The sequence below is a fragment of the Taudactylus pleione genome, unplaced genomic scaffold, assembly GCF_031769625.1.
Source record: "Taudactylus pleione unplaced genomic scaffold, aTauple2 ptg000019l, whole genome shotgun sequence".
In the NCBI taxonomy this organism is placed as follows: domain Eukaryota; kingdom Metazoa; phylum Chordata; class Amphibia; order Anura; family Myobatrachidae; genus Taudactylus; species Taudactylus pleione.
Genome location: NW_028284421.1, coordinates 20566227 through 20638315, shown reverse-complemented (window position 1 = coordinate 20638315; position 72089 = coordinate 20566227). Strand labels below are relative to the sequence as shown.

Here is a 72089-nt window from a genome sequence, read left to right as displayed (position 1 = left end):
GACTTGCCTACTCTTCCGGGCATTGAGGAGTGTCACCCGACATTAGGGGTCTTTTGAGGAGTAGGTAAGTATTGATTGGAGTGACCAACGGTTGCTTAATCATATTACCATATAAACAATAGCAGATGAGGTTGGAATAAGTGAAAAGTGTGCTGTAAAGAATCAGGGTCTGAATTAGTCATTTTGCCAGCACTTGCATTTAAAATATCTGAGTGACATTAAAACATTTTACGGCCATACATGTCCAGGATAGCCTGATAGTGAGAAACTGTGACAGTCCTTAGCATGCATTCTGCTCACAATAAATGCAAACTCTCCAAAGTAGCATTATCACTGCTACATAATGCTGTTTACTATGAATCACGTTCTACACTATACACTGCACACAACACATTCCCTCCCCCCAGCCTGTGCTGTGGTGATGTCATGATCTTAAGTAAATAATTAAATATGAAATAGATAACAGTTTACTCACCCATATAAATGGTTTTAACATGTAAACTGGTAAACTTGTTTTTGTGGCAGTAACCACAGGGTGTGACTGTTGAATTCTACTTCAAAGGCCTGTCTCCTGTCAGAAAAAATATTAGGGGTGTGTATCAAGCCCTGGAGAGATACAGTAGAGAGAGATAAAGTATCGACCAATCAGCTTCTGTTATTTTATAGGCTGTGCTATAGGGATAACAGTTAGGAGCTGATTGGTTGCTATTTTATCTCTCTCCAAGCTTTGATAAATCTCCCTTGTTTTCTTTCTCCAATGCTTGGTACATCTGACACTTTGTTTCCTTAGAGAGGACTGGAGTCCAGTACAAGATGTATAGAGATAAGAGCCACTTATCACCTAGGTGTATGGACCAACCCCACCAACTTTCTCCCCCATAGGTGTAAGGAGATCTAAAGTCTTTTGAAGTCAACAAAAGACAGTGCTCTGATTGTCTAACTATATGTTTTCATCGTAAAATATTGGTCTATACTTGCAGATATATGTCACATACACCTATTAGCCTGAAAGGAAACCTAATGGAGCAACATATATTTTCAAGGCATTCATATTTTATAATCATGTGTCATATTCTGTATACAGTAGCTGTGTGGTAAGTTATTACTTGTTTAGCAAATTGTATATTATGTCTGTGATAAATTCATACAAAAAAGAAGAAAAGTGTTCCAATAAGGGGCACTCATGGACTAATCATATATAAGATCATCCTATTAGGGAGTCCTAATCGCAGTGTCCCAAGAAAATATGAAAACAAATATAATAAAAATTTACTTTTAATTTGTCTCTTAAAATATTAGCCAGCGAAATATAAAGTGCAAAAATAGTGTCAACGTTCTATCATGTAAAACAATACTAAAATATACTTAAAATATTGCATCCACTCTTCGTCCTATAGTGTTACTTTAACTGTCCAGTATACACTGTGACAGGATGCTAATGTTTATATTCAAGTAATGTTATCACCCCTTTTCCAGTATCCAGGTGATAGTTATTCAGAATAGGTCCAGACTGGTATTATTCCAGTCCTAATTATCCTCAGGATGTCACTGAAGTATTTACTGTTACTAATTGTATGGAAAAAATTCACCTTCATAATATAGACATTCTCTCCCCATTTATTAGGGAATTAATAAATGACGCTCAAGTTTGTATAGTGTGGATTTATAATCTTTAGTCCAAATTCCACATTTATTATTTCAAACACAATGGCCCCATTCCTCATGATATATTAATCCATGTGTTTTAAGAAAAAAATCCCTATCTGTCATACAGGATTGATTCTATTTGCACCAATAGTTTCTAATTCTAAGGGGCATATATATCAAAGCTTGATGTGAGATAAAATTGTGAAATATATATCACCAACCAATCAGCTCCGAACTATCATTTCTCAAATACAGCCTGCAAAATGTAAGTTAGAAGCTGATTGGTTGGTGAGATATATTTCACAATTTTATCTCACATCAAGCTTTGATACATATGCCCCTAAATTTGTCCCAAACTGTACATATTTGTATTTATTCACAGTTGTATTCTAACATGTGGGCTACATTCATCTCCATCTGGCAGTATGTGATGCATCTACTAACAGGCTGGCAGATCAGTGGTTAACCTCCACAGTCTGTGGTTAACATGATTTGTCATTCATAAGTGACTAGTAAACCGTGGTTTAGAAATCTCATCAGCTATAATAGCACTGATGTTCTACATTCCGTTTATTCTCCAGACGTCTAATAGATACATTATCATTACTATTGCTAGGGTACAAATTAGAAACACTGTAACAGTTGTCAGAATATCAGAGCTCTTTTCACATTTTACATTATTTCTCAATGTGAGCCCTCATTCGGCAGCCACTTTATTCGCTATTGGAAGCACTCATGTCACATAATTAATCACTGCATGTGGAGGACATGGAGTGGGCAACAATAGGTAAAAACACCGGACACTCTCCCAGCGTGTGTGGTGTCCCCGACGTACGTTTCGCTATTGCTTCATCATAGGATCAATTCTTTGGTCTGAGATAAACTATAAGGTTTTCTAAGTAATAATCAGCTAGCTAAAACAGCTCATAAATGGAGTAATTAGCATACATTATGCCTTCTCCAAGTTACCACACTTAGGGCTCTATTTATTATAATTATTTTTACTAAAATAAAGTGACAAAGGGTGTTTTCACATCCTTTTCACATTATTTTAGTTTCACCTAAAGTTACTAAAGGGCAATTGGAGTAGAATTCGTAAAATTCTACTTCAACCCCTAATTATCACTTATTTTTAGTAATCAGATCGCATTTCCCATCATTGTAATGGGAAATACGATCTGCCTAGTAGTTACTAAAAATAAATTGTGAGAAAAATACCGGGGAAGCCCTGTGATAATAACGCCACCTGGAGGTGGCATTATCCAGGATCTCCCCCGGTTACTGGACTTCTGCTCCGCTCTAACAGGCAGAGCAGAGCCCGGAGCCAGCCCCAGTGATCAGCTGTGTGGTCTAAACAAACCACATGCTGATCACTGCTAAAAAAAATAAAATAGTAAAAAAAAATAACTTACATGAGTCCAGGGACCGGAGATCGGTGCTCCAGTGATGTCCTCCCTCCGGTAAGCTGGTCTTCCATCCTGCACTGGGACCTGGTCATCAGGTGACTGGATCCCAGTGCAGGATGGGAGATCAGCTGACTGGAGCCATGGAGAACATCACCGGAGCCCAATCACCGGAGGTAAGTGCAATTAAGTGAGGGGGAGGTCGCGATCGCGGGGGTTAGCAGCAGCCGGGGCAAGCGCGGGCACTTGTCACGGTATTTTTTGCGAAAATACCGTGATAAGTGTGCGGAGGGGATTCGCTGGGACAGAGTTTTATCGCAAGCTCTGTCCCTGCAAGGGATTTTTAGTAAATCCCTGTGATATTGGCTAAATTCTCAATGTGAATCACACTACAATCTGCATTCAAAATGCGGATTGTAGTAAATAGAGCACTTATGGCCCTGTATATCAAAGCTTGATGAGAGATAAAATTGTGAGACAAAAAGTATTAACCAATCAGCTCCTGTCATTTTTCAAACACAGCTTGTAAAAGTAAGTTAGAAGCTGATTGGTTAGTGCTTTATCTCTTACAATTTTCTCTCTCTCCAGTCTATGATAAATACCCCCTTAAGGCGGGATTCTGTGGGAAGAAATGAATATGACTAAAATCTCCTGTCATATTTCTGGAGGCCACTCTGTAATTGGGAAATGGTCAATGTTTTGTCCAACAGAGGAAATGGTGCTTTGTTTGTTTCTGTATTCCCTTCTATTTTGTAATAATGTGTTCACATTATACTACTGTAAATCATCCAATGGTTATCTATTTATGTACAATAAGCATTGTGGTAATTTTTAGTCATATTAAAATCCATTTTGTCTTTGTGTTCTTCACAAATTTACATACTAGATAGCTTGGTGATTATAAACGCTACATAATTGCAAAACAAGGGATTGTATCAATAATAATGAAAAGAATAATAATGGCTAATTTGTGGGGTATCAGTCAGAAAGTAAGTAGCACGAACTCAAGTAAGAGTCAGAACTAGAAATGGAATTATTGGTAATGATAGTTTTGGACAAATATATATGAGTGAGATGGCATTTTGAAGCACAGTAATTATTTTAAGACACGCGGGGTGATTTTGTGGTGATTAACCCTATGTCACATAAATGTCATGTAGGATTAGGGCAGTCCTGCAGGGATGCCCAACCAGTCAGAGGCAAAGAGACAAAAAATATCTGTAGTCAAATTAAAGAGACGAGCATGCGTGCCACCTTTGGCTGTCACAAGGCTACACCCCAATTTTTGTGCGCACGCCTTTGGTATGACATTTGCAGGAGCATGACCTTTTGTCACACCCCCGTTTTTAGTCACGCTGGGGGCGAGCCCAGCACATTGAAAATACACAATTTACATAATCTTCCCAATACAATTTTTTTTTACCTTTTTACTTTGCTGTAATTTTGTATTACTGTGACTTTTGACAATCCTTATTTTCAATCATTTTTTAATGCACCTTATGCAGTGCCCCCTATAGTAGTACCAATTGTGCAGTGCTTCCTGTAGCAGTGCCCCTTATACAATGCCCCCTGTAGTAGCGCCTCTTATGCATTGCCATTTGTAATTGTGCCCCATTTGCATTGCCATTTGTAATTGTGCCCCATATGCATTGCCATTTGTAGTTGTGCCCCATATGCAGTGCCCCCTAAAGTAGTGCCCACAGTACTTACCTCATTGCATAGCCGGCTCAGTGCTGTCAGGGCTCCGGCTCCCACTGTCACTGCCACTGACTGGATCTTACTAGATCCAACAGGCGCGCAGGCTCCTCACATCACCATGACGTCACCTGCACACTGCAGCACTGGGAACGCTGGCCTCTAAAGCGATCAGCGGCTTCTCTAGCCTATGATCGCTTCAGAGGCTAGCATTCACAGTTGCAGTGGGGGTCTGCGGGGGCCGTTGTGCTGCTGAGCCGCATCACAACAACAAAAGAGCCACAGGTTGGCCACTGCTGGAGTACTGTATATTATAATTTGTAATAAAATGTATAATTTTGTTGTGCATATTTGGTAACGCAGTCCGTTGTGCTTACCATAAGTTTAGAAAGCAACAAGTTTATCAAATGCAAATTCATCCATACAGTAGTTGCTCACTGCCAAGTGGGCAAGCATAGTTGTCATGATTATATAGCTTTCATACTTCCAGTGAAATGAGTTGTCACCAAAAAATCTTTTTAATTACATTCAATGCCATGCAACACTTTCCTTGTCAATGGAGTGGGACAATTTGTTGTGTGTGTGTGTGTATATATATATATATATATATATATATATGTATATATATATATATATGAATAAAGTCCGGCACTCTGTTGCCTTCCCTCACACATACGGAAACACAGGTGCAGTGGCACTCCGGGCTTTAAATGAAGACACCTATTCGTCGGTGGTGCAACGTTTCAACGCTTTATTGTGTTTTTGTCAAGCATAAGTATAAAAAAGAAAGGGGGTAGTGGGTAAAAAGGCACCAGCGCACAATTTATGAAAGATGGATGTCAAAAATAAATAATTACAAAATACACAATTTATTACATATAGAACGTGCAAATAACAAAATGGATGACAATATTCCATATATACTGATCCCAAAAGGATCTGGATAATAGATCTTAATAACAAAGTGACATAGTGCAATAAAGGGATATCATTCCCATATGAGTCACAAATATCTGAAATAAAGTGACAACATGCAAATGGAAAGAAACTTCCTTTTGAAAGATAAAAGTTCCAATGGATGGATGGAATATTATAGTCTCCGTGCACGGAGCATACATTGAAGACTTCGAACTCCCCCCAGGACTTGTGGTTGGAAAATCTTCTGCGGTGGTGCCGAGCTTTCCAGCCCGGGACCCTTTTGCCTTTACAGGGCTAGCCCACCGCAGCACCAACGAGGGGTGAGACTATAATATTCCATCCATCCATTGGAACTTTTATCTTTCAAAAGGAAGTTTCTTTCCATTTGCACGTTGTCAATTTATTTCAGATCCTTTGTGGCTTATATGGGAATGATATCCCTTTATTGCACTATGTCACTTTGTTATTAAGATCTATTATCCAGATCCTTTTGGGATCAGTATATATGGAATATTGTCATCCATTTTGTTATTTGCACGTTCTATATGTAATAAATTGTGTATTTTTTAATTATTTATTTTTGACATCCATCTTTCATAAATTGTGCACTGGTGCCTTTTTACCCACTACCCCCTTTCTTTCTTATGATTGAAGATTTGTGTTTATCTTCTTGGGATTAGGACTAGCTGCCATATTTTTGTGTTTACTGCGCATTTATTGTGATATTCCGTTTTAAGCATAAGTATAAAAAAGTGATGCGGTATTCAGAATAAATACCCCCCGTCAACTTAGTCGCTGGACATAGCTTCCTCTTGTCCGGGAGATCCGGGTAAGTCACATAGGAAGTGACGTCAGCATACACTGTGACTGTGTGCCAATAACTTAAATATAAATACTTGTATGTATATATATATATATATATATATATAAAAACATTATACAATAGTACATGTAAGTGGAAAAATTAATCTATGTGTCTGAACAATCAAAGTATATAGGTGTTATGAAAATATTGTACAATGGCTGTAAATAAAGCCATGGTTCTGTGTACAAAAAAATGTGCTTACGCTGGGAAACAACATAGTGTGCAGAAAGGACATTTAAGTCAAACCAGTATGTAAAAGAATACATCATATATATCAGGGCTGCTGGTCCAAGGCTGATATGTGTGCAGTGGAAACAAATCTGTAACACTACATGAAAATGTTACATAGTATCTAATGCTGGAATGTTACTGCAGGTCAGTAGTTCCAGGAATGTGAATGATGGTACAGTTACATAGATATGCATGGGGAAAAAATGTATAAAGAACATAACAGTATTGATGACACATGTCTAGCAAGTGACTATATAAACCATAAATAAATCAATAGTAGGGGTCCTCCCATATACTAAAGGAAGCAATGTAGTCCTAAATCCCTTTGGGGTTAGAGAATCCAGATTTGCAATCCTTTTCGTCTCTAACTGTAGTAATTATTTTTCTATCTATCCCCTCCTTAAGGGGGGAGACATGGTCAATGATGCGGTAACGTAAAGTGGATACATTATGCTGAGCTGTGGCAAAGTGCCTAGCCACCTGTTGTTCACTGGTGCCCTTAATCAATACTGTCCTAATCGCTGACCAGTGTTGGGTCATTCTTTCCTTAAATTGATGGTCGGTTTTACCGACATATATTTTAGAAAACGGGCAAGTGATAGTATAGATCACATATTTGCTGCTAGATGGTAACGAATGTTACATTTAGTCCCCTTGTACGGATGATGGAAAGTTCTCCTTGTTTGAAGATAGTTGCAGGTGGTGCAATTTGGGCATTTATAACACCCTAATTAGGGTTTGCCTAGGAATGTTTGTGAGCTCTGTACTTTAAAGTTGGTAATGTCCGTACGGACAACATAGTCCCTCAAGTTTTTTCCTCTCATGTAACAAGACATTCGTTTTTTATTGTGCAGAGGTTTGAGATCCGGGTCTCATGTAATCAAAGGCCATAGTTGTTTGGCTTTTTTGTTATTTGTAGAGCTCATATGGTTGAAGTGTTGACCATACACGCTTGTCTTCTTTGATTTTGTTATTAACTTGAGTCAATGTGTCCTGTGATGTTGATAGTACCTTTTTCTTAGCAGCAGTCAAAATGATTGGGGAATAACCTCTACTGAGGACTTTATTGTACATAAGATTAATCTGTTTCAGAGCTTCTTTCCTATCGCTGTAAATACGTAAAGCCCTTAAAAATTGGGAGTACGGTAAGGCATCTTTGAGAGGTTTGGAATGAGCACTGCTGACTAGTAGAAAGCTATTTCTATCCGTGGATTTAACATATAATGAGGTGTGTAAAAGAATACCTTTCTTAGTGATGGTGACATCAAGAAAATTTATCTCTGAATGATTGATAGTATATGTGAATTTTACCAGACTGGTGGGGGAATTATAAGAGTCTATACGTTTTCTGAATGCCTGCCCATACTATAAATAGATCGTCGATGTAGCAAAAAATGCCAGGATATTGGCAGATGTTTCCAGGTTAGATAAAAAGATGTCTTGTTCCACTGCAAACATGAACATGATTATATATAATGGAGCCACATTGGACTCCATTGTGCATCCGGATAGTTGTAAGTAGTAACTACCGTTGTAGTAAAAATTATTTCTTGTTAATATCAGCTCAAGCCAAGTGAGGAAAAACTCCAGATCAGGGCCGCTATAAAGTGCATTTTTGGTTAATAAGAGTTTGGTGGCTAATAACCCCATATTGTGGGAGATGCAAGTATATAAATTGCATACATCTACAGTACACAATAAAACTTCTGGGGGTAAATCCGGTTATTGGTTCAATATTCTGAGTAAGCTGTTAGTGTCCTTGAGGTAAGCAGGCCTGGATTGTACACACTGGTTGCATATAGCTGTCCAATAGCACTGAGATCAGATGGTAAAGTGACCTCCTCGCCGATATTATTGGACGACCTGGATGTTAAAGTTGTTTATGAACTTTTGGGACTGTGTATAACAGTGGTCTGATCGGATGGGTTAATTCAAGTGCTTTCCTGAGGGGTTCAGGGATGATAATCTGTGTACAGGCAGTGTGTAGAATGGTATCCAATTCTTTTTTATAGGTTTTATAGAGGCATTATTACTTACAGGGTCAAACATGTAAGAAGGTTGTAACGCCAGTAATTGTCTAGGTAAAGACATTGTGGCTGGAAGCTTCTCCTGGTCTGCAAAAAATATGAGATATGGTAAGAACTTACCCTTGTTATCTCTATTTCTACGAAGTCCATAGGGTTCCACAGGATACCTTGGGGGTATAGGTGATGACATCAGTCTTCAGGCACCACAGAGTTAAAGTTTTCAGCCTCCCAGGATGCATCTGGGTCCCTCTCCTATACCCCGCCCCCGGGCCAAGGCATCTCAGTTACGTCACAAGCCATAGGCCGGAGGAGGAGAAGAAAGAGAGAGAAGAAAAAAAAAAAAAATCTGGACACTCACAAGAATCACATTCTCACCATAGGGAGACGGAAAAACCGGTGACCAGAATAAAGCCCATCTGCAGTACAGGTGCGACAGGGCGGGAGTCCTGTGGAACCCTATGGACTTCGTAGAAATAGAGATAACAAGGGTAAGTTCTTACCATATCTCATATTTTCTACTTCAGGGTCCATAGGGTATCCACAGGATACCTTGGGGATGTCCCAAAGCAGTATCCTTTAAGGGTGGGGATGCTCCTGTGCTGAGAGGAGAATCCGCCGCCCGAAGGAAGCATCCTGAGAGGCAAAGATGTCAAAAGCGTAATACCTCACAAAGGTATTGACAGAAGACTACGTAGCAGCCTTGCAGATCTGAACTGCAGAGGCACCACGTCTAGCTGCAAACGAAGGACCCACAGACCTAGTGGAATGAGCCCTCACCAAGGAGGGAACTGGAAGACCTTCATGAAGATAAGCTTCTGAAATTGCCATACGAATCCAGCCTGCCTAAGTCTACTTTGAAGCAGGCCAACCCTTTTTACGGAAGCCATAGAGGACAAACAAGGCGTCCGACTTCCTAAAAGAAGAAGTGCGGTCAACATAAATTCTCAATGCCCGCACAACATCCCAAGTGGCGTCACCCACTGAAAGTCCAGGTGAATTGAAAGCCGGCACAACAATTTCTTCATTGATGTGAAAAACTGGATACCACTTCGGGAAGGAATCCCGGACGAGTGCGAAGTACCGCCCTATTCCTATGAAAAATCAGAAAAGGGGGTCTACAAGAGAGAACCCCTAAATCCGAAATCCGTCTGGCCGAGGCAATGGCCAGAAGGAATATGGTTTCAGCTGTAAGCCATTTAAAGTCCACTGAGTCCAGTGGTTCAAACGGCGGTCCCTATAGAACTCTCAGGACCACAGCCCAATTCCAAGGCGTCACCGGTCGAACAAAAGGTGGCTGAATGCGAAGAACACCTCGCATAAAGGTGTGCACATCAGAGAGCGCAGCAATCCTACGATGAAACCAGACTGACAGGGCAGACACCTGCACTTTCAGAGAAGCCAGGCGAAGCCCATGATCCAGTCCAGCCTGTAGGAAAGCCAACACCCTAGACAGGCGGAACTCCCTAAGGGAATACCCTCTAGGTCTACACCACCGGAAGAAAGTATGCCACACACGATGGTAGATTCTTGCCGAGGAAGGTTTACGAGCTCTTAGTATGGTTTGCACCACGGAGCTAGAAAAACCCTCTGGACCTTAGCATGACCGTTTCAACAGCCACACCGAGTCAGGTCCGGGTGAAGACAAGGACCCTATGACAGCAGATTCGGTCGTAATGGTAACCTCAGAGGAACGTCTACTGACAGACTCTGGAGGTCGGAGAACCAGTGCCATCTGGGCCACTCGGAAGCTATCAACAGTAGCGTACCTCCTTCTTGATTTGAATTTCCGTAATACCCGCGGAAGAAGGGAAAACGGAGGGAAAAGGTAGGCAAACTGGAACATCTACTAGACGGACAGGGCATACACCAGAGACGCCTTTTTGTCTCATGTTCGAGACCCGTACACCGGCAACTTGTTGTTGTGCCGGGACGCCATGAGGTCTATCTCTGGAAGATCCCACTTGTCCACCAGACTGCGAAAGACGTCCTGGTATAAAGACCACTCTCCCGGTTCCTCCTTGCTGGTTTAAATAGGCCACCGTGGTGGCGTTGTTCGACGGGACCTGCACAGGGTGACTCTGGAGAATCGGCTGTGCCCGCTGGAGAGCTCTTGACACCGCATGGAGCTCCAAAATGTTTATTGGAAGCTCCGCTACCGCCCGAGTCCACCTGCCCTGAAACAAGTGTGGACCCGTGACAGCTCCCCAGCACCGGAGACTGGCGTCCGTTGTTAACAGGACCCAGTTCGCCACCCAGAATGGGCGACCCTTGTTGAGGTGGGTCGTCTGCAAACACCAGGTTAGAGACAGGCGAACATCCGGAGTGAGCCCCATCATCTGGGACTTGAGACACTGAGGCAATCCATTCCATCTGGACCGGATCAATAGCAGCAGAGGTTTGGAGTGAAAGTACAGACAGCAGGCTAGCAGTTCAGTCACATACAATGCAGAAGAAACAAATCCCTGCACTATTAGCGCTGATTCTCAACTACTCAGACCCTCAGGCTCTAAGGACTCAGCGCTGCATACACTGACCTGTGACAAACAGAGGAGAGGTATGCTGGGGGACCCAGACCGCAATGCCACCGCTCACAGGCCTCCAGCAGTGTTCACCATGCTTTAAAGATGGCCAGCAGAAGATGAAGGAGGCCGGCCTGGGGAGGACAGCTGACACACTGTGGCCAATCAGTCAGAGCAGAGAGGCTGTGTGCAGCAGGGGAGGCGCCGGCTGTGAGACAGGGAAAGCACGCTCCCCTGGCATGCATTTAACCCCTGGGACGCCGCAGCGCATGCCGCTCAGCAGCGGCCCGCTGTCCCAGGGGGTAGTGGAAGCGCAGGTTGGTCGCCTGGCTCCACGCTGCAGCCAGTCCCCAGGGAGCCCCCTGCCTGGGGACTCAGGACCATGTGACCAGCGGGGACCCACCGCTGCTTACCTGCTATTCCCTGGGATCCGGCCATGGTCCAAAACATCTGGGGACACCGCTAGCCGTGACCCCAGATGTCTACCAGCATCCCCGGATCAGTACCGGCGTTCTGGTACCAGCGGGGTGTAGGGGAGATGGCGTGGACGTCAGTACTGACTGTCCATGCTGTACTCCCAGATGTGCAGCCAGCGCTGCCTTTAAAAGAAACTTCAGGGGCTCTTCATAGCCCCCCTCTGCACAGTGCCTCCGACTCCGGCCAGGCACCGACGAAACTGGGATGCCTTGGCCCGGGGGCGGGGTATAGGAGAGGGACCCAGATGCATCCTGGGAGGCTGAAAACTTTAACTCTGTGGTGCCTGAAGACTGACGTCATCACCTATACCCCCAAGGTATCCTGTGGATACCCTATGGACCCTGAAGTAGAAAATTCCTTAAGTTGAATACTTCTGTTTAGCTTAATAGTTCCACTTTCCATTGTAACTCATCGAATGGGTTTTTGCTACAAAAGATAGGCCGCGTTGTAGAACCTTAGCTTCATCAGAGGTCAATTGTGTTAGACAAATTAAATATTAGGTCCGTCGATTGATCTGGGTTTTTTCCCCCTGCCTCTTCCTCTTGTTTTGGCCACCTCTGCGCATGTATCTCCATTTGGGTTTATATGACGGGTTTTGGTTGAAACTCCTAAAGGGAGCTGACCCGGGGATGGCTCTGGTTGATGTGTACGGTTCGCTATCGCTACAGGTGGTTGCTGTATCATCTGAAGTATCAAAGTGTGGTTTTCTCAAATTTTTCCTGAATAAAGTACGGCAGTCCTCTTTAGGATATTCCCCCATTATCCAGTTGTACACTCTTTGGTGTTCGTAGTCCAAGTCGACCTTAGTGCATTTCTATTTTTTGAATTTTATTAAATAATTTTTGTATGATTCAATCTGAGTTGTTTTGTATATCCAATCTCCTTGTTTGTTTGATATTAATGTAGGTAGATGCAAGGCCTCAAAACTGGATATTTTTTCTTTGGTCATATTCATCTCCCATTTGGATTCCTCGATTACTAATAAAAGCAAGTCGAAAGAAAACTTGTTGAGAATCAATGTCCATTTTTTGCAGAATTCAGTGTTATATCTCCCAATTGTGGGGGCATTTTTTATTCTAAAACCACATGGTATGCGTTTGTCTTTATAATATTGGGATAGTGTGAGACCATGGTAGAAAAACTCAGTTTCTCATTTTTTCAACGTAAAAATCTCATTGTATGAATCCTTGGTGGGAGTAGCTCCTGTATATTGGGATATGTCCTCTGTGAATAGAATAATTTCTGCTTCCGATTCCGAAAAGCTGAGTGTCTCGCCAGGGTTAAGGACATCCCTATGGTGTATGCCCACCATGCTTTCCGCATGTTCAATGCGAGTACAAATTAGCAGTTGAAGAAGCTAAGGGGTCCATTTACTAAGTGGTGTTAGGAGACAGAGTGAAAAGTGATAAGGTGCCAGCCAATCAGCTCCCAACTGCCATCTCACAGGCTGTGTTTGAAAAATGACAGTTGGGAGCTGATTGGCTGGCACCTTATCACTTTTCACTCTGTCTCCTAACACTGCTTAGTAAATAGACCCCTAAATCTGTTATCAATAATGTGCTTTCCGATCTACCTCCTCTAAGTCAAATACATGACAATAAAGGTTGTAGTATGAAGGTGACCCCCTATAGGCAGGTGTAGTGAAATCTGTCCTGGTGCCTTGGAAAAAGAACCAATTTAGCACTGCCTTGTATAATGTTTATATATATATATATATATGCTGACGTCACTTCCTATGTGACGTACCCGGATCTCCCGGCTTCTGTACTTTGCTGAGTTGTGTGTGGAACGCAAGCCAGCGTCTTGTTGCTAGGTGATGTGCTCCAGTTCCCCCTGTAATCCGGATGAGACTTTCTGACTGTCACTTCTGGCAGCGGCTGCCGTGGGCGCTACACGAGGGATTGATGTGATCACTGTGTCTACTTTAACCTTTGGTATGTATTGTGCCAATGTCGTTAGATGTGCTGCAGATAGAAACATAGAATTTCCTCTCCAGGCTTTGTGGCACGATGTATTTGATTTGATTTCCAAGGTTTTGAATCTTAGTATACAGCCATCCCCTTCTTTGGCACTACTCCATATCTATCCTTCAAACATGTCCAACAATGACTGTTAAGGCCCCCATACACGGCACGATATCCGATGGATTGGCACGATATAGGTGCTATATCGTGCTATGTATGGGCACGATATCGTACTTGATATCGGGCTGCACGCTCCCGCGGGGTCGTACATCGCATCCCCAGATCTTCCTGCAAAACTATCTGATCTGGGATGCGATGTACGATCCCATTCAGATGAAGGAGGTGGAAGCCGGCATATTGTACGGTCTGCGGGGACCGCATGATTGCCGGCGGTAACAGCACACTCTGTCTGCCGACGGATCGGCAGTCGCCCTACACGGTGCATCGCACCGTGTATGGGCACCTTTATATATTTGGTCATATTTTAATAGCAGCTAAGATAGCAGTAGCACAATTATGGAAATCACCTACCCTTCCTACTATCTATAAGATTATTCATAAGGTACAGTTTGCATTTTTGATGGAAACAGCAGATGTTGCTTATTCCATGTCCGCTTCCTCAGCAATGATGCTATGGTTCAAATGGAATGAATATGTAACTGATGGTGAAGGTGCGGACCTTCTGCTTAGGGATATGTCCCTATTATAATAAACTGCCTACATTACTAGACTTTATTCTGATTTTGGTATTTTTCTGTATAATGTTATCTGACTGATCTCTTTATTAATGTATTTTCATTTATTGCCTTGATAACTATATAATGTAATGTTTATATTTGTGGATCGTGGTTCTGTGTTTAAAGTTGGGAACACATTGTACAATATATCGTTCTGTGCATCTACCGGTCTGCACACACGAGATATCTGTGACCAACATTGTTCACAAATATATCGCGTTGGCCGGGCAGCAAGGCAGATGCGATATATCTTTCAGACATATCGTATGCACCTGTTAGTGTGTACGGATGATTGACTGACCCATTACGCTAGACACAGGTACCGCCAACAATGACAGCACAACTGGGTGGGCAAATTTAAATGTTACCCAGTTGTGATGTCTGGCCAGATATATCGAGTGGACGATTGGTAAGTGTGTATACTTACCAAATGGGTCACTCGGTACGCGGGACGGTCGGATGGCTGCTGGATTGGTCATATGTTTAAACCACAATAGGGTAAAACAATTTTGTTGCCAAAGTTACTCATCCCATCACTTCATAAACTGCCTATGTTTCTCTGCAAAAGGCAGGTGACCTCGGGTCAGTTTTAGGTTAATTACTTGTGGCTCTTTTGAATATATAAAATTCCTTCATTGCAATGTAAATACATTTTCTAACCAAAGGACTTAGCCCTGTCCTGAGGCCTAAACCTAATTGAATAGCACAAGCCTAACCCTGCCCCACCCAACCCGTACTCCCCTGCCATAAATATAACTCTAGCTGTCCAACCCACCATTGTCTACTAACCTATTTGATAAATACTAGGGATGAGCGGGTTCGGATTTCTGAAATCCGAACCCCCCCGATCCGAGTCGTATCCGAGTCAGGCTCGACTTTTCCCGCCTGACTCGGAACTGAAATTGAGGCAAAACGTCATCATCCCGCCTTCCGGATTTCGCGTGTTTTGGATTCTATAAAAGGTCCCCGTGTCGGCACCATTTCTCACTCCGGCTGTGGACAGTGAAGAGGGAGGGTGTGAGCTAGGGCTGGCTGGGCTGTGTTGTGCTGCTGTTGTCCATAGGGGCTGTGACCACTCAGTCCACAGGGGCTGACTGGGCTGTGTTGTGCTGCTGTTGTCCATAGGGGCTGGCTGGGCTGTGTTGTGCTGCTGTCATAGGGGCTGGCTGGGCTGTGTTGTGCAGTCAGTTGTCCATAGGGGCTGTGTCCACTCCAAAGTCTATAGGGGCTGGCTGGACTGTGTTGTGCAGTGTTCCATAAAGGCTGTAGTCCTAGAGGGGTGCTGTAGTGTTGTCCAGGGGGTGATCTGTGCATCAAGGGTGCTCCCCCAAAGTGCACTCCAAAAAAAAATAATATTTTTTTTCTGTGTTTGTGAATTGTGTGCGCAGTAGCCGCACGTGCATCAACAAATTAACGCCAAGCGTGCGCCTGTGTCATATGTTAAGGGCCGGCTGCCTTGACCGTTAAAGGGTGCTGTAACCCCCAAAGTGCACTCCAAACAAAATAAAAAATTATTTTCTGTGTATGTGAATTGTGTGCCCTGTGGCCGCACGTGCATCAACAAAGTAGTGCCAAGCGTGCGCCTGTGTCATAAGTAAAGGGCCGGCTGGCTCGTCTGTTAAAGGGTGGTGTAACCCCCAAAGTGCACTCCAAACAAAATAAAAAAATATTTTCTGTGTTTGTGAATTGTGTGCATTGTGGCTGCACGTGCATCAACAAAGGAGCAGCGCCAAGCGTGCGCCTGTGTCGTAAGTAAAGGGCCGGCTGGCTCATCTGTTAAAAGGTGGTGTAACCCCCAAAGTGCACTCCAAAAAAAATAAACAATTCTTTTTTTTCTGTGTTTGTGTGCGAAATGAATGCGCAGTAGCCGCACGTGCATGACACAGGCGCACGCTTGGCGCTGCTGCTGTGTTGATAAGTCAAGGGCCGGATGGACATCTGGTCCGGACTGAAGGACGTGCCAACAATGTCAATTTCTGACATGTCTACTGTCACTGCATATGATACAGTCACCACTGATAGAATGGTGGAGGAATTATTTTCTGTGTTTGTGAATTGTGTGCACTGTGGCTGCACGTGCATCAACAAAGGAGCGGCGCCAAGCGTGCGCCTGTGTCATAAGTAAAGGGCCGGATGGCTTGTCCATTAAAGGGTGCTGTAACCCCCAAAGTGCACTCCAAAAAAAATAAAAAATTCTTCTGTCTTTGTGAATTGTGTGGTCTATAGCCGCACCTGCATCCTCAAAGCAGCAGCGACAAGCGTGCGTCTGTCTGTTAAAGGGTGGTGTAACCCTCAAAGTGCGCTCCACAAAAAATACAAAATTCTTCTTTTTTTCTGTCTTTGTGAATTGTGTGGGCTGTAGCCGCACCTGCATCCTCAAAGCAGCAGCGACAAGCGTGCGTCTGTCTGTTAAAGGGTGGTGTAACCCTCAAAGTGCGCTCCACAAAAAATAAAAATAATCTTCTTTTTTTCTGTGTTTGTGTGTGAAATGTATGCACAGTAGCCGCACCTGCATCCTCAAAGCAGCAGTGCCAAGCGTGCGCCTGTGTCCCATAAGTCTGTTAAAGGGTGGTGTAACCCCAAAGTGCACTCCACAAAAAATAAACAATTCTTTTTTTTCTGTTTGTGTGCGAAATGTATGCGCAGTAGCCGCACGTGCATCAACACAGCAGCAGCGCCAAGCGTGCGCCTGTGTCATAAGTCAAGGGCCGGTTTGGACATCTGGTCCGGACTGAAGGACGTGCCAACAATTTCTGACATGTCTACTGTCACTGCATATGGTACTGTCACCATTGACAGAATGGTGGAGGATTACATCGGTGACAGCATCCAAGTAGGCATGTCAGACAGTCCGTACCTGTACTGGCAGGAAAAAGAGGCAATTTGGAGGCCCCTGTACAAACTGGCTCTATTTTACCTGAGTTGCCCCCCCTCCAGTGTGTAGTCCGAAAGAGTGTTTAGTGCAGCCGGGAACCTTGTCAGCGAAAAGGTTGCTTCCACAAAATGTGGAGAAGATGATGTTCATAAAAATTAATTATCAACTCTTCCAGGGAGACCAGCCTCCAGAACGTACAGAGGGACCTGTGGTGGTGGATTCCAGCGGGGCGAATTAATACTGTGAGGATGAGGATGTACACAACACTGAAGAGGGTGAGGAATCGGTGGATGAGGAGGATGAGGACGACATCTTGCCTCCGTAGAGCCAGTTTGTGCAGGGACAGATTAATTGCCAGCTTGTTTTGTGGGGGCCCAAACGAACCAATCATTTCAGCCACAGTCATGTGGCAGACCCTGGCGCTGAAATGATTGGTTTGTTAAAGTGTGCATGTCCTGTTTATACAACATAAGGGAGGGTGGGAGGGCCCAAGGACAATTCCATCTTGCACCTCTTTTTTTTCTTTGCATTATGTACTGTTTGGGGCCTAGTTTTTCAAACTGCCATCCTGTCTGCCACTGCAGTGTCACTCCTAGATGGGCCACGTGTTTGTGCTGCCCACTAGTGTCGCTTAGCATAGTCATCCAGCTACCTCGGTGCAACCTTTTGGACATAAAAACACTATTGTGAGGTGTTAAGAATAGACTGGAAATGAGTGGAAATTAAGGTTATTGAGGTTAATAATAGCATAGGAGCAGAAAAACCCACAAATTCTGTAATTTTAGCTGTTTTTATGCTTTTTAAAAAAAAAATACAGATCCAAAACACAAAACCCAGAACCCAAAACACGGAAGGGTGGTTTTGGCAAAACCAATCCAGATCCAAAACACGAAGAAAGATCCAGATCCAAAACCAAAACACGAAAAGTGGCCGGTGCACACCCCTAATAAATACACAAAATGATGTAAGAATAGTCACAGCGGAATACAGAATACTATGGGTTAGGTAAGTCTATAGAGGCTTGGAAAATATTGTGGGTTCTGTGAGCCACAGTCCCACATCACTTGTCAGTATTTACCTGAATAAGCCACAAAGTTACTTTCTTTTGAATGTTAAAATAATGAAGTGTGTATGGAGACTATTCATCATCACTTAATTTCTACAAAAGTAGATGAAAATTAAGTGTCATGGTAATTTATCATTCATATAATACAGGAGTTATCACTGATATCTCCTGGTTACAATTCTCCCCTGATAATTTCCACAATTTATGTAATTCATAAGGTTCAGAAAAAGCATTTTTTTCGGAATTTGACAGTGATATTGTATGCCATTCTGTGATGGCATACAGTACCCGATACAGCATAGGGATATGAAAAGATCCCCCCCCTGCTGGGTCCCCTCACCTTGATGCAGCTCCCTCCCGGCTCTTCGAGCTCTCTTCCTGTGAGCCGGGAGCAAGGGAGAGTGTACACCAGCAGCAGCAGGGGTCGGTAAAAGGAGCAGCTTTTCGGAAGTGATAAGTAAGTATAGGAGGCACGATGAATGCCTCCAATACTTGGTTTGAACTCGCAGCAAGTTCAATCCTTAATTATCACAGGGGATATCACCGGGACATTTGCGCGGACGCCATGTCACCAGAGAACTGCGCAGTAGGCTCTGACACAATATTGGGGTCTTCTGCACCACAGAGAGGAGGTGGCCCCCTCCTCTCTTAAACTGCCCCTGGGTGTAAATATACTCTCCCAACCTATATAAAATGTATTTTAAACTGAAATGTGCAGTAGTTACACAAAGATTCTTTAATTTATTAACATTTATTGCTATAGCGCCAGAATAGTCCATTGTGCTTTACAATTGGGAACACAGCAATATAACAAAACTGGGTAATAACAGACAGAGAGGTAAGAGAGAGAGAGGTGCCCGCAAGCTTACAATCTATAGGGGAACAGGAATGTGATACAATAGGTTAAGTGCTACATATTATATAGAAAACAGGAAAGCATGAGGATTTTAACATCACTAAACTAAAAAAAACAACATTTCCTTTTTGGAAATCTTTGCTTTGAATACTATTCTCATGACTTGCATCACTTTGTCCCTTTCATCTGGTATTTGGTGTGCAAAGAAAAGCACATGCATAGTCCTGTCATGTGGTAATCAGTATATAGTTACTGTGCTTGAGTATACATTCATGCTATTGTGATTGAACAATGATTGAAAATGCATTAAAATTAACATTCAGTTGAGGAGTTTTCAATGTATTTACTTTAAAGGTGCTTTCCACTTTACATATGAATGTTACTAAATTCCCTCCCATTTCAATAATGGTCCAATTTAATGATATTTATACATTTCCACTGATTCTAGCACTGGACAATACAAACACTGGGCCTGATTTATTACGGATCGCTATTGCGATTACACACGCAGACGGACGATTGTTGTGTACTTCACATGCGTATGCATCGCAGTGCGCAAAGGCATCACTGCTATCGTAGAGACCACGCAGACCCATCGCAGAGTGATTGACAGGAAGTGAGCATTTGGGGGTGGTGATGGGGGAGTGGTAGGAGGAATGCAGGCATGCCTGTTTGAGCGCCGTTACAGGGGCGTGTATAAATTAGACACTGCGATGGCATACGCGGCTTGAGTACTCACTGCGTGCGACCGGGTTAGCAAATTCGGAGTAAAGTCTGACCTTGCGTAATTGTGGGTGAGGGTCCGATCTTACTTGTTGGTATCAATGTTTTTAAAGACTTGCTAAGTATTACGGATGTGAGTAAGGGGAAGTTGGGGACTTTGGGCCTGATTCAGAGCCACTCGTAAGCGGCAGCTCGTTCGCTCCGAGCGATGTTTGCCCAACTGCGCATGCGTACGAATCGTTATACGCATGCGCGAACCAGTCAGTGCGGCCGAAATTCATGTGCTCGCAAAATAGCGAATGCCTGCTAATTTGAGTGACAGGATGAGGCGTATGTGGGTGGTAACAGGGGAAGGTGCTTAAAAACGGGGAGTGGAGATCCGATCGCAGGCGTGCTTAAAGGTCAAAACGGGCGTTTTATGGGTGTGCATATTTAAATCAGCAGCGTCATTGACCACGTCACTGGGTTATTTTTTAGCCAGAACTGCTCGCAAAATTGTGGTAGCAAAAACCAACCACAAGAATAGCGAGCAGCTCATACCCTGTTCGATGTACTCGATTCATCTAATAAATAGCGGACATGACGTAGGATGCGAGCGGACAGGGGGCGTAGTTTCCCAAAAAACGACCGCAAGTTTTGTTCGCTCGTTCAGACCTAGAGATGTGAACAGACCGCAAACAGCGAACGGTTCATTTGAATAGCCACCCCTATTTTCTGGATGAGCGAGCGCAAATAGCGACCGGCTCTGAATCAGGCCCTTTATGTTGGGCTGCGACGGCATTGCGATTGCAAACATTAGCATATTTACGCAGTGGATCTACAAGTGTAATTTCAGCTTCGCAGCTGCGATCGCAGTAGCGATCCGTAATGAATCAGGCCCACTGTACACTGTTCAGCTGCAAGGATAAACATTATGCAGTGGGTATGTAGTACTGTAGACTTGTGTTTCTTTGCAACTCTTCTGCACTCTAAAGGCCCCCATACCTGGTACGATATGCAACTTGCGATCTGATGGCCAACATATCGGGCGGTCCCCACACACAGAGCGATCGGTTGGCCGCTGCCCGATATGCCGGCACCCCCTTCCCCTACCCGCATAGCGCTGCATAGGATCGTACATCGCTCCCCCAGATCAACTGCACATGCGGAAATATCTGGATGAGCGATGTATGATCCCACGGGAGCGCGCACTGGCCGATATCATAACCACGCATGGAACGACATAGCAGCGATATTGTTCCAATCCGTCGGATCGGCTGCTATATCGCACAGTGTATGGGGGCCTTCTTTATTGCAAGCTACTGTATTTCATAGCACATTACAGAACTGAATGTATGAAATATAAAGAGTAACTCAAGAAAACTGCATGAAAACGTAGGACTGCAGACCTGCCGTGGTCTACACCTCAGACCCATTGAGAATCTGTGGATTTATTTGAAATGTAACATTTACTAGCATTCACATTACAGCTGATGGAAGACAAGCAAAACTGAAAATAAGGATGTGGGAAAGTTCCAGTATCCAGAGATGTAAAGCTGCTAGAGATTTGCTCTTTACACTGTATTTGCAGCTAAAAGTACTTCTTACAAGTAATACTTGTGTAAACTATACCTGTCTGTCTGTGTTTTTAATTGTAATTTTTACAACAACATTTTTTTTCCTTTAATTGACATTGCAATACATCAGTGATAAGAATTCAGGAACTCATATACATTGATTCCACGATGGAAACTTGCCACAGCAGGTGGTGGCTACCTTACATAGCCACTGTTTATTTTGTACAGAAACATGTGAGGGAGACCGGACATGTTAGACATAACAAAGTCAAGGAAAAATGGTTTTGTAGAGCGAAATGAGGAGACCCTAGAGTTGGACACATGGGGGAGATTTATCAAATCTTGGAGAGCGATAAAGTACCAACCTATCAGCTTCTAATTGTCATGTTACAGGCTCTCCTAGAAAAAATGTCAGAAGCTGATTGGTTGGTACTTTATCTCTCTCCACTTTATCTCTCTATGATTTGATAAATCTCTCTCCTAGTATATGGGGTAACAATACATCCTCCTATTAAGTATTCACACTAGAGAAGTTTCTGTTACAATTTATCAAGGCTGGTATCTAGTAAACTTAAAATCTCTTGTGGACTGATGTTCATGCACTGGTTTATGCCGTTTCCGGGATGTACATATGCCGAACTATTTTAGATTCATCACTCCCTTATGAAATTCATAACACCCATACGATCATAGGGAATACATTGAACTCAACCAAATGCTGTACTGCTTCTTGCTGATGACAGCAGGCTCCACCTTCTTTGCAAATTATTAAATAATGAATTTGGATGGTTTAGAACAGGGATGGGGAACCTCAGGCCCGGGGGCCGTATAAATCATTTGGTCTGGCCCTTGGAGCTTTTTCCTGCTAGCCTCAACTGGATTGCAGGGTGCCTATAATGGCACCCTGCGGCCAGAATCTATGCAGCAGTACCACCTTCAGACAGTCACACTGCTGCCCTTGCAGCTCCCCAGAGCATTCTCAGGATGCTTCGGGCATTACTGTTCTCACTGGCGATTATGGCCCTGTGCCTGTGTGACATCACACGGAGAGGGTGTGGCCTGCACCGGGCCCGCGAATAATGTTATATATATCAAAATGGCCCTCGGCAATAAAAAGGTTCCCCATCCCCGGTCTAGAAAGTGGAACATATCTCATGCATCATTACCAACTTTGCAGTGAAATTCTCAGCCATCTGGTCACCTTGGCAGTATTTCCACGGGGCACCTGCTCCATTGTGCTTTTGTATTTGATCCACTCATCAATGAGGACACAGAGGCAGGTCGGATTTCACACGTCTATTTGCCTTCCCTTATAACAGTCATTGAGTTCTTTTCATTTAACAGATTGTGGATTTGTCTCACTGCACTTTCATCCAGATTGCAATGGTATTAAATATCACCAGGTTTGAAGTGCTGTGCCCCTCACTCCTTCCTCCCTCTACTGTTTCTGTACCCACCTCCCTATTTTCAAAATTCAATAAAAAAGAGTTTATAAAAAAGCAATTGCAGCAATGCACATCATTTTACAATGCAATGGGTGCAAAAGCTAACATGGGCATGCAGGGCAAATATTGCAAGCTCTGATCACAGGAGATTTAAACAGATGATGCGGGCTAGGAAGCTATTGGCTCTGAGAGTCTGAAAGCATAGTGATGTAACAAACATTATGATGACGACATGGACCACCTTCAGAAGAGAGTGCCTGCTTTGGAACAGACAAGGGGGTGTAGGCACACCCCCAATATTGTGTTCCTACAGCATCTCCAAGAACATGACATGCCCCCTCTAATTGACAATGCCCCCGTAACAGTACCAGGGGCTTAACTTTTCATATCTGCATGATACCCTTGTGGTTCTGCTAGCCAATAAAAGGTGAGTTCATGTAGAAATATGCTGAGGAGTTTTCCAGCTCTCCTTTTGCTCCATGTTTCTTTTTCCTTATCAACATGAAACATTTCATGCAAGAGAAGTTTGTCTAGAAAATATCAGCGTTAAATTCTGGAGCAGACATATATGTCCTTTAAGACATGGATTAGACTGACTTCTATATCCATCGTCTTTAACATATACGCAAACAGAAAAACAAACAACTGGGATACTTTATGCATACGCTTACCGAGAACTTTCCAAGGGCCAACTCTCGCTAATTTCCAGGGACAGAGTCAGAATTTCATTATTTATCTTTGGAAATGTCTCCATTTTGCTGCACTGGCCAACTACGCAGTAAAATATATTATTTTCTACATTTTACATTCTGAACATTTATCTACATAGTATTTGCATATTCCGTAGCACTTTACAATTGGTGCCAAGCACAGCAATAAAATGATAAAATGATAGATGGGGGTTTATTCATTAAGCAACGGCTTGCAAAAGCCGTCACTTCCCCAAGTGGCAACTTTTCCAAGCTGGAGCTTAGTAAATAAACCCAAGGGTATCAACAGACAGAAAATAGGTGAGTATAGGGTGTATGTCCAATCCGTAAATAACGACAGTCGTTCGTTGCATCGTTCCAACTGCTGTTCTGCACAGCAGGTGGGACAATGCAATGAATGACACGGTGCTGTTAAATGCAGCATGTAAACAAATCGCGCCATCGTACACCGGATTGTGCAGTGTGTGTGGTGCGCGCAATGTACTGTTACATCGCATCGTCGCTGGGTACACACATCGTATAGTGTACCCAGCTTACAACTCCATCACTATAGGCCAGTGGTTCCCAAACTCGGTCCCCAAGACAGCCTAACAGTCCAGGTTTTAAGGATATCTATGCTTAAGCACAGGTGACTTAGGCCCTCATTGAGAGCCGTACGCTCTGAGCAGAGCGCACGCTCTGAATGAGGGCCGCCCTCCATAAAAATGGAGCGTCCTCCTGGACGCTCGTATAGCTGTGGGTCACCACCCACAGCCTATACGAGCGTGCAGTTTGATGGCCGTGATCATCTCGACCATCGAAACTGCGAGCCGGAGCCTGCGGTTGAGGTTTTCAGCCGCAAGCCCCGGAGTGATTTTGGCTCTATCAGAGCCAAAATCACTCCCACTGACATCACTAGTGATGTCAGTGGGCCGGCTTCTGACGGGAGGCGTTCCCGTGGGAACGCCCCCGTCAGGGAGGCACGCCCCCGGCACGCCCACCAAAGGGGGCGTGCTGTCAATCAACATCGACAGCACGCCCCCTTTGATCAGACACAACGAGCGAAGGACTTTCCTTCGCTCGTCGCGTCTGGCGCATGCGCACGACGGAGCTCCCTCCGTCGTGCGCATGCTCAGTGCAGACCATTGACCCACTTGCGAGCGGACAGCCGCTTGCGAGTGGGTCTGAATCAGGGCCTTAATTAGTACTTCAGGCAGTTTGATTATTTCATCTGTGCGCAAGCATAGATATCCAAGGTTTGTAATTTCGGTTGTGGATTTAAAGCGACAATAATAGAAAAGCACAATGAAAAATGAAGGAGCTATATTAGTAATTGTTAATTAATAAAAAGGCAAAGCTTTGCTTTTAACTTATTGTAGCTTTAGATTTATAGGCAAGATTGACGGAATTGCACCATTTCACAGAACTTGCAACCTGTTACTGTACATATACTCCAAAGTGTAATGGGTATAATATGCCGGCGGATGAATTGCTGGCGGTTCAAATCCTGACGCTGGAATGCAGATGGTGCAGTATCCCGACAGGGGCCGGTAAGTACCCTAACCCTCCCCCTCTCCCCACCTAACCCTAACCCTCCCCTGGTGTTGTCTAACCCTATCCTCCCCTGCTGGAGCCTAACCCTAACCTCCCCTCGGTGGTGTCTAACCCTAACCCCCCTTCCATGCATCCTAACACTAACCCTTTCTGGGGACTGCCTAACCCACTCGGGGAGGTTCCTAAACCTAATCCCCCATCCACCGTCTAAGTGTGATACCCACATACTTAAGTTCGGGATGCCGGATGTCGGTATCCTGATGTCTTCAGGATGGTGGCGCCATTATGCTGGGCGTCAGTATATCGACATCCGGGATCCCGTCCGCCGGCATCTTGAACGTATCACCTCCAAAGCGTTCTGGAAATGCTAGCTATCCCTGCTATGAAACTATGTAACTCGCAGGGTACATCCCAGGGGGTATCGGTGGACTCCTCCTGGGAATCTGACACTGTGCATAAGCACGGTGTTAGTTAATAGAGGCAGACAGAGGCGGCAGGAGAGGGATCTTTCGATAATGCCTCAATAGGCATAAAGCAGTTTACGCCATCTTGGGATTGCTTTTCAGAGTTTGGCACAAAGCTGTCAGACTACATTCCCCATTGACATTAATAGGGACTGCGGTCTGCAGCAGTAGCTAGCCTTTTGCAGGTGATTTCCTGCATTAAACTGGTACACATCTATACAATCATTGGCCCAATCACCTGATATAGGTATAGATACAGATAAATGGCTTAAAACGCTCCTGCAACGGTCAGGATCAGGAGTTCGCATCTTATGGGCTGTTTAATATTTGTCGGCCCGACCTCCCTATCCCAAAGAAGCCCATACACACTGAGCTATGTGTGCACAGGGTGTAGGGAACTTGCAGGAAGCTGACAGGGGTCCAGTTGGAGAGACAGCACTCGGCTGATTGAGAGCATTTACACAATCGCAGGTGTGTACCCAGCTTTAGGGGCCTATGTATCAAGCTGATTTTTACATAAAATTATGCAGAAACTGCAGTTTCTGCATAATTTTATGTATTGTTCCTATGTACTAAAAGCTGATGCAGGAGATTTCACAGAAATCTAATTAGCGCTGCAGATCACAGTCCCCATAATTATCATCAATGGGTACTACGATCTGACCCCTATGTACCAAACTCCAAAAAGCTAAGCTTTTCTGAGTTTAGCACTGGTAAACTCAGATCGTTTAAACTACTGTAATCCTATGGAGGCTCCAGGTGCCGCAGAGAGATCTTTCGATCTCTCCACCGCAGCCCCTGGCCGGCTCCAAAAGCTGACGTATGCGCAGTATCAGCTTACCCTGGGGAAGTCTCTCACTTCTGTGAAAGACTTCACCTAAATGCCGATGATATAACTCACGGTGACAGCGGTTACTGCAACCACTGTCCCTGCGAGTTCCCTGTAGTACATAGCCGGGATATTTTTATTAAAAATGAAAATATCCCGGCCAGTTAGTACCACGATTATTAGTACATAGACCCCTTAGACTCAGTAGCACACAGGGGGGGGGGTTTATGAGTATCCAGAAACCCTCCCTGACAGCCTCGAGAGCAGACACCATGTTATTAAGACCCGCCCCCTCACAGCAAAATTCTGCGATAAACGGGTTAATAAGGAGGAGGCTGAGCCAATGACACGATTCTATTAGAATTACGTAATTTGGCTCCGCCCCCTCTCGATTGACCCGCGAATCGCATCATTTTTATCGGTAGGGGGAGGAGCCTAATGAAATGGTGCCAGGTCCCGTCCTCGCAGCTGCTGCAAGGTAAGTGTAATGTGTGTGTAAGGTATCATCATCATTTATTTATATGGCGCCACAAGTTTTCCACAGCGCCTTACAAAGTACATAAACAAATAAGTGATCAGTGACTTACAGTACAATACAATGCAGGACAAGGACATGGATAATATACATTGCTACATTAGCCACCATAACACCCACATAAGCAGCAGAGCATAAACAACCAAGTGTAAGGTATATGACATATGTATGTGTTTACACATGGCCAAAAGTTTTGAGAATGACACAAGTATTGGTTTTCACAAAGTTTGCTGCTTCAGTGTTTTTAGACCTTTTTGTCAGATGTTGCTATGGTATACTGAAGTAAAATTACAAGCAAGCTTTTATTGACAATTACATTAAGTTTATGCAAAGAGTCAATATTTGCAGTGTTGACCCTTCTTTTCAAGACCTTTGTAATTCGTCTTGGCGTGCTATCAATCAACTTCTGGGCCACATACTGACTGATGGCCGCCCAGTCTTGCCTAATCAATGCTTGGAGTTTGTCAGAATTTGTGGGTTTTTGTTTGTCCACCTGCCTCTTGAGGATTGACCACAAGTTCTCAATGGGATTAAGGTCTGGGGAGTTTCCCGGCCATGGACCCAAAATTTTGATGTTTTGTTTTGCTCCCTGAGCCACTTAGTTATCACTTTTGCCTTATGACAAGGTGTTCCATCATGCTGGAAAAGACATTGTCCATCACCAAACTGTTCTTGGATGGTTGAGAGAAGTTGCTCTTGGAGGATGTTTTGGTACCATTCTTTATTCATGGGTGTGTTCTTAGGCAAAATTGTGAGTGAGCCCACTCCCTTGGCTGAGAAGCAACCCCACATATGAATGGTCTCAGGATGCTTTACTGTTGGTATGACACAGGACTGATGGTAGCGCTCACCTTTCCTTCTCCGGACAAGCGTTATTCCAGATGCCCCAAACAATCTGAAAGGGGATTCATCAGAGAAAATAACTTTACCCCAGTCCTCAGCAGTCCAATCCCTGTACCTTTTTCAGAATATCAGTCTGTCCCTGATGTTTTTCCTGGAGAGAAATGGCTTCTTTGCTGCCCTTCTTGACACCAGGCCAGCCTCCAAAAGTCTTTGCCTCACTGTACGTGAAGATGCACTCACACCTGCCTGCTGCCATTCCTGAGCAAGCTCTGCACTGGTGGTGCCCCGATCCCGCAGCTGAATCAACTTTAGGAGACGGTCCTGGCGCTTGCGGGATGTTCTTGGGCACCCTGAAGCCTTCTTCACAACTATTGAACCTCTCTCCTTGAAATTCTTGATGATCCAATAAATGGTTGATTTAGGTGCAATCTTACTAGCAGCAATATCCCTGCCTGTGAAGTCCTTTTTTGTGCAAAACAATGATGACTGCACGTGTTTCCTTTCAGGTAACCATGGATAACAGAGGAAGAACAATGATTTGAAGCTCCACCCTCCTTTTAAAGCTTCCACTGTTAGTCTAACTCAATCAGCATGACAGAGTGACCTCCAGCCTTGTCCTCGTCAACACTCTCACCTGTTTTAATGAAAGAATCGCTAACATGATGTCAGCTGCTCCTTTTGTGGCAGGGCTGAAATGCAGTGGAAATTTTATTTTTGGGATTAAGTTTATTGTCATGGCAAAGAGGGACTTAATTGCAATTCGTCTGATTACTTTTCATGACATTCTGGAGTGTATGCAAATTGCCATGATAAAAACTGAAGCAGCAGACTTTGTGAAAACCAATACTTGTGTCATTCTCAAAACGTGTGTGTTTGTGTGTGTGTGCGCGCATTGGAAAAAAATCTTCATAAATAGGTCCCTTAGTGACTTTATTTTTTTATATATTTTTATTGGAAGAAATAAAATATATAAACATTACACAGAAAAAGATATTGTCATTGCATAACATAAATCCAGAGGTCTGTTGAAAATATTTTCCTAAAAAAAAAATTAGTATGTCTAATTTTTTGGTCTCATTTGTTTGATTCTTTATCTACTTTTAGGACTTGTGTGAAAATCTGAGTTAGTTTTAGGGCAAATTTCAGCAGAAATATAGAAATTTCTGAAGGGTTCACAAACTTTCAAGCACCACTGTAGGTGAAATGCTACACGTTAAAAGTCACTGATTTGCAAATCACGATCATATTTTGATCATGATTGGCAAATCAGTGAAATCCAACATTTTTGGATTTCTCATATTCTCTGACGCCGGCATCTGGGGATTGCCGAATTGCGACAATCAGTTGCTGGTGTATGGGGGCCTTTAGGTAAGAATGGTGTAACAGCTTGTAATGCATTTCAGAGTAAAGGCCCTCATACACTAGCCGACAGATTGCAGGATGCTGCAATTCGGCGGCAGCCATCGATGTTCCGCGATCCATCGGAGGATCGTGAAATTAATATGTAAAATTTCACTGATTTGCAAATCATGATCATATTTTAATTGTGATATGCAAATCACCGATTCTCAAACCGGGCATCTCTGCATCGCAATAATCCGTCGCTAGTGTATGGGGGCCATAAGATGTGGACACCAAGGGGCCTATTTATTAACATTATTTTTTCTAAAATAAAGCGAAAAGGGCAATTGGAGTCGAATTCGTAAAACAAGCCCTAATTATCACATTTTTAGTAAGCAGATCACATTTCCCATAATTGTAATGAGAAATGTAATCTGGCCAAAGTTACTAAAAATATATTGTGAAAAAATACCGGGGGAAGCCCTGTGATAATAATGCCACCTGGACATTGCAGATCTGGGAGCCAGCCCAGTGATCTGCTGTGTGGTCTAAACAGACCACAAGCTGATGACTGCAAATACAAAACCTACTTACCTGCATCCAGGGTGCTCGGTGATGTCCTTCGGGGCTCCGGTCAGCTGGTCTCCCGGCTTCGGCACTGTGACCCTGGTCAGCTGCTGCATAGAACAGCTGACCAGGGTCACAGTGCAGATTGGGAGACTAGCTGACTGGAGCCCCAGAGAAAATCACCGAGAACCGATGACCAGAGATAAGTGAAAGTGCGGGGAGCGATCGCGGGGGGAAGATTATATGGTGAGCTGGTCGGCGCATGCGTGGCACCTTCTCATTGTACTTTTGTGAAAAATACAGTGATAAGGCTGTGGATGGGATTTGCAGGTGCAGAACTATATCGCAAGCTCTGTCCCTGCAGGGGATTGTTGACAAACCCCTGTGATATTTCCTGAATTCGAATTTAGGCGAAAATATCACACTACAATCTGCATTTGAAATGCGGATTGTAGTGAATAAGCCCCAACTGTGAGATTAAGCTATCAGCAGCTGCCAATACATTCTAAGCCAACCTGATGTGGGGAGAACCGCAAGTGACTTTATTTTATATACATGTTTGTAGATGTGAACTTTTAGATATTAGTACCTGAATAAAGTTTCTACCATCAATGCATCCCATGTGTATCTGTATATATGCAGTATGGAAGGGAAACATTACCTGCACGTATGATGCTAATGTGTTTAACGAAGGTAAAAGTTTCCAAATGTGTAATCTCTCCTCTGATTTCTCTCCCTAGCCCCGCCTGCTATCTCTCCTGTGACTTTCTGTGTTCCTTGTTGATGTGTGTCTCTCCTCCCTCCCTGGCCTGAATCCTTCTCATCATTCTCCTTTCCTCTTCTTCTCCTTCCGTTCTATATTGGCTCCCAGCTGTTTCCTCCCCCATACAGGCTACTTTCCCTCCCCCACACGAGAGTCCCTCCCTTCTCACACACACACCCACACGCCGTTTCTCCCCCACCACAGTAGGGTATGGTACGTACGGTCAATGAATCTCCCCGATCCCTACAACGTGTGGTATGTACTGTACACTGCACGTTAGTGTGCTAATGCTTTCTGGTCCTGGTAACTAGAATTACTTTGGAACACTTTTAATTGAGAAGAAGCTGACAGACGGGATTACAGCCTCTGGCACAGACATGATGCCCATGCTCTGCTCTGGCTACAGCACGGCGCTTTCTTTCCAAGCTCCTATATACCTGAGTAACGGCAGCAGTCCCTCAGCGCAGATACAGCTGCAGGGTGAGGTGATTGGCTACACGACAACTCAGGACTAAACTTGGACACGGACTGGCAGATCTAAGGGACGTTCTCCCAGTACGAGAGAATTCCACCCAGCAGCACATGTGAGTATCTGCAGAACGATGGGAACTGATGCACAGAGCTGTGTGTGTCCGATTCCCCGCTGTGTTTACTAGTTACACATGTGATGTGCTGCTCGCTGCAGCCTGGAGGGGACTGAAGTGTGTTCGTGGTACTGTCCCGCACAGCTTGTGCGATCTCTCTTCACCTTATGATGATGCACTGCTGGGCTGCGATGGGGTTATTATGATGCACTGCTGGGCTGCGATGGGATTATTATGATGCACTGCTGGGCTGCGATGGGGTTATGATGATGCACTGCTGGGCTGCGATGGGGTTATGATGATGCACTGCTGGGCTGCGATGGGGTTATGATGATGCACTGCTGGGCTGCTATGGGGTTATGATGATGCTCTGCTGGGCTGCGATGGGATTATTATGATGCACTGCTGGGCTGCGATGGGGTTATGATGATGCACTGCTGGGCTGCGATGGGGTTATGATGATGCACTGCTGGGCTGCGATGGGGTTATGATGATGCACTGCTGGGCTGCGATGGGGTTATGATGATGCACTGCTGGGCTGCGATGGGGTTATGATGATGCACTGCTGGGCTGCGATGGGGTTATGATGATGCACTGCTGGGCTGCGATGGGGTAGTTGTAGTTGCCTCGTTTTGCTCCTTTTTTTTTTTTTTTCTTTTTCGCGATTTCTATCTGCATGTGAGCAAATCAGTTTTTAGGGGCCTATGTATCAAACTGTTTTTTTTTTTTTTTTAACATAAAATTATGCAGAAACTGCAGATTCTGCATAATTGTATGTATTGTTCCTATGTACTAATGACACAACGCAGGAATTTCACAGAAATCTCCAGCAAAGGGTGGAATTCAATTCTTTATAGCCGCTATCGCGCCCGACGGAGCTATTCAATTCTTGGTCCTGTTGGGCACGATGAGCTGCCAGCGCTACATTTCAGCTCGCAGCCCCTGGGGAATGAGAGCTGAAATGTGCGAAAAGTGACATGTTTGGGCGCCCAAACATCACTTTTCGCGATCGCGCCCAGCACTTTGGTCGGGTTTAGCTGCTTTACGTGGCTAAACCTGACCTCTATGGGCGCGAACATCTTGGACAATTGTATAGCGGCCCGCGAACTCCTGTCACTTTAGACGGGAGATGCGGGCCGCGAATACAATTGAATTCCGCCCAAAGTGTTAGCACTTCAGATCGCAGTTCCCATTATCAATGGGGACTACGATCTGAGTACGCTATGTACTAAACTCCAAAAAGTGAAGCTTTTCGGCGTTTAGCTCCAGTAATTTACACTATCTTCAGATGGTGGACATTACTGTAAGCCTATGGAGGCTCCGGGAGCAGGAGAGATCTTTCTATCCCTCTCCAGCATCCCCCGGCCGGCTCTGGAAGCTGACGCTGTGCACATGCGCAGTGTCAGCATCTCCCGGAGAAGTCTTTAACTTCTTTAACAGACGTCTACAATTTGCCGGGGATATAACTTGCTGAGTTACCGCAACCAATGTACCTGCGAGTTTCCCCTTTGTACATAGCTGTACCTGCGAGTTTCCCCTTTGTACATAGCTGTACCTGCGAGTTTCCCCTTTGTACATAGCTGTACCTGCGAGTTTCCCCTTTGTACATAGCTGTACCTGCGAGTTTCCCCTTTGTACATAGCTGTACCTGCGAGTTTCCCCTTTGTACATATTCTTGGCGATATGGATAGATAATAATCACGGCTGGTCTGCAATTATTAGTACATAGACCCCTTAGTCAGCATTATTATAGTGCGGTAAATGCGCGCATAAATACAAATCTGCCCCATCTCTTTTTGACTCCAGTACATACAACAGGTCATGTTTTTAAGATTTGTGTCTGTGGGTTATTCACTGACCTAGCAAAATCGATTAAATCACCAGTGTATGATTAAAGAAATCCTAAAAACATGACCTGTTAGATATACTTGAGAATGACAGCAGTTGAAAACCACTGCAATATGTATATGTTGTTTTTTTTTAATTATTTTCTCTTAACATGGGATATATAACCTAAACCATGAATTGTGTGACGACATTTGTGTGATATATTACAGGAAGTATATGTCGACTATAACCAATAATGGTTATAGTAATTCTTCTCTGAATAGAATTAACTGTGACTCTAGGCCAGGGAAACGAGCTTTAGTGATATGAAATCTTAATAAACTACTATAGTAAAACTGGCATTCGTCACTTCAAGGGATCGGGGCTTCCCCCACACAGACCCACTCCACCCTAGCAATTACATCTTTTGGACAGTTCTCAGCCTCACTGTGATTTGCCCCTTTACTGTGGGAGTCATTGGCGGGTACGCCCTCACCTTATATGGATATTGCATATTTATAAATCGCATGCCTTGGATAATTTAAAGGATGTCAGCAAGGCTTTTCATTAAAAACTGCATGTTATGCTTTTGTTTTAGAAACTACATTTTATCATGTTGTACACATGTAATCGATTATTGCATTTTCAACAATAATATCTACTTCAGTTTAGTTATATGTACACGAGTACAATTTGTCCATATAGTCTCCTATGGATGATTTTCAGGGCGATCATACAATGTTGAGGACCCCACACCATTTACTATGTGACAAAAAGACCGTTCAGTGTCAGGTTTTATACGTGTTTATCATAGACCTGCCTTTTGCTGTAGTACTTAACATTCTGTATCACTTATCACAGCAGTACAGAATGTTGTACCGCCACAATTTATTAACGTAGACCATCCATGAGATGGTTTCTGGAAAACTGTCCCCTTATGCGATTGTAAAAATTGCCTTTTGCAGGTAGCGTAATGCTCTGGCAAAATGCTTCTGTATTCAGACACTGACTACATTACTGCACATTCACCGGCCAGAAAGCCCACGCATGCCCAGAAAACATATACCCATGTTTCCATTCTGGGCCTGAGTGAGCGGACAAGGCAGTGTATGACCAGTACAACTTTAGCAGGTATCAGTACTGTACATGTGCATGACAAGCTGATTGTCCTGCACGGTACTATTCTTGAAGGAATGGGTATGAAGTCCCAGTGCTGGAAGCCCGAAGGAAGAAGATGCCGACAGGGGAGGTAAGTACCCTAACCCTCCCTTAGTGGTGCCTAACCTCCCCCCGGGGGTGCCTAAAGGCCCCCATACATCCGCAATTGAGTGCAGCAATTGTGCAATTTGCAATCGATTGTGTATAAAAATCTTTCCCTTTTTCAATCGATTGCAAATTGCACAATTGCTGCAATCAATTGCTGATGTATGGGGGTCTTAACTCTAGCCCTCCCCCTCCCCGCACCCTAAACCTAACCCTCCCGGGGGGATGCCTAACCTCCACCTGGGGGGGGGGTGCCTAACCGGAAGCCCCCCTTCCACTAGCCTAACCCTCCCCGGGGGGTGCTTAACCCTAATGCCGGCCATACACGGTGTGAGTTAGAAACGTAACGATGTGTTGTACCAGTGGCGTAAATTCATCCCAGACGCAAGTTATAATTTGGTGCCCCCTCCCTTCCCCCTGTAACAACCACTGACACTGTAAAGTAGCATTTCGCAAGGTAGATACACCTGCAGTTGCACACAGAGTATAGGCATGCCATGGAGGAGTGAGACAGAGCGTTGTGGGTGAGGGAGGTGCCGGTCGTGTCACACTGACAAAAGTAGCTGCTGAGGAGCAGCAACACCAATGAGTAGGGACAGGCTATAGATAGACGGAGGCGGCAGCTGATCGTCTGACACAGAGCTCTCCACTAGTGTATGGTGGCTTCTCAGGTGCCAGGAAGAGGTGCCATGTATTGGGCGGCTGCAACTGTACACTCCAGGTACATAGTTACAGCCCTAAGTGTGGAGAATATATTGTGGGCAATGGAGGAGGTTGCCCCTTCAGTGCTGGAGCCCGGCAGCAGGCGCCTCCATTGTCTCCCATAGTTCTGCCCCTGTGTTGTACGATTTTCCTTGAGATTCTTCCCTTGAAATTCTCAATACGATGTGGTCAAATGGTGTACACGATTGTGCATACGATCCCGATATTATTATTATTATTACATTTTATTTATAGGGCGCCACGAGAGGTCCGCAACGTCGTACTACAGTAAAGGGGGTACACAGAACGTTACATTACAATACAGTAACCAACTTATGAACAGAGCACAAGTAACAATTAGCAACACAATTCTCCATACACAATACAGCTGGGAAGGTGAAGGCTGTCATAGAAGGTGAAGGCTGTCATAGGTCGCAATCTTACGATTTTTCCGTAAGATCAACGATCCACCTATACGACGGCGGGGACGCGCATCTGCATCGTAAACTTACAAAAACAACGCACGATCGATCGTTACGATGCTATTCACATCATGGCGTTCAATTGAATCACCCCCTTTGAGTTTTTGTCCTATTTTAGGAGAATTATGCTAATGCCTTGGTATTGTGAATACGTAATTACTGCATACACAAAGGATGGCTCAGGGATTTATTTTTGGCTTTAAGTGTTCTACTGATAAAAAAAATAAACAGGGAAAATTATGTTGTAAATTTACATTTTATTTTAATTTAGTATTTTCAGCATTGGTTACATCCAATATAGCATACTATATTTAGTTTGTCTGATTTTTTTATGGGGATGAAATAATAATCCAAAAGAAGCCATACTTATTAAGAGGCTGCACTATTTTGATTATATTTTATTTGCCAGTATGTTTCTGTAGCACTGTAGTTTGCTTCATAGTATACAGTAGATATACACCGCTCAGCCATAACATTAAAACCACTGACAGTGATTAACATTGCTTATCTCGTTACAATGGCACCTGCCAAGAGGGGGAAGATATTAGGCAGAAAGTGATCACTTAGTCCTTGAAATTGATGTGTTGGGAGCAATGGTTAGTAGCTACCAAATGTTGGCCATGGGAGGACAACTGGTGAACTGGCATCAGGGTCATAGTTGCCCAAGGCTCATTGATGCGCGTTGGGAGCAAAAGCTAGCCGTCTGGTCTGATCCCACAGAAGAACTACAGTGGCGCAAATTGCTGAAAAAGTTAATGCTGGCTATGATAGAAAGCTGTCAGAACACACAGTGCTGCAGAAGGGGCTGCATAGCCGCAGACCTGTCAGTGCGCAAGCCGAATGCACCTACAATGGGCATGTGTGCGTCAGAACTGGGCTATGGAGTAATGGAAAAAGGTGGCCTGGTCTGATGAATCATGTTTACTCGGGGAAGCACTATGAATTGAAGGCATGCTGGTGGAGGCAGTGTGTTGCGCTGGGCAATGTTCTGCTGGGAAACCTTGTATCCTGGCATTAATGTGGATGTTACTTTGACACGTACCATCTACATAAATATTGTTGCAGACCAAGTACAGGTATTAGGGCTCCTGGGGGGACTTAGGGTTAGGCACCTCCCGGGAGGTTAGGGTTAGGCTACGGGAAGGGGGGGGAGGGTTAGGGCTAGGCACCCCCGGGGGGAGGTTATGGTTAGGCACCTCCCGGGAGGCTTAGGTTTAGGCTGCAGGGAAGGGCGGATTAGGGTTAGGTACTAGGGGGGAGGTTAGGTTTAGGCAACCCTAAGGGAGAGTTAGGGTTGGGGGGGGGGGGGCAGAGGGTTAGGGGTAGGTTAAATTCTTACCTTGTCGGGATCTTCTCCGTCGGGCATCCACTGTCAGTATTTGAACTGCCGGGCATAGGTCCGGCGGTCATTCATACCGATTCCATAATATATATATATATATATATATATATATATATATATATATATATATATATATATATATATAGCTCTATAGAGATAAATATTAGATTAAATGCACTTCATTTTCTATTTTAGCTAATTAATATTAAGTGTGTTGACATGTCTGGGTAGCTTCATATACATGGGATATTTCATTGAAGAGATGCAATGAATATTAGCTTTAATTTATCCTGATTTAAACTTCGTATTCTATAACTATTAATTTTCTTATTTATTTTAATATCCCTATAATAATGAGTAAAACTATGAGTGGTTTAGTTATTGTCACAGTAAAATTTCACTTATATAAAATATATGTAATGTCGTTTGACCTTCTGAAGCATCAGCCCACAGTTTATTTTCGTAAGAAAACATAAATGCATATTAAAGCAGATTTTATAGAATTAAAAGGATAAATATGAAATTTTTTACATCCTAGATAAAGAATTACGTGACGATTGGCTTTACCGTGGTTTTTTTTGTGCTTGCTGTTCATCTTATGAGTTCCCTTGACTAGATTAGACTATTGTTTTGATTACAAACTATCATGGGATCCAACCTTAACTCCAGAGGGCATCAAAGCCATCTAGACGTGAACATGTACCAGCAGACGTTTTGTCTTGTATATGTGATATAAACCTGTTCTTATCCATCCCTGTTTCTATCTATCTATCTATCTATCTATCTCTATCTATCTATCTATCTCCAGAGCTTTATTAAAATGTGTTGTGGATCAAAGCAAACACCTGATTTTTAACCCCCATCTGTTTCTCTAAAAAGAGCAAAGGTTGTGCCCAATGCAGAAGTTTTAAATTATCTAGTGGATGATCCAGCTCTATTTAAGTTCTTTTATTTGCCGTATTTGTCAAATTAATATTTCTGGTGTGTTAAATTTGCTTGTTCTGCTCTCTGCTGATTAAAACCCATTTTTGAGTATTATGCTAGATGGTACAGAGCAGATTGTTCTTACAAACCTGTAACAAAAAAACTTGCTTAGATGTTTATATATTAATATATAGAAAACACTTAAATGCTTGCTTTTTAGTGGTGATGGGTGTCAAAGTTTTTCTTGATTTTTAGTTTGTATTTCTCTTACAGGGAAAGGGCTTTAGCCCACAAGGAGAGCTGAACAGCAATACCCATTTGTCTTTGTAATGGCTGGAAAAAGGAAAACCAGTTCCCTGGATTACGTGATGCACAATAAGTTGTCACGGGTGGAGGTGGCACCACAATATTCTATAACTTGTCCTGGGAAGACTGCCCCAAAGGATCTACAAGCTTCCAAGAACTATCGTACATACTCTCTGTCTGGCACAGAGGGACAAATATCTTCCAGTCATTGGAGCTCTGCTACAATGTATCAACAGCATGCGGGCAATACTTTTAACCAGCATTTGCAGACTAACGGAGCTTTGGAAAAATATCAAAGACCAGAAGTTGAGATGCTCCATAATCCCTTGCAACAATCAGATAATGTTATTACCAACTACTCAGTTCACCAAAATCACCCAGTCCCTAGTTACCATATGTCACCTCCTCGTGCATACCCTCCAATTGTCATGCCACGACCTGTGTACAGGAGTACTGGTGGATTCATGGATGCAGCATATGGGACTATGGGTGTCTCTGTTGGATCACAGCCTCTATGTCCACCTGCTGCTATAGAATGGAGGCCTTCTACAGGGTTTGCCTATCCATCTTCTTCATATGCATCTGGTGTAAATAAGCCTTTTTCTACACCTAATGACTGCCCTGAGGTAGCTAACAGTCCATCCTCTCTCCTTCGGGGCTTTCAGGAACAAAGTCTTGCTCACACACACAGAGTGGATATGAATCTTGCAGTGGGAGTTTCTCCAACATGTCCAAAGGAAGATGTTTATACAGGTAACTGCCACTCTTTTACTCCACCTAATGTTCAGCTACTCTATGCTGAAGACACTACCCCTGTAGTAAGGCAGAGAAATTCTGCCTTTAATATGTCCTCTTATCAACCCCAGAGCTACAAGCCTGGTAGCCAGGATAATAGAATGGAGCATCTTTACTCAAAAAGTAATTATAGTAACAGGGTGGATGGTATTCACCAAAGATCCTTTCCCTGCAGTATAGATATTGCATCTTCTACCCATGGCATAAGGGGAGGTACCATCTATCCAAGTAATGTTCCAAAAATGCAGACTGGGTTTGTGAATACAGAGCTAACAGTGAGCAGATCTCACACTGATGGTAATTTACAAAAAAATGACATTTGGACTCAGAGGGCATTGCAAATTGGGAGGACCAAGACCTGTGCAGAGCTTAAATGCTCAGACCAAAGGGACAATGATTTATGGGTTGGGTCTAGTGTAATAAACAGAGAATTATCTGTGGGTTCTACCAGAGTAGATGGAGAGAGACAATTTGACACAACCCAAACCAGCAATTGTTTGGAGGAGAGGTCTGTTTATGGGGGCCAATTTGATGAGCAAAGTGCCCATGTTGCTTTCCTTCGGCAAAATAGTAGTTCTAATTCAATGCCAGATGTCTCAATTAATGGCATGATGGCTAATCGGCTTATTGGAGAGAGTCCAATGACTTCAAAGATGTCTGCATTGCAAAGCTCATTCATTTCTTTTGAAGGCATTGACGTTACAGATGTAAAATTGACAGAACAGACTAGCCATATGCCAAAAAATAGAGCAAACATTAATACGCAATATGCAAAATCTACAATACTTATGCCTGGCATTGCCAGCCAATATCAGAATACTGATGATAGTATGAAAGTGGAACCACCCTCTGTATTGCTGGAGCCAAACCGTGATCTTTCAGTTACTAATATGTTGGATGTTGATGAGCCAAAATCTCCCCCTGTGCCATTGAACAAGGATGTGGATGTTGATGGACCAAAATCCCCCCCAATGCCAGTAATTAATGATGTGTTTAGCCTTGCACCATATTGTGCTTATTTAGAAGGAAAAGCCAATCATATTCCTATGCAGCAGGATTGGGATGTCAAAAACAAAATCTCTACCTCCATTTTCTCCCAACAGTCACTTTCTCCAGACAGGACTGAGCAAGATGGGAAAGAACTTGTGGGAAATACTACTAAGGTTAATATTGCTGAGTGTCCTCAATCTGTAAAGAATCAACAAATAGAGAGTTTGCAAACAGGAGAACCTCAAGGTGTCTCCTACCATCAAACAGATGGGGAAACAGTGGTTCTCGATCTGAGTTTGAAAAAGTCACCTCAAGCAAGTTCTCCTTGTAACAAGGACTTGCCCTACCATGGTAAGGAGATAATCGATAATTGCCTGCCTAAACCCTCTGAGAGAATGTTTCATGTAAAGAGCCAAGAGGTATGCAGGCCTGGAGTCGCCAGAAGAATTTCCCAGCCATGCCTTGAGAACTCTCCATCTCAGGCTACTAGTAGACTGTTCTATCCAGACCAAGATAGTTGCCCGTCCACCAAAAGCAATTTAAACAAATGCTCGGAAATGTTCTTGTCCCAGGCTACTGATACCCAGCCCCGTCGGCTTCAGGACAGTTGTCCATCTCAGGCTGCCATGTGCCTGCCCCACCAACTCCAGGAGAGCTACCCATTTCAATCCGCTGGGAGCCTCTCCCACCAGCTTCACCACTACCAGTCAAAAGCCTCGGACAGCTTGGCCACCCAACTTCTGGAAAGCTACCCATTACAGGTCACTGGGAGTCTGCATAACCAGTTTCAGAAGAACTACTCCTATCAGGCAACCAATAGCATGCCCTGCAAGCTTCAGGAAAACTCCTCCTCTAAGGCCCCCAAGAGTATGAATCTCCAAATTCAAGAACATGCCAAGCCAATTCAGGAGGACTACCTTTCTCAGGCCCCCAAGTGTATAAATCGCCAAATAAAGGAGAACTACCCCTCTCAGACCCCACAGATCATGCCCAGCCAACTTCAGGAAAACTATTCCTCTCAGGCCCCCAAGAACATGCCATGTCAAATTCAGGAGGACTACCCCTCTCAGGCCCCCAAGAGTATGAGTCACCAATTTCAGGCGAACTATCCCTCACAGGCCCCAAAGATCATGCCCAGCCAATTTCAGCAGGACTATCCCTCTCAGGCTGCCAAAAACATACCCCACCAACTTCAGAGAAACTACAAATCTCAGGCGATGGAGGGCCTGTCTCACCAAATTCGGCATAATCTATCACTGACAAAAGAGAACATGACCGACCACGATCAATCCAGAAGCATGTCTAAGATCTCAACAGCTTTACCAGTAGACTCTTCTCCCCAACACTCAAATCTCTCAGTCTTTGTGAACAACATACAGACCTCGATCACCTTTCTGCCCCAAACTGTTATGCTTGCTTCACCTCCACCTGCTTTTTCTGCTAAGAATCTTAATTTACACTCCCCCCAACCGCACCAGTCCATCGAATCACCTGGACGCAGAGCTAGAAGCTTGCTCGGTACATGTCGTTCCACTTCTTCACCTTCAGAGTCAGATAATGAAGCCAATGGTTTCCATAGTTCCAAATCATTCATGTTCCGGAAATACAAATTGATGAAATTTTCCTCATCTGCAGGAGAGCCTCGGGGAGTCGTCAGTGACTCTTCCACCTGTGTCTTACCCAGTTCATTTCCTCTACCATCTAATACAGTACAATCTCTACCTCCTAGTGCTCCTGAGTCCTCCCCAACTCTTGGGGAATCTAATGTGTCTTTGGCAAGTGTTGGTGAGCTTGCCCTGAACGGATCTCGACAGCAGTTCTCGGAGCTTCACCGATCAGTGCGTGTAGCGATCACCAGTTCAGTTGATAGATCTCCATCAAGCCTTCTGGAGGACTGGATGGCAAAAACCAAGGAGGAAGAGAAAACCAAGATGCCAGTAAAAAACAAGAATGGTTCTAGGTCATTTGACCATTCTGCGGACTCTCCAAGCCATGATATATGGCTTGCTTTTGAAGGGGTTCGTTTACTTCTTCACAAACTCTTATCCCAGTTGGAAACTTTCATGTTCACTCGAAGCTGTCCTTTTCCTCATGTTATACGGGCAGGTGCAATCTTTATTCCCATTTACCTAGTAAAGGAAGTTCTGTTTCCAGAATTGTTGGGCCCACCTGTAGATCGAATTTTGCAAAAGCACAAAGTAGAACTTCGTCCTACTACTCTGTCTGAAGAAAAACTCCTCAGGGAGACAGAATTAAAGGACTGTCCTTCTCGCATGTTGAAATTACTTGCCCTTAAACAGTTACCTGATATGTATCCAGACTTACTAAACCTTTTTTGTGGACACTCTATGCAGCAACAACTCGGTGAGTACATTTTGTGTTGGTTTGTATTTCCCACTGGTTTAAATCATCCACATTTTGAAAACTATATTATAATTTTATATGTTATAATTAGAATTTATTTAGATGTTTAACAAAATCCAAAATGAAATGTCCCTTTCCACAGAATCATCTGTGCTATAATTTTTAAAGGACTGGAATACTGGCAATCTTTATCCTCCATATGTCTATATGCATCGCTCCATCCTCAAGTGCACCTTACTGGTTATGTGTCATACTTGCCGACAATCAGCTCCAGCCTTCCGGGAGGGAGCTGATTGTCGGCTAATAGCAGGGGGCGGAGCGGCCAATTTGTGTCACACTGGGGGCGGAGCCGCACAATCGCGTCATCGTGACCCCCCCCCCTCTTCACAATGCCGTGAGTTTCGGCATTGTGAATCAGGGGGCGGGGCCACGATGACGCGATTCTGCGCGAATTGCGTCACCGGGCCCCCCGCTGCGGGTATTTCTGTTTTTTCAGGGGGGAGGTGGGGAGTGTCGGAGACTTCCGGGAGGCTTGCCTGCCTTTCCGGGGGGCCGGGAGTGGCACCTGAAAATCGGGAGGTTCCCGGCCAAATCGGGAGGGTAGGCAAGCCTGTTATGTGTATTGAGCTATTTTCATTTTTGGGTTTTCCCTGTGACATGCATACACTCTACACTGTGTGTATGTAGGAAATGGAAGGAGAAAATTAAGGAACGGACTAAAACTTGCTAAAAATATAAGCACATAAATATCCTTTCCTATTGGGGTTCTTAATATGCTTGTTGCTTGTATTATGGTGCAGGCAGGCCTTGGGTGGTTGAGCCAATATTTGTATGAATGCAGCCACATCCATTTAGCAGAAACTAGTGACATTACTGCATGTGGGTGTATTTCAATTAATGATGTTTGTATTTATTGGTCAATGAAATTTGGAGGATAACTGCAATTAAAGATATTCTTGCTCTTCAAACAGTCTGGATTATTAACATGGCAATGACTGTTACATGGCAACAAACTAACATATTTGCTGTTTTTAAAGTTAATTTATGAATCTCAAAATATATGGTGGTATAACTGATTTAATCTTGCATGGATACACTTTTTTGGGTCTAAGGGAAAATTTATTGACATATCATTCTGGAAGGTTTCGGGCCCAGACTTTACATGATGGATACATAAAAAATGTCACTGCTGAGTTCCGTTTACTATCACTGTTAGGCCTCTTTTTCGTGGGTAGATGTACTAAGCTCTAGAAAGTGATAAATTGGAAAGTGATAAACTACCAGCCACTGAGCTCCTAACTGTCATGTTACAGGTTGTGGGTCGTATTCAGTTAGATGCGAAAAGCCAATTTTGCGTGGTTTTTACTGATATTTGACTGAATTTTTTTTATTTTTGCCCCGTAATCAATTTCATCCAGTTTTTGCCTATGCGTAAAGTCAATGCACTGACATAGGCAATACTTTTTCTCCATGGAGTAGCAGGAGGGAAAAAGTGCAAAATCTATATCTAGGGGTGCAGATGTGGGGAGACCACTCAAAACCCTTGGAGCACCCCCCCCCCCCCCCCCCCAAAAAAAAATAAATAAAAAAAAATAAAAAAAGGACAATTCCCCCAGAAAAAGGAAATACAAAACAGGAACTCCCCAAAAACGCCTTTGATATTTGGGGCGAAAATGACAGTGTGGGGACAACTACAAAAACTAGTGAAATAAGCTTCTGGGGGTGCTCTAAGAAGGGGCCAAGTGTTTTTGGGATTGCAGGTGCTTGTATGCAGGAGGAATTTCACTTTTTCTATAACTTCACTTTAGAGACATTAAATAATGCTAGTACCCATTTTCAAGTACCCCAAATTTGATGGGACTACTTATTTACACAAAAAAATACTGCTTAATGCCATTCTTCACCATTTGTGCAAAGACGCTAATAACAAGCTATTGAAACTACTTAAGTACCCCCAAAAGTTTTTTATTAGGGCTATTTGGACACCTCTACATTGTTCCCCAATGTTAGTGCATCTTTTTGGGGGGTTCAGGCGGATTTCCCCAACTCTGACAGCACGTTCTGCCTGTTCAGAATTAGCTGCTTGCCGTTTTCGCCTGTTTTGGAATTGAATATGGCGAATATTGGGGACTTGCATGATAAGTTTCCACGTCAAAAACATGCGAAGTCGGCGGAAAGTCCGGCAGGCAAAACTTTTCCGCGGTTGCAAAACTAATTAAATACCGCCCTCTGTTTGAAAAAACTGACAGTTGGGAGCTGATTGGTTAGTAGTTTATCACTCTCCAATGTATCACTTTCCAGAGATTAGTACATCTGCCCCCTTCTGCTCTGTATAAAAAGGTGTCGAAAAAAATCAGGAAGTTTTAATGAGTTGAAAAGGGTCTTTGAGGCCATCCGCTAAACTGGGGAGAGAAAAAAAAAAATGGGTGCAAACTTCTACAAAGCATTTGTGTTGCAGCCTGTGGTTTTGTTGTTTGCTGTTTAGGCTTGTTCCCATTTGCAATGGGAAAGGATGTAAACGCAAACCACCTGGTGCTTTGGACACATGTTGGTGATGTTTTAAATGTGCTGCCCATGTGCTTTTAATGTGCTGTGCTTTAAACAATATAATCTGTTGTACTTGTGGCATGCATATACACAGGGAGAACTGTTGTCACCAAGCTGGTCTAGACTTTCTAGTGAAATGCAATTAACTATTTCATTACTTTTGTTATTTATGTGACTTTTAGAAGGTGTATTGTTTTCCTAAAGTTAAGTAGTGTTTACTAATGCCGCGTATCCACTAGCAGATATTAATGAGCGATTGCACGATTACGACATCATAATCGTGCAGTCGTTCATTAATCATGCACTATAATGTCAAACGACCAGCGATGCGCACTCCCGCTGGCCGTTTCCGACATAAATCATCGGCTGAACATGCTGGTCAATCTGCCGGTAACGACAGATTGGCCATGTTCAGGGATGTGGGAGGGTGCCTACACTGAACGATTAATCGTGCAGTGTAGGTACTGCAGGGGATGGGGAACGACGGTACGATTACGATGTCGTAATCGTACTGTCGTTGCCTCATCTGCTAATGGATGTGTGCCTTAAGGATTCCAATCCTGAAATGTTTTTGTAATTTTAGCTATGCTGGGATTCAATCTCAGAATTTTGGGATTAAAAAAAAGGTAAAAATAAAAAGCAATACATTTTTAAATCTGAATTAAAGAGTAATGCTGTCCAGAGTAAATAAAATTATTTCCTTAATGTTTTTTCAACAGGCTATTACTTCAAAATATGTAAATACAATCAATTCATCAATACAATCAACTCATATCTATCTAGTTATTGAAGCTTCAGTCCTGAGATTTACTCTCTATCCTTTGCATTATCCATTTATTAACCATCTGAAAAATGTCTGTCTATCCACACACACACACACACTAGCTGAAGTACTCAGTGTTGCCCAGGTTTAAATCTTCAAGTTATTAAGTCATTGTGGGATCCAAGCTAGGACCCTCAGTTAGGACCCTCAGTGGTTGGTCACCGGGCCAGAGCTCTGTGTGTGTGTCAGAACCCCTGTGCTTGAGCGCTCAATTGTAGCTGAAGAGAATTACACAGGAGACAACAACCAGTTCTGTGTTCTCCGAGATATATTTGTGAGGTGCACAGGTTTTATAGCAATTTGCAAGCATAATGTTTTCATAATGTAACATATGTGATTCTTCAAAGTATAAATACTCATTCATCACAGCTCATTAGTGAGAACCCGTTAATCATACAATCATATCTCGTTATTTCTTATCTATGGTTTAAGGAATAAGACACATTCTAAGGAGTATGCACACTCCTAACTAGCAAAGCACAGTTATCTCTGGTACATTCCAACCTCTTGAGCATATGAAAGTTACTGAATACACCATCTTGCCACAAAATGGAGTCTCATGTGGGTAGCCTAGGATAGACTCTCATTATCACTCAGCTGGATATAACTGTCAAAATGTTAAAAATAATTAGCAGCTCTTCCAAGTCACCCATGAGGAAAGTTCTGCCTGGCGCACTCTGCCATGAGGTCCAATGGGAGGTCCGACCAGGACCCTAACCCCCCTAAAACCTGGCCAGGATCCTGGACCACCTCACGTTGGTTTTATCTCAATCGGTGTAGGGATGACCAAATGCATAACTGGATCAACAAACGCACACACCCATGAATTTGGTATATAAGATATACTGCCAGTGAGTCCCGGCTGTTGATGTTTGGCAGTTTTTGGGGTGGCAGTTGGCGTTGCTCCCCTATTTGAATTTTAGACTGCAGCCACATGATGATATCACTTTTTCATTTCTTCAGTAGAATTATTCCTCCCCATCTCTGTATGTAAGCTTACAGCCATTGGAGAAGTCAATTAGAAGCGGATAGAAGTGGATGTAGCTCCCGGGATTAGTGCTCTGAGCGATTCCGTTGCCCACGATGTAAACCTGGCTGCCAGGTCGGCACAGCTGGGGGCGTCATGTGAATTTGGGGGTGGAGCGTAACTCTGAGATCTTGTCGTCGCAGCCCCTCCCCGTTGCACAATGCCGAGATTACCCCCATTGTGCAGCAGGGAGTGGAGCTTCGGTGACGTGATTTAGTACAAATTGCTTCATCGGCTCCTCCTGGATAATTCACTTGTGTTGTATAAGTGGGTGGCTGCAGGTGGAAAGTGAACGCCGGTGAGTGGGGGGCGCCGCCGACTAGCGGTGGGAGACTTGCCCACTCTTCTGTGCAGCCGGTAGCGCCACCCGATTATCAAGAGCTTCCTGGCCGTTCCGGGAGAGTAGGCAAGTATGGTTCACATCCTCCTGAGGTGCGAGCCGAAATCAACGCTATCTAGTGCCTCAGGGCTAGTCGCAGTGTTACTGTGTTAGGTAATGGCATCCCTCCCAGCACTTACGCAGGAAAATGCAGTTTACTTTGACTAGAAGTTCCAGGCATTAGTTGTGGTAAATTGCATCTCCTGACCCAAGTGCTAGAACCAATGTAGTCAATGAATAGCTCTAGGCATTCCAGGCTACATCCCCATGCTTCTAAATGCATTGCCACTATTGAGGAGATTAGTCAAAGTGGGTGCTATAAATGAAGTGACGTATAAAATGTAATCCAGGTATATAATGAGAGATGTCATTAGAGTTAAGCAACCAGTTAAAAAGAGAAGAGGGTATATGGTGGTTTGGTATTATTGGAGGGAAGCAAATTCAAAAAGGGCAATTCAATTCAGCGCGATGTTGAATAGCCCCGGGAAGGAGTTCCTGGAGCTATCCAATTAACCGCACTGTTAAGTCCGACTAGAACCTCTTAAGTCGTAGAATGCCGGTTACTGCATCTCAAATTGGGTGTTTAGTCGTGCTAACTGGTATTCTCCAAGTAAAGTGCCATAGTACCAACCAATCAGCTTCTGTCATTTTACAGGCTGTGCTAGAGCAATGTCAGTTAGTCTGATTGGTTGGTACTTTATCTCTTTCCAAGGTTTGGGAAATCTCCATCTATGACTTTTCACAGCCTGTTACAATCAAGTGTGAGCTAAAATCTTGCGATGTAATGGTCAGTTACTTAATTATAAATCGTATGAATTTGTCAGTTCCTGTCACACTGGGCTTGATTCCGATCCAAACGCAGGTCCATGTGCAAGCCATAGCAAACTGTGCCACAGCAAACATACACATCTTTGTGTGTTCTGTGATTCTGTGCCGAACGCTTATCAGATGTTTCTCTCTGTACTTGTAATGGGCATTTCTGGGTGTACGCATGGAAGACAACCACCTCGTGGGAGTGCTATATGGGTGTAGTCAGAGTTGTGTCCTATTTTAAAAGGTTTTTTTACATGTATGGAGAAAGTGGGTTGGCGTGATGCAAATGCATGAAGACACATGTATAGTAGCATTAGCATTCCTTTTTTATATCAATCAGCATTCGTACCTGCGTGCAACAAAGTTGCACCTTGTATCTGTGCTGCAAGTAATACTGTTTTCTACTTCAGGGTTCATAGAAGGTCTACAGGAAACCTTGGGGTATAGGTGATGACGAAGACATCCGGGCACAATGCAGTTGTTTTTTTCTCCCAGGATGCGACGGGGCCTCCCTCTATACCCCGCCCCCGGGCCGGAGGCTCCTCAGTTTTGTTCGGTGCCCGGCCGAGTCTGCTCACTGTACTGCAGTGGGGCTGTTGCTAACAGCCCTGAAAATTTCAAGTTTTTTCTAAGTGCGGTCAGCATGAACAGTCCAGTGGAAGTTCGCACGGCCGCATCATCACCCCGCTGGTGCTGAGACGCTGGTACTGACCGTGCCTCTGGGCGGGCCTCAGGGGTCTCAGCAGGGACCCCGGAGGAGTCCTAGACTGCGGCTGGACGCTACGGGCTGCAGGTAAGCGACGTGCACCGCGATGGTGCGTTCCGGGACAGTCTTTTTCCTCCAGGGGATGACAGCAAGTGTGGCCAGGCACTGAGTCCTGCGTCCACACTAAGCTGCCTGGGACTTGGGACTGGAGTTCTGCGGAACACTCCAACGTGCCAGGGGTTAAACGCTGGCCAGGGGAGGCAGCCTTCCCTATCTAACAGCCAGCTCCTCCCCGCTGCTGAACACTCCTTTCCACTGTGGTCTGGCTTGATCTGTGATAGCTTCCTGTTTCCGGCTCTGCCTCCCCATGAGTTCGGTCATTCTCCTGGCTGTGGGTCGCTGATCTCCACAGGCAGTTCGGAGTACGGGTCCCCCTACATACCTCTCCTCTGGTTGGTGGTCAATGTAGAGTATGTAGCACTTTATGTCCTACTAGACGCTAAGTCTCTGTAGTTGATTTTTAAGGAAGTGCCATTAAGTGCAGGTATTATTGTTTTCTGCATTTGTTTGAGACTGTATGCTAGCTCTGTCTGTTTTCTTTGCTAAAAACTATTATTGTTTTGTTGCTATCCCTGTACCTATTCTGCTATTCTGGGCCATAAGCACGGGTGTGGTGCGGGTGTGGCACAAGTCGCAGCTGAGGCAGTGAGAGTGATATGATAAGTTAACCCCTATTAAACTGCTCTGTAAAAAATGTACAGCACTGTTAGGAGTTATGTTTCCAGTGTTAAACTGCTCCGGGTCCTTCTGAGGCTTCTGCCATTCAGCAGGAGTCTCCATGGGAGTGCTTTGCAAAAGCACTAACAACCATTGTAGGGCGTTTAGCAGGCCCTCCTTTGTGTCCACAGTTCAGTTTTCAACAAAAACACCTTTTGCCAGCACAAAACCTGTTGCAACCTCCTACACCTTCACAGGTGTTGCCCCCTCAGTGGGTTAATACAGTTCCTGCTATATTGCAGGGTGCGACTGAGATACTTCAGCAGGACGCACCTATCAGCAGAACAGCTAAAAGGGTCTTGCTAACGTCGCAATCTACTGTATGGGACGATGATGATGCACCACCTGATGATGGACTGCTTGTGGTTGAGTCTGACTCTGAGCTACCTCCTCTGGAGACGAGGGTCAAGTTTTATATATATATATATATATATATATAAGTGTTCCCTCTAGCTCCGGCGGCAGGCAGGGCGCCGGAGCTAGAGAGGGCAATCTTGTGCGCGCGCGACCGAAAAGGGGGCGTGGTTATGAAAAGGGGGCGTGTCTATAAGACGCGTCCCCTTTTCGTCATACTTGGGGGCGTGCCCGGCGCTTACGGACATGCCGGGCAGCCCCCAAGCGCTGCAGAAAGGGAGAATAGATGCTGCGCCCGGCGTCTATTCTCCGGCGGTGACCGGATCACCGCATGTTTGTCCACCCGCGGGACACTGCGTCCCGCGGGTGAGAACGGCTCCCGCAGGCTGTTAGGGCAGGGCGCTTTTTGCCCTCCTCCTGGAGGGCAGGGTGCTTTTTGCCCTCCAGAAGGAGGGCAGGGCGCCGCGCCCCGCTAAAACAGCCTAGCGGGAACACTATATATTTTCCAGGGCTAATACAAGCTGTAAAAGCAGACTTGATCATTGAGGCTAAGCCTCCTAGGCATGCATATTTCATGGAAGAAAAGGTGGCTGAGGCTACATTCCCATTGTCTGACCATTTGGTGAATCACTTGGCTGCAGCTTGGAAAATGCCTGGAAAGCGGTATCAACAGTAGAAGCGTCTAGTCTCTGCTTACTCTTTTGCTGAGAATTATTTTTCAAAACGGGAGACTCCACCGGTGGTGGATTCCCATGTCACGCGCTTGGTAAGAAGCACAACGCTGCCTATGCCTTCCATGTCATCCCTGAAGGATGTTACAGATAGGAAGGTAGAGGTATGCCTTAAATCTGTTTATTCCCTTTTGGGGGCTGCGTGCAGACCAGCTATGGCCATTTACTGGGTGGCTCGGCCCATGGAATGTTGGGCTAATAGCCGTGAAACATCCTTAGCCTCTAATGCTACCAGGGAACAGCTGAATCTGGTGGGAAATCTCCGAGATTCGGCTACCTATATAAATGAGGAAGCTTTTGATATTGGCGTACTAAATGCCAGGGTTATTTTTGGCGGCCATTGCGGCTCGCCGTTCTCTGTGGAACCGTTCTTGGAGAACTGATGCGGAATCCAAGAAGGGGTTGGAATGTTTGCCTTATGACGGTAAAGTCTTGTTTGACACTGATCTGGACAAGATTGTGAATACCTTAGCAGCAGCTAAGTCGGCTTGTCTGTCTTCTGCTCTGGTCTCTTCGGGGGTTCGCACTCTGTCCTCTCTGACCTATCGGGCCCCAGGTAAGGCTAGAACTCAGTCCTTTCCCAGGCCATCCACCACCAAGAAATCTGCCAGGCCTAAGAAGCAGCCCTGGAGTACCAGACATCCGGCTGCCAAGCCTGATGACAAGCCCTACGCTTGACGGGACCCCAGGGTGGGAGGCCAACTTCTTCAGTTCGCCCAGTACTGGTGTCAAACTACCACGGATTCCTGGGTGAAGGAAGTGGTCTCTCTGGGGTATGCCCTCTCCTTCCACAGAACGCCTCCCCATCAATTCTTTTGCACAGGGCTTCCGAAAAACGCGGACAAGGCTTTGGCTATTCCACATGTGGTACAATCCATGCTACAGGCAGGAGTCATTGTACCGTTCCCAATGTCCCAAAGCCAAGGAGGAACTGGGTATTATTCCAGCCTTTTTGTAGCCCAGAAGCCAAACTGTTCTTGCTGTCCTATTCTCAATCTCAGGTCCCTGGTTCCTCAGGGTACCCAGGTTCAGAATGGAGACTTTACGCTCAGTTATACTGGCTATGGAACCTGGGGATTTTATGGTATCCCTGGATATTCAGGATGTATACCTGCATATTCCGATTGTTTCAGCTCACCAATGTTTTCTCAGGTTCGCTGTGTCACAACAACCTTTCCAGTTTCAGGCTCTGCCATTTGGCCTTGCAACTGGACCTCGGGTGTTTACAAAGGTCATGGCGGTAATGGCAGCCCATCTGCGGCTGAAGGGAAATCCGCCTGTTACCATACCTGGACGACCTCTTGCTACTAGCAGGGTCCTCAGAGATACTTCCCAACAACCTCCAGTTGCTAACGATATTTGTGCTCCTTGTACACGGGTGGTTGATAGAATCAGTGAGGACTCTTTCCAATTTATATCAAAGGATGCTCCATCTGGGAGCCCCGTTGGATTCACAACCGCAGAGGATTTTTCTGACAGCAGAAAAGATCTCCACTTTGCAGACGCGTGTATGCAGATGCCTTCACAATCGCCGACTGTCAGTCCACTCAGCAATGCAGTTACTGGGATCCATTGTGTCGACATTCGACATGGTGGAGTATGCCCAGTTTCATTCCCGGCCTCTGCCGATATTGATCCTGTCCAAGTGGGACAGATTCCCCCATCATATACAGACTCAAATGATGGTGCTCTCTCTGGAGGTACACCTGTCGCTGACAAAACCGTCAAGGAGAAACTCTAAGTCAGGCGGCAATGACAGAGGTGTCACGCATTCTGACATGGGCGGAAAGCCATCTACTAGCCATATTGGCGGTGTTCATTCCAGGAGTGCTGAATTGGGAAGCGAACTTCCTCAGCCATCACGACTTGCATCCAGGGGAATGGTCTCTTCACCAAGAAGTGTTTCAACTACTAGTGGACAGGTGGGGCCTTCCCGACGTGGACCTCGTGGCCTCTCGACTAAATCACAAGCTACTTCAGTATGGGTCCAGGACAAGAGACGCCAGTGCTCTCTTGGACGCTCTGTCAGTCAAGTGGACTTTCCAGTTTGTGTACCTGTTTCCTCCAATCTCCCTCCTTCCTCGAGTTTCGAGTTCAAACAAGAGGGAGGCATGGTACACCATGCTCAGAGCACGTAAACCTGCTTCTGCTAGAATTTACCACAGGGTATGGCATACCTATTTTGAATGGTGTTGTCCAAAAAGTTATGACCCCCAGGTGTTTAGGATACCTAGAGTGTTGGCATTCCTGCAAGTGGGTTTAGACCTTGGCCTCCGCCTTGCTACACTGAAAGTACATATCTTTGCCCTTTCAGTGTGGTTCAAGCGACGGATTGCTCCTCTTCCTGACATCCGCATTTTCTGCAGGGGGTCCTTTCGTATCCAGCCTCCCTTTGTCCCTCCTGTAGCGCTTTGGGATTTGGCTGTTGTCCTTAAGGCTCTCTAGAGCCCTCCATTTGAACCACTGGGCTCAGTGGATCTTAAATGGCTTACTGCCAAGACTGTGTTTTTCTTCTGGCCATTGCTTCCGCGAGAAGAGTTTCTGATTTAGGGATTCTCTTGTCGTTTCCCATTTCTAGTTTTTCATAGGGACAGGGCAGTGCTTTGAACTCGCCCTGGGTTACTTCCTAAGGTGGTCTCTAGTTTCCACATTAATGAAGAAATTATTGTGCCGGCCTTTAATTCCTCAGACGTCTCGCGGGGGAGACCTCATTGGATGTGGTACGTGCCCTTAGGATTTATGTGGATAGTACCAGTTCTCTTCGGAAATCGGACTCCTTGTTTTGCTCTTTATGGTTTGCACAAGAGACGATGGCCTGCCAATAAACAAACTTTGGCTAGATGGCTTTGCATGACTATCTCTGAGACTTACATTCATGAGCGCCTTCCAGTCCCGCCCTCTGTTACTGCAGGCCTTCGTGGGTAGCTAGTCGTGGTGCCTCGGCTGTACAGCTTTGTAAAGTGGCCTCGTGGTCTTCTATCCAGACCTTTTTGAGGTATTATGCCTCTGATACCTTTGCCACCCAGGATGCTTCCTTCGGACGGTGGATTCTCCTTTCTGCACAGGAGCGTCCCCGCCCTTTGGGAATCCCCAAGGTTTCCTGTGGCCCTTCTATGGACCCTGAAGTAGAAAAGTAGAGATATGGTAAGAACTTACCCTTATCTCTTTTTTTTTTTTTTTCTATGAGGTCCACACGGCGCCCGCCCTGACACACCTGTACTTCAGATGGGCTTCGCTCTGGTCACCGGTTTTCTGTCTCCTTCTGTGTGAGAATGTGATTCTAGTATGTTCCAGACTTTCTTCTCTCTTTTATCCTCCTCCGGCCTTTGGCTTGCTACGTAACTGAGGAGCATCCGGCCCAGGGGCGGGGTATAGAGGGAGGCCCAGTTGCATCCTGGGAGAAAAAATTTAACTGCATGGTGCCCGGATGTCTTCGTCATCACCTATATCCCAAGGTTTCCTGTGGACCCTATGGACCTCGTAGAAAGCGATAACAAGGGTAAGTTCTTACCATATCTCTACTTTTACAGTTGTATAGTGGTATATTAGCCAAGCTGTGTAACCGTGGGCTTAGTAGCACAAAGACAGAGCGTTAATTAAATGAGGTTTTAATATGAGAAAAAAAAATCTCAACGTTCTATAAAAATAGGATAAGAAAATTACCATATTTTTTGGAAAATAGTTGATTAAAGTAAAGGGATAAAAAAAAAAAATAGACACCGAACAACATGCTTAATGAATTTTTCTGTGGGAGAATACAAATATCCCATGAGACTGCTAGCGCCGGGAGTCTTTTTACTTCTTTTTTTTTTGGCCGAAAATGTGTCTTAAGTCTTGATGCGACTAGGACACACCAGGAGACTCTACTGATTAATTTCATATGCAACACTTGTATATCTGTGTACGACTGAGTATCTGAATGGGCATAACAGCTGCTACAATGCAGCGTCCGCAGCTTTTTTCCTCGCCAAGTCCTTTTGCAGACTTAAGGGCTTTTATCAACGAGTATTACAACGTCAATTGCTGGGACTCGCTGGCAGTTGGTGTTGTTCCCCTATTTAAATTTTGGAGTTTCACATATTTGGCACACAGTCACTGTGGAGGGACTTTCTGAACTACCTGTACAAGTGTTGCATATCAAATTAATCAGCTCAGTCTCCGTTACATCAAATTGCGACTTAGATGCATTTTCGGCAAAAAAAAAGGCCAGATGCGCTAGCAGAGTTGCCCAGGACCTGGCCACTCGCTCACACCAGGAATGTCACGCTGCGTGGCTTATTGAGTATAGATGTAGCAGGAAACATCTGTATACACTAGGATATTTTTTTTGTCTGTAGCCAATTAACCTGTTAGTATATTTTTTGGATTGTGGTAGGTAACCGAACGCACCTGGAGGAAACCCTGCAAGCACGAGATGAATATACAAACTCCAAACAGTAAGAGCTGTGTTGGGAATCTAACTCAAGAGTTCAGTGCTGTGAGGCTATATTCCATCCGTGCTGAATTATGATTTTACTTCCAGTCAAACCCTTCACAAATGTATAAATCGATACATATGACCATACATAATATGACCATAATAGGATTGATATGTTACCACATTTCCCTAACAAGTTTCAATTTAATTTCAACATATATTAGGGGCCTATCTTCACTGATTATAATTGTGTGTGAAAAGTCTAATTTCAGCATGTGGCTATATGTAGACTTGTGATACCAGTAAGGGTTATTAACCTTGTTTCTTTTATGTACTGACTTCCTTATATTATTATATATACGACATGCTGGATTTTACAGCTAGCATCTCATTTGGGACTTTATAGCTGCTGATCCCTGTGGAGATACCCAAGTAAAGCCACCCAATCTAACGAATACACCCAGCTTGTTGACACTTCCTTGCTAAGTGACCAGATTGACACCTCTAAATATAACATCCTTCTTAAAGTAAGGCAAATCGTCAGAGGGAAGGCAGATTAATCTCTTGTATAAACAATATTATTACATTTTATTTATAGGGCGCCACAAGAGGTCCACAGCGCCGTACATACAGTAAAGGGTACACAGAACATTACATTACAATACAGTAACCAACTTATTAGCAGAGCACAAGTAACAATTAGCAACACAATTCTCCATACACAATACAGCTGGGAAGGTGAAGGCTGACATAGAAGTGCTAGAGAAGAAGGCTGTGAGATAGTGGGGGGGATGACCCTGCTCCTAAGAGCTTACAATCTGCAATACATTCACAGTTATAACTGGGGGTATAAATTTTCCAATATTGTTTTAAGCTCTGCAAGCACTTGTGACATGTAAATGGGTATGGTACATTTTGTAGATGGCACAATGTCGACATGGTCTGATTGTCAACATTCAGGATGTCTACATGTTCAGTGTGTCAACTTTCACAATGTCGATGACGTGAACGTTGACAGTGGTATTTTAAGATAAAGTAAACTAGAAGTCTAAAGGTGCGTACACACTTGCTGATATTTTGAATGATAACGATATCATTGTCATTCACTATATCGGCCAGTGTGTACGTTAAAACGATGAACGATAACGACGAGCGACCAAAGATGCGCGCTCCCGCGGGTCGTTGGTCATTGTCGTTCATCGTCCGAACATGCAGGCCAACCTAATGATTGTCAGGTTGTTGCATGTTCGGGGATGAGGGAGGGTGCCCGGCATTGAACGATATCGTTCATGATATTGTTCAGTGTGTGTGCTCAATGTCGTTAACGACATTGAGCACACCCCTGCCGGGGACACACTAGACTATATCGCTCAAGGAGCGAATCTTCCCGTGTGTACACACCTTAACCCTATCCCAGAATGCAGCCTAACACTTTATTCCTAACCCTAATCTAACCTTAACTCTAATTGCTGCCTATTTCCTAAAATTAGTGTTATGACCCATGTAGATTATACTTGTATAATAGCATGCCATGTTACTCCAGAACTTGTGTTTAGATTTCAGAAATTTAAGCAGTGTTCTATAAGAAAATGCAATCCCTAAGCTCATTTACGGGCACAAGACACAAATGTTAGGGGACCTTAATGTCTCTATAGTAAGCTCCAGTTCCCCAAATGATACATTTGTAGGGGATTTTTTAAGGTGTAAAATTCTCAGACTGCTGCATGTTGCTACTATACGTCTTTGTGTACTTGATATTAAAACAGCGGTGTACAACTCCTGATTGTATCAGATAATTGGCATCTTATTCCTTTATCACTAATGTAATGGCAAATCATATTTGAAAATTAAGAGAAAATACCTTTTCTACATCAGGGTCCATGGGGTATCCACAGGATACCTTGGGATATTGGTGATGACGTCAGGCATCGGACACCACAGAGTTAAATTTTCATCCTCCCAGGATGCACTGGGGTCCCTATCCTATACCCCGCCCCCGAGCCAAGGCATCTGTTTTGTTGGTGTCCGGCCAGGAGTCGGATCACTTGCAAGCAGAGTGGGGCTATAATGCCCCCTGAAGTTTTCTACAAGCAGCTGTGGTTGCACAAATGAGCTGTACAGCATGTACAGTCAGTACTGACGTCTATGCTGTTGCTCTTACACCCCACTGGACCAGAACGTCGGTACTGATCCGAGGATGCTGGTAGGTATCTGGGGTCACAGCTAGCGGTGACCCCGGATCACCTGGACTGTGGTCTGATTCAAGGGGGCAGGTAATCGGTGGGGTCCTGCGGAGGGTACCCGCTGGTAACACAGTCTTGTAGGTCTCCAGACAGGGGGCTCCTTGGGGACAGGCTGCGCGTGGAGCCAGGTATTAACCTGCGCTTCCACTGGACCACCAGGGACAGCGGGCCGCATCATGGGCGGTACAGCGCGGCATCCCAGGGGTTAATAGCATGCCAGGGGAGCGCGCCTTCCCTGTCTAACAGCTGGCGCCTCCCCCGCTGCACAGTGCCTCTCCACAGCGGTCTGGCGGGCTGTGTCAGCGCTCCTCCCCTGGGTCCGCCTCCTCTCTGCTCCTCGGTGGCCATTTTCTAATGAAGTGTGCAAACGCTGTTGGAAGCTGATACAGGTGGCATCGCGGTCCGGGTCCCCCCGCATTCCTCTCCTCCAGAGTAAGGTCTGAGCACTATTTTCCTACCAGGCTCTGTGTCTGCATAGTTGATCTCAGTGCTGATAGTCCAGGGATTTATTTCTGCATAGTATGTGACTTAATGCTAACACGTTGTCTGACTGTACTTTCACTTCTGACTGTCAGCCATTTTGCTATGCCTGTTGTTCTTCTGCAAAAGCCCTTGCGGTGCGGTGTTGCAGGGTATTCATTGACTCACAGTAAAAATATTGTCTGTGAGGGGAGTCACATACACTCCGTTACACTCATCATGTCTGAGAGTGAACGTGAATTTCCTCTCCAGCTAAAGTGCACCGCATGTACTGTACCAATAGCGGGGGGTAAGAGGCACACTGAAGGTTTATGTCGGGCATATTATATAATTTCACGCCTGATTTCTGTAACTGCGCCTGTGCAGGAACCGCCCTGGGCTTGTTTTGCTAAGGCACTTACAACCCTTGTCGGCCAGCTGGTGATGCACCCTGCGTTTCCCCAAATGGGGCTATCGCAGCAGTCGGTAAGGTCATCACCCATGCAGGGGTTCCCTAGACAGCTGATGGTACCCCAGTGTCTCCCACTTTTGCCCCCCCCCCCAATGCTCTCAGGAACCTGCGTGGGTAAACTCATTGTCCAATACGGTACAGCACCTGACCGACGTTTTACAGGGGGAGTCATCATTGCGGCCTTTAATGTCTCAGACAGCTCATTATGATGAGGATGACATAGCGCCTGATGACGGGGAGATTTTTGACCTCTCAGACCAGGAGCTCCCTCGTACTAAGGAGGTGGAGTCCAAGTCTAAAATATATATACCTGGCCTTATACGGGCAGTCCGTGCGACCTTGGTTATTACAGATGACGATCCCCCCCCCCCCCCCCGTGGCCAAATCTAAATATGCCTTCTTTAAGGATATTAAGGGTGATGCCACTGTATTCCCTCTATCTGATCAGTTAGTGGATCATTTAGAGGAGGCATGGAAAAATCCAGGTAGGCGGTTCCAGCCTCAAAAACGTTTGGCTTTTGCATACCCCTTTGCGGACAATTATTTTTCCAAATGGGAAACCCCTCCAAAGGTGGATTCTCATGTCGCACACCTAGTGAGGAGTGCTACACTGCCCATGCCCTCCATGTCCTCCTTAAAGGATGCTACGGATCGCAGGGTGGAAATATGCCTGAAATCCATTTATTCCCATTGGGGGGGAGAGGGGAGGGGCGTCAGACCGACAATGGCCATGTACTGTGTTGCCAGAGCCATGGAGCGTTGGGCTGATAGCTTGGAGATGTCTCTAGACGCTGACTCGTCACCTGAGCAGGTGGAATCAGTGGGTAACCTCAGAGACTCAGCTACATACATTAATGAGACAGCCTCAGATATAGGGCTCCTCACTTCCAGAATCTCCTTAGCAGCAGTGGCTGCGCGCCGCACCCTCTGGTTGCGTTCTTGGAAAGCAGATGCAGATTCCAAAAAGGGATTGGAATGCTTGCCCTTTAATAGACAGGTCCTGTTTGGCCCTGATCTGGACAAAATTGTGGCCACTCTGGCAGCAGCTAAGCCTGCGTGTCTGCCATCGGCGACAGTCCCATCAGGGTCTGGTACTTCGTCCTTTCGGCCCTATAGGGCCCAAGGTAAGTTCAAAGTGCAGTCTTTTCCTAGATGGGCAGGGGCCAAGAAATCTGCCAAGCCAAAGAAGCAGGCTTGGAGTACAAGACGTCGGACGATAAGCCCCCAGCCTGACGGGACTGACCTCCACTTGGGGGACCCCAAAGTGGGAGGCCGGCTTCTTCATTTCACCCAGTGCTGGTGTCTCACAACTGTAGACACTTGGGTAAGAGAAGTGGTCTCTCAGTGGCACGCCCTCTCCTTCCGGCGGTGGCCTCCCAGCTGGTTTTTCACCACGGGCCTTCAGTCAGACCAAGTCAAGGCCCGGGAATTCCGGATGGTGATCCGCTCTATGCTCCAGGCTGGAGTTCTAGTGCTGGTCCCGTTGTCCCAGAGAGGAATCGGGGTATTACTCCAATCTTTTTCTGGTACAGAAACCCAATGGGTCTTACAGGCCCATCCTCAACCTCAAATCACTCAACAAATTCTTGAGGGTTCCTCGTTTCAGGATGGAGCCGGGGGATTTTATGGTGTCGCTAGATATTCAGGATGCGTACCTGCATATTCCCATTGTCTCAGCATACCAGCGTTTCCTCAGGTTTGCAGACCAACACTTCCAATTTCAGGCACTGCCCTTTGGTCTGGCCACAGAGCCTCGAGTGTTTACCAAAGTCATGGCATTCATGGCAGCCCACTTGCGGATGCAGGGGCTCCGCTTGTTGCCTCATCTGGACGACCACCTGCTATTGGCACGGTCTCCAGAGATCCTTCAGAGATCGCCATCTGCAATTGACAGTCTCTGTGTTGCAGGATCACGGCTGGCTGATAAACTGGAGGAAGTCATCCCTGGTGCCATAACAGAGGATGCTCCAACTCTGAGCCCTGTTGGACTCCCAACATCAGAGGATCTTTGTGACGGAGGAAAAGATCTCTGCATTACAGGCAAAAGTACGCAGTTGCCTGCAGAGTCGCCGGGTGTCTATTCACTCGACGATGAGGTACTGGGTTCCATGGTGTCGATGTTCGACATGGTGGAGTTTGCCCAGTTTCACTCCAGCCCTATGCAGAAGTTGATCCTCTCCAGTTGGAATGGGTTTGCCCCACCGTATAAAGACAGACAATGGTGCTGTCACCGGAGGTACGTCTGTCATTAGCCTGGTGGCTGCAGACTACTCACCTGAACAGGGCGCGCCCCTTTTGGATTCCGGACTGGGTCCTTCTGACGACGGACGCCAGTCTTCGAGGTTGGGGAGCAGTGTCGGGTCCACATTTCTTCCAAGGAAGGTGGACGCCAGCAGAATCTGCCCTTCCAATCATCATCTTGGAACTAAGAGCCTGATTCAGACTCGCTTGCAAGCGCTATGCACTCGCAAGTTGGTCGATGTTAGGCCACTGCGCACGCCGGAGCCGGCTCCGTCGTGGCATGCACGAGACCCGGCTAGCGACGGGCGCTCCGTCGCTCCGGGTCTCGCACCAAAAGGGGGCGGCTGTCGATTTTTGATCGACAGCTCGCACCGTTTTGGAGGCGTAGCAGTGGCTTCACAAACGGAGGCGTTCCCATGTGAACGCCTGCCGTTTGTGGGCGGCCCCACTGACATCACTAGTGATGTCAGTGGGAGAGCTTCTGGCTTTATTAGAGCCAGAAGCTCTCTAAGACTTGCGGCCACAAGACCCTTCCACAAGGGTCTCGTCGCAAGCCTGATGGTCACGATGGTCTTGACCATCACGACCATCATCCTGGCCGCTCGCAATAGCTGTGGGTGGTCAAGACGTGCATCCAGGAGAGTGGTCTCTTCACCGGGAGGTGTTTCAGCTACTGGTGAACAAGTGGGGCCTTCCAGAGATAGACCTCATGGCCTCCCGACACCACAACAAGCTTCCTGTGTACGGGTCAAGAACAAGAGACACAGAGGCACTTCTGGTAGACGCTCTGTTGGTCCGGTGGACCTTCCAGTTTGCATACCTCTTCCCTCCATTCTCCCTTCTTCCTCCAGTGATTCACATATTCAAGGTGGCACGCTCCTGCTGATAGCTCCAGCGTGGCCCAGATGGCACTGGTACTCAGATCTCAGGAGCCTATCCATAGACTCTCCGATGCGGTTGCCTCTATGTCCGGATTTGTTATCTCAAGGTCCTTGCCATCACCCGGACCTGGCCCGTCTATCTGAGACTGCCCTCTTGAGGTCCAGGTATTTTTCCAGCTCTGTTGTTAACACCATGCTCAGAGTTCGGAAGCCGGCTTCTGTAAGAATTTACCACCGAGTGTGGCATACTTTCTTTGAATGGTGTCGACCTAGAGATAGCCTTAGGTTTTTAGGATATCCAGGATTTTGGCTTTCCTACAAACGGGCTTAGATCCACGGTCTTCGCCTTGCTTCACTGAAGGTGCAGGTTTCCGCCCTCTGTGTGGTTTCAGCGTAGGATTGCTACACTTCCTGATGTCCACACTTTTATGCAAGGTGTACTTCACATACAGCCTCCCTTTGTTCCACCTGTGGCTCCTTGAGACTTGGCTTTGGTCCTTAGGGCTCTCCAAAGACCGCCATTTGAACCACTGGGCTCAGTGGATTTAAAATGGCTCACAGCTAAGACTGTGTTTCTTTTGGCCATTGCCTCGGCCAGAAGAGTGTCAGATTTGGGGGCTCTTTCATGTCGCCCCCCCATTCCTAATTTTTCATAGGGACAGGGCAGTGCTGCTCACTCGCCCTGGGTTCCTACCTGAGGTGGTATTTAGTTTCCACATCAATGAGGAAATTATAGTACCGGCCTTTAGTTCCCCAGACCTATCTGCTGGTGAGGTCTCCTTGGATGTGGTATGGACTCTTAGGATTTATGTTGACCGTACAAGTTCATTAAGGAAATTGGACTGTCTATTTGTCCTCTATGGTTTCCATAAGAAGGGTTGGCCTGCCTAAGCAATACCTTGGCAGGATGAATTCGCATAGCGATTTCTGAGGCTTACGTTCATGAGGGGCCTGTCTGTACCATCCTCTCTTAAAGCTCACTCTACTCTGTGGGTCCTTCATGGGCAGCTCGCCGTGGTGCCTCTGCAGTTCAGCTGTGCAAGGCAGCCACGTGGTCTTCTGTTCATACCTTTGTGAGGTATTATGCATTTGATACCTTTGCCTCTCAGGTTGCTTCCTTCGGTCGGCGGATTCTCCTTCCAGCACAGGAGCGTCCCCACCCTTAAAGAATACTGCTTTGGGACATCCCCAAGGTATCCTGTGGATACACTATGGACCCTGATGTAGAAAATAAGAGATATGGTAAGAACTTACCCTTGTTATCTCTATTTATACAAAGTCCATAGGGTCCCACAGGACTCTCGCCCTGTCGCACCTGTACTGCTGATGGGCTTTGATCTGGTCACCAGTTTTTCCGTCTCCTTCTGGTGAGAATGTGATTCTTGTGTGTTCCAGACTTTCTTCTCTCTTTGTTCTCCTCCTCCGGCCTATGGCTTGTTATGAAACTGAGATGCCTTGGCTCGGGGGCGGGGTATAGGAGAGTGACCCCAGTGCATCCTGGGAGGATGAAAATTTAACTCTGGTGTCCTATGCCTGACGTCATCACCAATACCCCAAGGGATCCTGTGGAACCCTATGGACTTTGTAGAAATAGAGATAACAACGGTATGTTCTTACCATATCTCTTATTTTAATTTTTTTAGGCTTTTAAAACCCAATATCTGGAGGTGTGTGTGTATGTATTATATATATATATCTCCTATTATTTGATCACGGGGGTATTCCTGCTCCTCCTATTTTCTTTGGGCTGATGTCCCTAAATTTTATATCTTCCAGGTTCCCGCACACAGTCTGGGCTGCATACACACAAGTACGTATGTGTTCCTTACAAATCACACTACCCAGAGGTGTTCCAATGTGTGTGTTGTGCGTACCTGTGTGCATGCATCTGTGCATATGAACGTGTTCTTTTCTTGTGTGGCTGAATAATCTTTTACATACTAAAAAAAAAAAGATGCAAAAATTATGCCGTGTGCTAGCAGAGTCTCACATCACCTGGCACGCCGAGAGGGGCATTGTGGCGCCACTGCAGCAAAGATGTGTAAAGAAACATTTCATTTAGCCATTTACACACAAACTCCATCAGCCCCTTACTCAGTCAAACTGTCGTCTTTATACTACTCCCTCAAATCTGATCACAACTTGGAGAGCATCTATAGTTGGCTATAGAGGCTTGACAACCGACGAAACATTTTATTAATCAGCCTTAAATTAATTGATAAATTTACCTGACATGTAAATAGATTTTTTTTTCTAGAAGTGATTAAAATGAGACAAACATTTTTGTATAAAATATTAAATTATGTAATTCTATCCAATAAAACAAACACTGTGGTTAGAATTATTGGATAAAAATGGAGTTGTCTTTTGATGCGGCACATTTATCAAGCATGTTTTCAATAAAAACGTGTTAAACTGTTTCTTCATGTTCTTTGTGACTTAAGCACTTTTTCACATAAAATATCTCTACGAATCAAGCTCCAAAAACGTGGTTTTCCCTCGAGTTTGAAGCCTATCCCTAACCCCCTCTTCAGATGGCGTTTACAGGCACTTTTACTGAGTGTGCAGATTACAGGGATCTCAGTCTTCCGTGTCTCAAGCTCCTCCTCTCATTTCCACTCATTCCAGTTACAGCAAATGGAACATAGAGATCTGGAGATTGGATCTATGGGACCTGCTGATAACCACCGGACCTCTTCAGTTTATTCATATGCACAGTGCAGGGATATTTTCTGTTTAAATGATGAATCTCCATTACACTACATAAGTTTTCATACTGCCAGCACTATAATAACAAGAGGCATACCAAGCCGAAAGACCAACCCAACAGACTGAAATAGGGGGGGCATATAATGGGTGCAGGGCGCGCGGTGCACATGGGCCCCTGGGTCCTGGGGGGCCCACCACAGTGACGTCACAAAGGGGTGCGGTAACGCCAAGGTGCAGCACTTGGCTCCTGACATTGTGAGGGAGCTGGCACTGCACACATGGCAGTCCACACCTCCTGCAGCCCCTTCCTCAGTAAGAAGCACAGAACCACCGGGGTTCAGGTTGCAAGGCCACGCCCCCTCCCGCGTGACCACACCATCTGCCCACGAGGCCACACTCCCTTTTCTGTGGCACGCGACTTAGCTGTGTGCACAGCATCCCTCCCCGCACCGGGTGACACCGCGGGAAGGGATTCCACTGGCCCACCGCTCACTCTGCACCCATATAGTCTTATACTTACCTGTCCGGGCTGGCGCTGCAGAGCAGCAAAAATCACGGAGAAAATGGCGCCATTACTCGCCAATGCGCAGTACAGCTGCCCCCGGGAAAACGGCGCAGGTGCCATTTTCCCGGAGATCTTTGCATGTGCTGTAAGCCAGAATCTACAGCACCGCGCTACCGCCAGAGAGAGGAGAGGGCCCGCATGGAGTTTGCACACGGGCCCCCTCCTCTCTTAAAACGGCCCTGCACTGAAAGTAAATATCTGTTCCATATAGTCACTGCGGTTATCACACATGCCTGAACTGTGATCGTCTCATGCACAATGGACTTTTGAAAAGAACGAAGTCTTTTGCAGCTGCGGTAAGCCAGGTGCGACAGGCACCAGTGCGCTGTCCCAGTTGAACAATGTTGATAGATGTGCCCCCCCCAAATCACTTCTAGTTGCTGCGATTTGTGGTGGTAACAAATGATGCTTAACAGGAAAAATGCCAAATTGGGAAATTGACCCCTTTAGTATTCGGACATGCGCAAAACTTTTAATACATAAACCGCAGTATAAGACCATGAGGATGTCTCTTTTTAAGTATGGATGCCTTTACAAGCAAAATATCATGTGCAGTAGTAGATAGTGGATGAATGCAAAGGCCCTCACATAAAGGGGCCTAAATGAAAATGCGTTGGCATGTATGGGTAGAGAGAAAATTTGTAAAAAAAAAAATAGGTGTGGAGTTCCCATGGTGTAGGGTGGGGATGTAGTCTGGAAGCCTAGGGTTAGGCACCCCTAAGGAGGGTTAGGTTAGGTTAGTAACGATCGGGATTTCCTCCTTTGTCGGGCCGCCGCTGGCGGTAATACATATCACACCCATAGGGTGAAGTGGTAGCATTATTTGATGGGTTTTCTTTCATATTCCACACTCTCATAATACGAGGCCAAGCCTCTGTCCTTCCTGCTAGTCAGTGCATGCAAAGTTCATAACTGCATTGTGATCTTGTGTTTCACATCCCCAGCACAAGCAATGTATTCTCTATGGAGAGATCAACTTTCTTTTTCCTGTCCTTTTTAGGACTCAGAAGCATTGAGCATCCAAACATTGAAGCGCTATACAATATATGTATACCTTCTCATATAATAACTATAGCTTCAAGGTTTTTATTTTTGATATAAACATATCCCCTTATTGATGTATTTTATGGGATGATTTATTGTAAAATGTATCTCTGCCTCTCATGTAAGGAACTCCACACTATGTACTGAAAGTATGCAATAAAAATTTATGGATTATGCCAGTTTTATTTCGTTGTAATGGCTTATTTTCTTTTCTGTGTTTGTCTGCCTCCTCTGTATCACTAATCATTCTCCTAACCCCTCTTGTTTTCTTACATTTCTGCTTAATGTTTGTTTGGCAACCAGATCTCTCTTTAAGCTTCTCATCCTCTACTTTTGAAAATTATTTATTTTGACAAGTTATTTCTTTAAAGGGGAAGTATACGTTTTAAGTGTTTTCTGGTTTTTAAAGATTTATTGAAAATTGTATATTTACATTTACTTTTGAAGGGAGATATACACAGCAGAAATCGACAGGGGAGCATGGGATATACCATTCATGATTAGGCAAAGATATGGTAGAACGGTCACTAGGACAATGGAGGATTATAGTATCGGCATTGTGGCAGTATTGAAGTTGGAAGGGCTCTCAGTCTGTCTAATGGGTCATTTCGATTAGCTGCCAGCGGGGCGAGTTACTGTTGTAAATGCACCTAAACTCCCCCATCCCCCACGGCCCGAACTTACCTCAGACTTAAATTGTATTACGAGGCCCTACGGGGCTGCAAAGAAAAATCTGCAAGTACGTAAGTGTTGCATACAGCTGCACTTACTAGCACAAAATCGTCCCCTATACATAAACTCTATGATACAATTATGATCTTGACAAGTGGGAAAGTATACTTTAGTTAAGGTGCTTGCTTTATTTTAAAATCCAATTTGGAAGTATTATTTGCTGTTAAATGCAAATATGTGGTGTATTATGAACGAAGTGTGAGGGATTGCTGCATTTTCTGCTGAAATGTGAAATAAGGTGCTATTTCTTAAAGGGTTTTTTTTATTTTCTTTTGTTAATGCTCAGTCATATAAAAAATTTCAGTTAATTTATGTTAATGTCAATCACACGGGGTGATTCAATTGTTTAGGTGCCTGTAGCTTTCATCTAAAGTGACAGGAGCTTTTCAATTGTTTGCACGACCATTGCTGCGCTGGTCGCGGCGTGGCCACATTTTCGCGCCTAGATGCAAAGGATTATCCATGTAAAGCAGCTTCACCCATGCTAAGTGCATGCTGCAGTTAAGGTGCGCCCGTCACTGTCACTCAGTGCCAAAGCCCTACTTGAGGCGGATTTCTGCTTGTACCTCAGGAAGGTGAAGGCAGAAGTCTGTGATAAGTGCAGCTTCGGGGCTGGATACCCAAAACAATTGAATTGCGCCCAGCCACTTTAGGCAGGAGCTGTGGGTGCACAAAACAATTGAATAACCCCAAAATAATCTAGTGAAGGGGGAAATGTACTTAAGCAACAATGTTGTGTGATGATTGCAAACTGCCAAACTACACATAAGGTTGTCAGTGCTAAACCAATAGGCATACTATCCTGTGGCTGAAATGGTAATGCGGTATAGTCCAAACAAAAAAAAGAACAGGTTTTTTTTTTCTTGGCTAAGACCTGGTTCTGGCAGGCAAGACAGAATGTTCTTCTCTTCTTCTCTTTGAGCCGTCTGGCCACGTAGAGTAGAAAAATAATAAATGGGATCTTTAAGAAGCCAATATTAACACATTTTCTTACAGGGTTAGGAAGAATTTTATTTATGATAGGAAAAACACATTTCATCATTGGGCAAATGCATTTGCACCCATGTGCATTCTGGCACAAGTGTGCATTGTAAATGGTGGCCCATCATAACAAAATTCTAATTGCCCCTGTACTGCTGCCCTTGTAATCAAATAAAAAAAATTGGTTTGAAGGTTTCCAAACAGTGTAAACATTCGCTTGATGTATTGTACAATTTGATTTATTTTATGTGTAAAAATCTAATGTAGTTTCAGAACTAGTGCTTTGAAATTTGTCGTGCGGTTTTACAGTTTAGTAAATCACTCTAGTATATCTCCCCCCTGTGTGCTTACATACATACAATGTGAGGAGAGCTGCTAAATAATTTAATGAGGGGATTTCCAGGTGTAGTTTTGGGAAAGACTGACAGAAATTTTAAACATAATTTAGTGCAGTTTAGCGATGATGTACCACCTTGACTAAACTGTATATAGATATCTGTATAATATCCATAGTCTTTATATAGAAAAATGATTGAAAGCGATAAGGTGAAGACCAATGTCAGATTATTATTTTTATTTTTTTAAAGGGAGAGGGTGGTCCACATTGTCAAAAGCAGCAGAGAGGTCAAGGAGAATGAGCAGAGTAGTGGCCCTTAAATTTGGCAGCAAGGAGGTCATTGCTGACTCTTGTAATGGCATTATCAGCGGAGTTGAGAGAACGGAAGCCAGACTGAAATGGGTCAAGCAGGGAGTGGGAGGAAAGAAAGGAGGTAAGGTGGTTGTAGACAACATGCTAAAGGAGTTTGAAGACAAAAGGGAGGAGAGAGATGGGTTGGTATTTGGAGAGTGTTAGGATCGAGGGTAGGTTTTTTTAAGAATGGGGGAGACAAGGGCATGTTTGAATGCAGAACGGACAGTGCCAGATGAGATAGGGTGATTGAGGAGCTGGGCAAGATGGGAACAGGTAAGCGGAGGAGGCGGGAAGGGATAGTAATTGGATATATACAAGAGATGAGAGGTCTGATCAGATTGCCAGTTACATATATGGATTTGAAAAATAAGTGATGCTTCCCTTTTAATTTCTTTTCCTTGGGATTACAAATCTCATTTTTATTTAATTTTGTCTGTCATCGTTTGCTCTTCTTGTCTTTAAGTTGCGCATGTTTTTTCTTTTGCTTTTTGGTTTTTGTTTGTTGCTCTAATACTTCATGTAACTATTTCAACAGATAAGTGCTCAAAGAAAAGAATTGAAAAAGGAGAATGGCAAAAAATTAATTCATCACACCAGGAACCACAGATTGATCCACTGAAGAAAAGCAAAACATCCTTAATTCTGAAGCTACAGAGAGTTTTCAAGCACTCTGGAAACCATGTGTATAAGGCCCAAAGACTAAGGCCTCTAAACAAGGGAGAGGCAGAGAAATTACAGAAAAAAAGTGTTTGCCGTAAAAAAAGTTACAGACAGCGCACAATGTTTACCTACAAAAGAAGAAAGAGGAGTCGTCGTAACTGTAACTCCAGTAAAGGTTTTCCAGATTTAGTAGGCAGACGTATCCGCCACTTGTTTGATGATGGTGATCGAGAAGTCTGGTTCTCTGGTAAAGTACTGCGAGTGCATCAGCGTTCACGCAACCCACGGGACACCCAGTATGAAGTGTGGTATGATGATGAACCTGGCACCCGGTATTTTTTGGAACTATTGCAGGACTATGAGAAAGGCTGGCTACAATTGGACAGTTGAAGCAATAGGTAAAAAGCATTTGCCAATAACAGAACTGTCAGGCAGGCCTGAAGCACACTTTGGCTGAATTTATCTGTTTAAAGGATCCTATTGCTGATTTACTGCACTCTTTTTCATTCCCTGAAACAGTTTTAATAGTTCCAATATTTTTTATATATATATATGTATATATATATATATATATATATATATATATATATATATATATACATATATATACATATATATATATATATATATATATATATATATATATATATACATTGTTATCCAGGTATCCTGATAACAAATGTGTATTGTGATATTTTTTTATTTTAAATGTAACAGTGCTCACTTTGTATTGTTTCTGTGTGTATTATTTAACAAGTAGTATCTGCATAATTTTATGTTGGCCAGGTATACTTGTATGATAACAAATTCTGAGGCATTTCTTGGTGACTTTTTTTTTTTTTTTTTTTTTGTATTGTGAACTATTTTCAGTGGCAAGGTTTGTTAAGCTGGGTACACACTAAACGATGCAATGATGACAACGATCCCAGCACCAACAGGCCAACATATTGAGTGGTCCGTACACACTGGGCGATCTGGTGCCCCACCCCCTGATATGCCCCTCCCCCCCACATAGCTCTGAATGGGATAGTCAGCTTCATCACCTGACCTTACATGCTACACATAAGAACAAGCGATGCGACTGACAACCACAGGGGAGCACGCACTACACGATGTAGTACATACACACTACAAATTTTTAACGCTTTTGTCGTTCCGATGTGTAGGAATTGGCCAAATCTGTAAAGATATTGTGTAGTGTGTAGGCGCCATAAGGTTGAGAAGCAGGTTTTAGGGCGTCACAGAAAGTCATATTTCTAAATAAATTAGCCTCAGCCATCTTGTTACAGTTCACTTAGATATCATTATCATCTGCTCTTGTATATTTCAGACATAGGGCCAAATGTAATGACCCCACTATATGTGGGAGCTGCCAGAATTTCCGAGAAAAGTCACTAGATTTAAAGTGCCATTTATTTTAAAGGCAAAACCCTGGTTATGCCTTTAACCTAATTGCCTATTTAAATCTAGTGACTGTCTCGCTGTAAATTCCGCTGTCTCCCGCAAATTGCTGGCTATTACATTCGTCCCATTGTATGGTTTATATCGGTCACAATGAGTATGTCTTTCACACACAGATTGAGCAGCACATCCACATTTTTATTGTGGTATAATTGTTGTGCCTTTATATCTTACCTTAAGTTTTCTATCAAATGCAATATTATGTCAGTTTTCTCTAGTGAACTGATCTATTGTTACTTCTCTTAGAGTATGTTGTGGTTATGTGATCACATATAAGTGCATATTGCATTTTGTTTGTGAACAGTTACACAGTGTATTGCACTTCGCCTCACCTGCGTTTTTGTAACATACATGGAAAGCAGAGTGATTTTATGTTTTTTAGCTCGTTGTTCCATGTAAAATGACTCTCTGAACAAGCTCTAAACAGTTTCAGTTTCTGTATTACTTGAGTAATATAAGGGACATAAAGTGCCTTAATCTAGACACAAAATTAAAAAAAATTATGAACAAAATGTTAAGTTTGTGCATTTTTATTTGATTATTAATAATTTATACATTGTCTTCCAACATTCCTCTTTAAGGACCACTTCAGATGAAATTCTTTCAGACATAGTGGAATTTGATGTAAAGAATTAGGGTCTATTTACTAAGCAGTGTTAGGATACAGAGTGAAAAGTGATAAGGTGCCAGCCAATCAACTCCCAATGTCATTTTTCAAACACAGGCCCTCATTCAGAGCCGTACGCTCTGAGCAGAGCGCACGCTCTGAATGAGGGCCGGGCTCCATTTTCATGGAGCGTCCTCCTGGACGCTCGTATAGCTGTGGGTCACCACCCACAGGCTATACGAGCGTGCATTGTGATGGTCGCGATGGTCGAGACCATCGCGACCATCGAATTTGCGAGCCGGAGCCTGCGGTTGAGGTTTTCAACCGCAAGCTCCGGAGTGATTTTGGCTCTATCAGAGCCAAAATCACTCCCACTGACATCACTAGTGATGTCAGTGGGCCGGCTTCTGACGGGAGGCGTTCCCGTGGGAACTCCCCGTCAGGGAGGCACGCCCCCGGCACGCCCACCAAAGGGGGCGTGCTGTCAATCAACATTGACAGCACGCCCCCTTTGATCGGACACAACGAGCGAAGGACTTTCCTTCGCTCGTCGCGTCTGGCGCATGCGCACGACGGAGCTCCCTCCGTCGTGCGCATGCTCAGTCCATAACATCGACCCACTTGCGAGCGGACAGCCGCTCGCGAGTGGGTCTGAATCAGGCCCACAGTCTGTTAGATGACAGTTGGGAGCTGATTGGCTGGCACCTTATCACTTTACACTCTGTCTCCTAACACTGCTTAGTAAATAGACCCCTTAGTTTTTTAGGGCAAACATCAGATCCTAAGGCAAAAAGTAACGGAATCCCTCTTCTTTATGGTCTATGTAATTTACAAAGGTTTTATCATTGTGCTGTAGAAAATACAAACTAGGTTATATGGCACTGTGGTAAGTGTGAGATAGGAAAAAAAATGAACAGCATTTTTGAATTCATATATTCATATTCATATATTCATCTACTGAGGTAGATGTTAGCATCTCTATGAGGCAGATGTATCAGGCAGTGAAAAGAGTGAACAATTGGAGATGTTGCCCATAGCAACCTATCGGCTTCTTCCTATCATTTTATAGAATGTACTTAATAAATGCTAGTTTAAAGCTGGTTGGTTGCAGCTTCTCCACTTGTGCACTTCAATGTTTGCATTGCTTGATACGTCTGACTCATAATTTTCTATATCTTGGGAGAGTAACCGACTTTGGACCTGTGTGGTTGACCTCTTCTTATGTCACAGATTCTGTAAATCAGAAAAATATCTCAAGTTTAGAAAGTCTTTGTCACAAATGTAATAGAATTCGATATTTGCAAGATGCTGATATTTTAGTGATTTAGAACGAAGATTTAAAGTGTCAATTGTTTCCAATGCAAAACCAGATTTGTTTTGCATTGTAAAAAGTTGCTGTGTAAAATGGCTGAAATATCTGTGAAAGCCACAAATGTTACGCGCTGCCTAGGGCAAGTCCCTGTGTGTTGTGTACACAATACTCAAAATTTCCATAACAAATTAGCAATAAACCAGCATAATAAAATGTACACGCATAAAGTGAAAATGCTGCCGCATACCCTGGGTGGTCTCCCAGGAAAGATATCAAAAGAAACAAACCT

The 72089-nt window shown here is 44.5% G+C and overlaps 1 protein-coding gene across 2 annotated transcripts; it reads left to right on the top strand.

Moving 5' to 3' along the window:
• The first annotated feature begins 30751 nt into the window (after positions 1–30751).
• PRMT2IP (PRMT2 interacting protein) lies at positions 30752–68962 on the top strand. Of its 2 annotated transcripts, XM_088445874.1 has the most exons (4): positions 30752–31173; positions 37987–42168; positions 62815–62848; positions 68296–68381. In XM_088445874.1, the coding sequence occupies exons 2-4, from the start codon at positions 38043–38045 to the stop codon at positions 68297–68299; spliced, it is 4164 nt and encodes a 1387-aa protein (XP_088302000.1). In that variant the 5' UTR covers positions 30752–31173; positions 37987–38042; the 3' UTR covers positions 68300–68381. The 2 variants fall into 2 exon arrangements, with proteins under 2 accessions (XP_088302000.1, XP_088301992.1); XM_088445866.1 differs by lacking the exon at positions 62815–62848 and having other exon boundaries at positions 68296–68962.
• The last annotated feature ends 3127 nt before the right edge of the window (positions 68963–72089 follow it).

What these genes read in the sequence shown, in the direction of transcription:
- PRMT2IP (XM_088445866.1), top strand. Translation starts at nt 38,043, where the DNA reads ATGGCTGGAAAAAGGAAAACCAGTTCCCTGGATTACGTGATGCACAAT. An exon ending in CTCTATGCAGCAACAACTCG is followed by an intron (nt 42,169 to 68,295) that starts GTGAGTACATTT and finishes CTATTTCAACAG; the next exon opens with ATAAGTGCTCAAAGAAAAGA.